The 72,089-nt window shown below is 40.2% G+C and overlaps 1 protein-coding gene across 3 annotated transcripts; it reads right to left on the bottom strand.

Moving 5' to 3' along the window:
* Nucleotides 1–25,281: 25,281 nt before the first annotated feature.
* On the bottom strand, nucleotides 25,282–59,215 carry DIRAS2 (DIRAS family GTPase 2). 3 transcript variants are annotated; one of them, XM_086414471.1, is made up of 3 exons: nucleotides 59,068–59,193; nucleotides 27,570–27,645; nucleotides 25,282–26,769 (listed from the first exon to the last, which is right to left on the bottom strand). In XM_086414471.1, the coding sequence occupies exon 3, from the start codon at nucleotides 26,731–26,733 to the stop codon at nucleotides 26,134–26,136; it is 600 nt and encodes a 199-aa protein (XP_086270597.1). In that variant the 5' UTR covers nucleotides 26,734–26,769; nucleotides 27,570–27,645; nucleotides 59,068–59,193; the 3' UTR covers nucleotides 25,282–26,133. The 3 variants fall into 3 exon arrangements, with proteins under 3 accessions (XP_086270597.1, XP_086270596.1, XP_086270598.1); XM_086414470.1 differs by lacking the exon at nucleotides 27,570–27,645 and having other exon boundaries at nucleotides 59,068–59,215; XM_086414472.1 differs by lacking the exons at nucleotides 27,570–27,645; nucleotides 59,068–59,193 and adding an exon at nucleotides 47,189–47,210.
* Between the last annotated feature and the right edge of the window lie 12,874 nt (nucleotides 59,216–72,089).

The following is a 72,089-nucleotide window of genomic DNA, read 5'->3' as shown; positions in this document are numbered from 1 at the left end:
GAAATGTGTGCTCAGATTCCAAGAACTACAGGCAGTCCTTGCAGTAGCGAGAGGCCGTACTGTGGAAAAACTGCAGCATTCGGATGGGATGTAAATGGAGTTAGAAGATAGAGATGACCATTAGAGTGTTGACGCTGCTGCCATTCAAGAAACAGTTCTATGTAGGAGGCAGAACTCAGCGAAGTTTTATGTAGGAAAGCAGTTGTAAACAATGAATGCGTCTCAAAAGAAGTGATGTTGTTGAACAACTTAACATTGAAGGAACTTGCAGAACTATCATGACATTGACTGTTAAAAGATAAAATTTTGGAAGCTGATTCAAACTTGGAAATGAGTATGACAGTTTGCCAAGGCATAGATAAGATGCCTTGGCATCTCACTCCATATTATAAGTTTTATAATGAGAAAGCAAGCACATTTCAAAACTACTTGATACATTTTTTTTAATAAAGAAATAAAACGTAAAAAAAAAAAAAAGAGTCTTCTCCAACACCACAGTCCAAAAGTATCAATTCTTCAGTGCTCAGCTTTCTTTATAGTCCAACTCTCACATCCATACATGACTATTAAAAATCAAAGATGTTACTTTGCCGATAAAGGTCCATTTAGTCAAAGCTATGGTTTTTCTGGTAGTCATATATGGATGTGAGAGTTAAACTATAAAGAAAGCTGAGCACCAAAGAATTGGTGCTTTTGGACTGTGGTGTTGGAAAAGACTCTTGAGAGTCCCTTGGACTGCAAGGAGATCAAATGAGTCAATCCTAAAGGAAATCAATCCTGAATATTCATTGGAAGGACTGATGCTGAAGCTGAAACTCCAATGCTTTGGCCACCTGATGCAAAGAACTAACTCATTTGAAGAGACCCTGAAGCTGGGAAGATTGAAGGAAGGAGGAGAAGGGAACAACAGATTACGAGATGATTGGATGGCATCACCAGTTCGATGGACATGAGTTTGAGGAAACTCTGGTAGTTGGTGATGGACAGGGAAGCCTGACGTGCTGCAGTCTATGGGGTTGCAAAGAGTCGGACACGACTGAGTGACTGTATTGAACTGAACTGAACTGAACTGAGACTTTGGGTAACTGCTGAGGATGAGTGTAATGGGATAGCATTACCGCTCCCTTCTTTGTGTGTCCATTTGTGTGTGTATGTGTGTGTGTGTGTGTGTGTGTTGGGTGGGTGTGGATGGTGTGTCTTCAAATTTTTTGGTAGAGACATTTTGACAAGAATGGTAACAAAGCCAGGCTAGGGATGATGTTGTTTTCTATGATTCAGTCACCTTTAATCCTACTGTTCAAGTGTCTAACTGACAAATACAGTTGTGCGAGGTGACAGTATAAATAATAAAAGGACAGGGCAGGTGTGTCTTCTCTCCTTTCCTACCAGAATACCAACTTCACTGTGAGTGGCCAGGTTTACCAGTAACACCCTTGCTTCCTTTGTGGAAGAGTGGCCATGGAAGACATTGCTGGCTGTGAAATTCTAGCTAAGGCTATGAGGTAGGGATTCCAGAAAGCTCCATTAAAGTGTGGCTGCCGTGGCACCCTTGCTTCCCCTTTGCCCTTCCTCTTGCTTGCTGGGTGGGATGTGGCCCTGTTCTTGGTGATGAAGCAGCTATCTTTCGTGGAACCAAGATGGAGGCATCTAGAGAAATCTGAGGACCTCTGCAATGCGTCCCTTCAAGCTTCCTGGTTACCAAGAGGAAGGTCTTAGTAATCAAGCCAGTATTGAGGAAGTTCTAGTCATTGTCATTAAGGTTTCCCTTATACACAACTAAGTATAGGCCTTCAGAAGAAGGACAGCCGAGCTCCTCGCAGCCCTCTACTAATGCTGTGTGGGGAGGGTGGCGACCTATCACAAAGACGCTGACCCTCAGCAAGGTGTCCACTGACCCCAATTGGCCTGGAAGCTGGAGAAGGAGGCCCCAAGACATCAGGAGGGGACTCTGGGGTTTATATCAGGAAACGGAAGCAAATTCCTCCCCAATTCCCCAGGAAAACTTCCTCTCAGAGAACTCGAAGGGAATAGGATCTTGAAAGGAAGGATAAAACTAGCTCTTTCAGAGTACCTATATTTAGCACTTCCTGAAAGCAGCTATTTTGAGTTGTGTGTGAATGAAAGCAACAGAGGACTTTAAAAGAGGGGAGAGAGAGAGATCCTGTGAAAGGAAGCAGTATATATTTAACCTAGAAGAAGACGAATTCAGAGCACCACATATTTTGGTCCAATTCTAGTTGATTCGTGGAAAGCATGGTCTTACAATTAATGAAAGAAAGAGGAAGACAGAGGAAAATAATTCAAGATTGAAGGTAGAGTTCAAGATAAGAAATGAGATGCTATCTCATGTACCCTGCCTGGGAACAGCTCTCATTGATTGAGACAATCACTGCTGTGACATTTTGAGTGTTTACTATGTGAGAACATTATTCCAAGTCTTTTGCCCCTCGGATTTCATTTAGTCCTAAAAGATATTGCTTCCAGTTTCAGCTGAGGAAATGAAGGTGTCCATTTGCCCCCAATCACAGTACAAAGCAGTGGGTCAGGCTTTGACACTGTTATTTTCCGTCTAACAGCAGAAACAGCCCTACGCTAACAGACTCTGCAGAACTTCGTTTTAAATGTGATTGCAAAAAATCTCAATTAAGAAAGTCTTCAATTAATCGAGTGTTCCGGGTAACTTAATTTCCTGGTTTAATTGAGCACTAACCAGAAAAACTTTTCCAAATGTTTTTCCAAAGTATGTAAGACACATTTTCTTGACTTAGTGAACCCAATTTAATTTTTTTTAGATAACTAAGTCACTGATGGTGCCTCAGGCTGACTGTTCTTACCATCCAATAGCACACAGTCTGCTTGGTATTGTAGAGATGTTTTTAGGTGTTTTTTTTTTTTTCAATCTTCTACTAATTAAGGCTGACAAAGACATCTATGAGTGGAAGATTATTTCTTTTATATTTCAAATTAGTTTCAGATACGCCTAAAGTGCAATGTTAGGTCACTGGGTTAGATATTTCAGCTTTTTTTAATGCTTCCAAAAATGTTTCCAAAGCCTACAATAGTTTTCACCATCAGCCCTCAGTATTATAATTACAAAAAAAAATGTTAGAAAGTAATTGTTTGCAATGAATTTAACTGTAAATTGGTAACTGATGAGTTGAAAGATCACGGAAGATTCTCGTGAAAGTAGCATGAAGATGGATAGCAACCAGAAAGGAAGAAAATGCCTGGAGAACAAAGTCTCAGAGGGGAAAAGTGGTAACACACTTTCTTACATTGCAAGCAACAGTGTCCTGATGATTGTTTCACAACCAGTGCTCTTCCCAGGTGGCACTAGTGGTAAAAAACCTGCTGCCAATGCAGGAGACATAAGAATGTGGGTCCGATCCCTGGGTCAGGAAGATCCCCTGGAGAAGGGCATGGCAGCCCAGTCCGGTATTCTTGCCTGGAGAATCCCATGGACAGAGAAGCCTGGCAGGCTACAGTTCAGACGGTCGCAGGATTGGACACGACTGAAGTGATTTAGCCCACTTAGGCCACACATGCATGCTTCAGAAAAGGGAGAGAAGGAAAGGAAAGCCCTGATTTACAGTGTTTGTTACGATGTACACATTTCTCTTGTGGTTGTTCTCAAATCACTTAGCTCAGAGTTAGGAAAAAATGGGCTCAGTTGAATCTTGTGATCCAGCAGGAGCTGGCACCATCACACCACTGACTACAAGGGAACAAGGGGACGATTAGAAGGGGTAGTGAGGATAAGGATCTTCGGGTGTGGATCTATCACCACATCCTCCACACTCTCTGCCCAAATTTCTGGACACTTACAAATTAGGGACCTCTAAACAGAGGGCTGAGGGCTGGATGCTCTGTGTGGTCAGGAAAAAGTCACACCCCTTAACCCTGGCACAGCTGAAACCCACAGGAAATTTCCTATGTGTGAGATGGGTATCCCCTAGCAACCATCATGTCCCCTAATCTTTTCATGTGATAGTTTTCAGTCTAATGAGACAACAGATGTCTTGAATAATGCATCAGACTTCATTGCATAGGCAATATCTCTTACTGGTCATCTATTTCTACCAAATTAGAAAAAACTAACAACACAAAAATAGCTCATTATAAGTGACAGTAAGTGCTTGATTATGGCTAAGTATCAAGATTAAAAATGGACCCAGAAAAGAGAAGATATTTCTCAGTGGGCCCTATTTTCAGTGCTGTATCTAATTTTGGCTGCAAAGCATGTAACACCCTAAAGACAGAGGTTAGAAGTTTCAGCAGAGTGATCATAGCAAATGGATTCTTAATCTAGTCACTTATTTCATTTGACTTTAGGAAGTGCTTCTTCATTTTTTTAGCATTTGGATATGGTTTTGAAATATTCATTGCTTTATTTCTCCAGAAAAATTAGAAAAAAAAAGCATAAAATACTGGAGAAATGTTGATGATTGAGCCATCTCACAAAATCCTGGATTCCTATCCATGACAGAGATTGCCAGTGTATCTACCTTGCCTTTTATTTTCTGTATTTCTGATGCTTTGACATCTGGGGCCTTCCTGACCCTGGAAGGACTGTGCGTCCCAGAGTTAGCCAGCTCCCAGAGATAGTAAACTACTCACCTATGAGCACACCTTTTTTGTGCAAGTCAACCAATGCAGAGCTCACATCCAAACCACCTTCTTTCTGGGGCTGTCACATTCATGCTTTTCCCTAATCACCCTAGAACTAGGCACCAGACAATCAAAGACAGCACTTTTGCCCCAGAGTCTGCTGGAAGTATTCAAACTAGCCTATTACTCTGTCCTGCTCATTCTTTCCCAGAGAAACCATAATAAAGATTATTTTCCACATTTCCCCTCTCCCTCTGCCTCATGTTACTTCCCCACATGTTCCCCTACTCACCGCATAGCATGTCATGCCCCACATCTTAGGATCTATGAGTATAACAAACTATCTTTTTAGTGACAATTGTTTCCTGATCTGATGGTCTAACCATACCTGAAAAACAATAAAGTTTACATTTTAAAACAACCAATTGTCTTGCAATACCCATTTTTCCCTTCTTGATAACAGATCCTGAACTTCTAGATAAGCACGCTGCCTCCCAGATAAAAAGATAGTCATTTTTGAGTATCCCTGGCCACTAGCAGTGGCTATATGAATAAGTTCTACTCAGTGAGGGGAAAGAGGTGCTGTGTACTCGGCATGCTTTCCTTTATGTTCATCCTCTTGCTGTCAGCCTGCAGGGACTCTGATGGCTGGACCTCCAGCAGCCATTAGTATGTGTCCCATATCCCAGAGAAAGGGGAACTGACTCATTTGATAAATCTAGATCCCTCGTGATTTCATGAAGCTATTGGACTCCTTTCAGTGACAAAAAATAAAAATCTATCTTGCTTCAGTAACTATCACTTGAGATTTTGCTCTTACATTCATCCATATAAGGTCATATAAAATATTCTTTTTAATGTAAATAATCATAATATCTTGACCTGGAGTAACTCAAGGTACTCAATATGTTCCAAAAATAAATGACTTGATCCTGCTACTGACATTATCAGTATCAAAATGAAAATAGTTTAACTCATTTTTAATGTCAAAAACCCTGCGAGTGCCTTTTCTTTCAGCTGTCAATATACTCAGTGCTGCAAAGCAGCATACTACAATATATGCCCGCCTGCTCCACTTTTCCTAAATGTAGAAGACTGCCAAGGTGCTGGTGACCATGATTTGATCACATCCCCAAATTTCACTTTTCCTTTGAACAATAAATTAGGAGCAGGAGGCGAATCATTAACCACCAACTGCTTTGGAGAATAAAGAAGTGTTTGATCTGGCATTCAAGTAAAGCCTTTACCTACTCATACTGACCACAGTGTATCTTGTCCCGACGTGTTTCCTCCTACAAAATAATCACAAATGTAACGAATAACAATGACAAACACCTTCTTTTATAGTAGGAATTCTCTGTTGACCTCTCGTGTGTTCCACTGGTACACCATGGACTGATTCAAGTGTGGAACAGAATCAGCAAAAACACTAACACTTTGGTCACTGCTTTTCCACATGGTATGCCATTAATATTATATAATATCTAACAGTGAATAAAGGAATTTTAACAGAGAAAAACAGTTTCGGTTTTTCTCTCAGAGCATCTGTGATAAACATAGAGTCTGGTCTTATAGGACTTTCTGTGATAGTATGGCTTGTGTTTCTATAGTAAAATATTACTTGTGACTTATTAATTTTCTTTATCAACAATTCACTAACTTCACACTTTAAAATATTATTTTGTATTGATTCTGTTGAAAATGAGATCATAATTGCTTTTCTCATGATGGTAAAACTTTGAGGAACTGATAACCTTTCTGAACGAACAACTCATTGACATGAGGAGTGCAGACACATAATATTAACTTGTCAGATATTTTCTTCTCATTTTGTAAACACCTTTGTATAGAAGATCAGGGGAGGAGATTTCTGGCTTAGAAAATGATCATGCTCACAGATTAACAGGTTCACTGTCTGCACAGATTTCCAGTGCTTTATGACACTGCACACATGCTCAGTTGCTTCATTTGTGTCCAACTCTTTGTGACTCTATGGAGCCTGCCAGGCTCCTCTGTCTGTGGGATTCTCCAGGCAAGAATACTTCAGTGGGTTGCCATGCCCTCCTCCAGGGGATCTTCCCAACCCAGGGATCAAACACATGTCTCTTAAGTCTATTGCATTGGCAGTCAGGTTATTTACCACTAGCACCGCCTGGGAAGACCTTTATGACATTATATGTTTATTATTATATCTTGCCATTATGCTTCATTGAATCATGAATTAGACATTAAAAAATATAATTCAACAAGCCAAGAAAGTCCATGCAAAAAGTATGAAAGCACAGAGGCCAAGGTGAAATGCATAATACTAGCCCAAAGGACTAGCCCAAGTGGCTTAGGAACAGCTGCTGAGAACACAGCTATTAGGAACTCAATGTAATTTCTGTGAAAATCAATTCATTTTATAGCTCACATTAGTAAAATTTATAGACTGAACAAAAGTGCCTTTCCCTTGAAAACTATGAAACTGCCTACAGGCCATTCAGTTGACCATATTTTGAATTTTACTGGCTTATGGAGCAAAAGCAAGGCATTCTAGAATGCCTGAAGAGTCTGATTGACCAGCTTTTTGCATCATTTCTGTAAAGTAAATCACTTTTGATTGACATTTTTCAGCCTAAACTTGAAAATTTTTTTAATTGTCCAAGGAAAATAAAAATAAAAAAACCTTTTACAAATGTGACTCTGACATACTCTAAGAATTTCATCCTTTATAGTATTGTATTTATTTGTATTGCATAGGTTTATTTATTCACTATTATTTTAAAAGGAAAAGTTTGATGAGAAGGAAACACTAAATTTTGAGCTAGTAGACCAGGAATTAGTCAAGGAACTAATTAAGAGAGAGTGGATTATACTGCTGTAAGAAACAGCCCCCAAAATCTCAACAGTACCGAACAACAAAGGTTTATTTCTCTGCTGGGCTACATATATACTACAGGTTATCAGGTGGCTTTGCTCCCATCTCATCCTTGTCCTCACTCTGAGAGGCAGGCCAGTGGGTCAACCACTGTTTGGACCATTACCATCCCATAGGAGAAGTGAAGCAGACTCAGAGGGCTTCTTATTGAGGAATAAATGTCCCAGTCTAGATATGACAAGTATTTCTTCCATGCACACATCTTGGCCAGAAGTAATCAGATCCAACCTGACAATAAGGGCACCAGGAAATGTAATCTTACCTTTATCCAGAGTGGGAGGATGGGGATATTTGGAGAACTGCACAGAATCCCACCATGAGCAATTAGGTGGGGTTGGCTGCTCCTTCTAACAAGCATTTACAGGGCATTCCAGTTGCAAAGTACAGTTCAGGTTGCCAAGAGAGTTCAACAAAACTTCAGGCTAAATGAAAGTGAAAGTGTTAGTCGTGTCTGACCCTGCGACCACGTAGACTGTAGACTGCCAAGCTCCTCTGCCCATGGAATTCTCCAGGCAAGAATACTGTAGTGGGTTGCCATTCCCTTCTCCAGGGGATCTTCCTGACCCAGGGATCAAAGCCAGATCCCTCACATTGCAGGCCAATTCTTTATGAGCCACCTCAGGCTAAATAGTATAGAACAAATAAGGAGAGATGCAAAAGTCATTTTAGAGTAACAAACATGTCATAAGAGTCAGAAAGGATAAGAAAGCATGAATCAAGAGGAATTCTGAAGTGGGTGAATATCCTTTTTTGATTTAAATGACCAGGGAAGTCTTCACAGAATTCACTGGATGGCAGCTTTAATACAGGAAAAATTTTAATATGACTGGATGGGACCAAGAGACAGAAAGAAGGGATTTCTGAGCAGGAAAAATATCATGGTCAAAGTATCACATTTTGACATACCCACTTTATAACAGTGTGTTGTCAGACTTAGAGTGGCAAGGATATCTTTCTTTTTTAATATTTACTTATTTTTTATTTGGCTGCACTGGATCTTCGCTGTGGCATACAGGATCTAGACAAGGATATCTTAAACAGAGTTCAATTCCTCACCCTCCATGGAGTTCCTGATATTTACCTTATGGTCATCTTACTTAGGTATTAGGTATACTTTATAGCATCTATTCTGAAAGCTGTTTTATTACTATGGTTGACTGTGGGCTATTCGGCACTTCTTTTCTTTCTTTTAGTCGCTGAATTGTGTCCAACTCTTTGCAACCCCATGGACTGTAGCCCGCCAGGCTCCTCTCTCTCCTCCCAACAAAGAATATTGGAATGGGTAGCCATTCCCTTCTCCAAGGGATCTCCCCAACCCAGGGGTGGAACCCAGGTCTCCTGCATTATAGGCAGATTCTTTACTGTCTGAGCTACCAGGGAAGCCCTTGGGCACTTGGAGTGGTATTAATACTTCCTGAAAGTTATGTGTCTTTGTTATGAGATGAACCACAAAGAATGTAACCTTGACTTTTGACAAGAGGGTAATAAAAATTTCACATCTACTTTATTTCACCTGTTGTCCCTAATAAACTGCAGAACTTTCATCATAAATGCATTATGACTGGTTTCATATGCACTTAGCTTTTTTTCTGATCCCTAAATCTCTCTTTTTATAGAAATTCGGCTGGAAGTTGGTAGTTTACATAAACTCCCTAAACCTAAGTGTTGCTTAGGGTAAAGGGAGTGTGAGGAGTTATAAGAGTAAACCAATAAAAACAAAATTAATAATGATATTATTATTATGACAATAGAAGTTACATCAAAATATCTGAGTCACAATGTCTTCCTTTCTGGGTCCACCAATAACTAGTGATATACTAGCATGGGGAAAGACTTCTTTCAGTTATGCAAAAGTAATGGAACGAGAAAGCAAATGAGAGAAACCCAAAAATGTGAAAATAAGACGACGTGTGTGGTCATGTCTCAGTCTGCAGCAGGACAGCTGTGGGGCAGAGCCATTGTCTTAGGTCAAAGGAACATAGCTACCTAATGTTGAATGTAAGAAGCACCGAGCACTGATCACATCTGTGGTACCAGAACCAGGACAACAGCAAATCAATGAAGTTAAGGCAGGATTGATAAGGCGGCCAGGGGACTTGGTATTTGCAGGCACTGAGGAAACATGAGGAGCTGTGAAGATTCCAAGCTGGGGTTGGGCCAGGCAAGGATGGGACACTCCAGGCCATTGCTGAGGTTCCAACTTAAGACCAGAGAGATCACTTCACACTTAGAGCTGACCAAATTTCTCTAGGTGGTATGGTGGGTGGGAGTGCTACCCCGGATCATAGTTTCCTCTTCAGGCCAATCGGGAGGGGCTGCACGTAGAAGAAGGAGATCATGACCCTCACGCCAATTTCACCAGTTTGCTCCCCGAAAAATATTTACTGAATGGGAACTTAATTTAATAAGCATCTCCCCTACCCCAGGAAATTTATGAAGCTGGCAGACCTTCCCAATTAAACCTGTCTAATAGCACTGGTTCTCAAACTTTATTCTCTATTCCAATTACAAGAACTTTTAAACATCCTAAAATCAAAGCCACGTTCCAGACCTACTAAATCATGATTTCTGGGTGGGGCATGGATATTGATGGGGTTCAAGGTAGGCTGTGATAAAATATGTCAAAGTGGCACATTAATTACTTTAAATTAAATTTTCTTAACAAACTGCCTGTGCAAGAAGGATGCTTTGACCCTCCCTTGTTCCCCTGAAAGTAGGAAATAAATCTTCCATGTGAAAGTACCCTTCCTTTCACAGAGAGATCTTTATCACCAGAAAAGGGAACTTAGGGCCCAGTATATAAAGAAACTCTGCTTATATTCTTCACTAATTAGTACCCAAATATATTTCTTTGTCATGTCCATTCTCCAAAAATGAAGTTTCTTTGTCTAAAAGGTGTAAGAGCTGTCTGCTTCGGGGACTTCTCCGGGCCTCATAGTCTTATGGAGCCCCCATACGTACAGAATTACATTTGGTTTGCCCCCTGTTAAGCTCATATCAATTTAATTATTAGGCCAGAAGAACCTAGAAAGGAAATGTAGAAGAAAGTTCCTCCTTTCCAATTATTGGCTTAGTTGGCAGGATCCTCAGTGGCTGGAAACTGCTTTCTCTCAGGACTGGAGCAGATAAAGAGATTCTGGGAACTCTGACAAAAAGCCAAAGAAGGTAGGAATCCATATCACATCAGCATCCTGAATCTCTGTTTGCAAGATCCAATGGAAGCAAAAGTAGTGAGAGTCCTTTTTCTAAATATCCATAGACAGACGAATGGGTAGAGAAGGCATAGTGCGTATATAAATGGAATATTACTCAACCATGAAAAGGAACGTAATTGGGTCATTTGTAGTGACGTGGATGAAACTAGAGTCTGTCATAAAGAGTGAAGTAAATCAGAAAGAGAAAAGCAAATATATAGATTAGCAGAAATTAGTTGTGGAATTTGTTCCTTGGGGATAATAACTCTGGTAAAAATTTAGTAATGAGTACTCTTGACTTGTATTGATCCTTTTTTAAAAATTTTTCTAGAGATGGTCATGGTTTTTCTTTGTTCTGTTGTGTTTTTCATCAAAAGGAGGAAAACAAACAAGCAAATGTAGGGCAGAACGGTGGCATGCGCCCTTTAAGGCTCCTGTTCAGGCTTATCTCTGGTGAATTCAGGGGTCTCATCAGACCCACATCTGTTTAGATAAACTTTACTGTGGGTCTCCTAGGTAAAACCTAGATGAGGTTTTTCCTTTTATTTTTGCTTATGTTATGAGAGCTTGTCTTAGTGACCAGCAACAATATTTTCTCTGGCTTCTGCCATTTGGAAGGTGTACTTACTAGAGTGCATCTGGTGGCCAGTTGAGTAAATAGACTGGGATTCTGAGACAGGAGGTCACAAGCATCACTCTCTTTGGCTGTGCCAGCTCCCAGGGAAATTTGTCACAAAGGGTCACAATCCAGCAGGGCCTTTGTTGTTCCTCTGCTCATGTGTGCATGCTCAGTTGCTCAGTCGTATCTGACTCTTTGCAACCCTATGGACTGTAGCCCACCAGGCTCCTCTGTCCATGGAATTCTCCAGGCAAGAATACTGGAGTGGGTTGCCATTGCCTTCTCCAGGGGATCCTCCTGACCCAGGGATTGAACTCATATCTCCATTTTTGGACGGCAAGTGGAGTCTTTACCACTGCACCACCTGGGAAGGGCCCTGTTGCTTTTCTAGTGCTGAGAAATACCACTCCGTTACCACCTGCTTTGTGTCATACATCATCAGGTTTGTAACTAGAGGTTTCTTGAATACACCATTTTCACCACATCATCCTAACTTAACCACTTGTGCAATTAAAATCTTTGCTTTCTTAGGCCATCTTTGAGAATGAACTTGCTGAATCTTGTGAGGCCTACATTCTTTCACCTTTCCCAGAAAAGCCCTTAAACTCTCAGCTGCTTATTTTCTACTTCCCTTTCTCTACAAGATTTATAGAGGCACTCCAGCCTAATTTCTAGGGCCAGGGTCTACAGGTTACTCATGTTAAGACTCTAACCAGGAAATAAATTAAGCAGCACCATGGGAAATAAGGCTATTTAGCTGGGCCCTATAATCAGTTTCAAGCCTTCCTTACACAATGTCCTTTGCAGATATATCCTAGACTGCCCATCCAAATAAGTAACATCCTCTAGACAGCAGAACATAAAAAGCATAGAAATATTTTGATCCCCATCTTAGCTGGAAATTTGTTCTCTGATATAAAAAATCAAATTCAAAATACTGTGATTGAGTGAGCAATCAACCTCTAAACATTATGATGAAAAAGCCTGCCCAGGTCCTTGAAGATAGCTTCAGTTCAGTTCAGTTCAGTTCAGTCGCTCAGTCGTGTCCGACTCTTTGCGACCCCATGAATCACAGCACGCCAGGCCTCTGTCCATCACCATCTCCCGGAGTTCACTCAAACTCACGTCCATCAAGTCAGTGATGCCATCCAGCCATCTCTTCCTCTGTCATCCCCTTTTCTTCCTGCCCCTAATCCCTCCCAGCATCAGAGTCTTTTCCAATGAGTCAATTGTTCGCATGAGGTGGCCAAAGGATTGCAGTTTCAGCTTTAGCATTATTCCTTCCAAAGAACACCCAGGGCTGATCTCCTTTAGAATGGACTGGTTGGATCTCCAAGGGACTCTCAAGAGTCTTTTCCAACACCACAGTTCAAAAGCTTCAATTCTTCGGCACTCAGCTTTCTTCACAGTCCAACTCTGGCCTCCATACATGACCACTGGAAAAACCATAGCCTTGACTAAACGGGCCTCTGTTGGCAAAGTAATGTCTCTGCTTTTGAATATGCTATCTAGGTTGGTCATAACTTTCCTTCCAAGGAGTAAGCATCTTTTAATTTCATGGCTACAGTCACCATCTGTAGTGATTTTGGAGCCCAGAAAAATAAAGTCTGACACTGTTTCCACTGTTTCCCCATCTATTTCCCGTGAAGTGATGGGACCAGATGCCATGATCTTTGTTTTCTGAACGTTGAGCTTTAAGCCAACTTTTTCACTCTCCTCTTTCACTTTCATCAAGAAGCTTTTTAGTTCCTCTTCACTTTCTGCCATAAGGGTGGTGTCATCTGCATATCTGAGGTTATTGATATCTCTCCCAGCAATCTTGATTCCAGCTTGTGTTTCTTCCAGCCCAGCGTTTCTCATGATGTACTCTGCATATAAGTTAAATAAGCAGAAGAAGAGATGTGAAGAGATATCCCACATCCAGGGTAAGAGAAACCCAAGTAAGATGGTAGGTGTTGCAAGAGGGCATCAGAAGGCAGACACACCAAAACCATACTCACAGAAAACTAGTCAATCTAATCACACTAGAACCAGAGCCTTGTCTAACTCAATGAAGCTAAGCCACCCAAGACAGGCAGGTCATGGTGGAGAGGTCTGACAGAATGTGGTCCATTGGAGAAGGGAATAGCAAACCACTTCAGTATTCTTGCCTTGAGAACCCCATGAACAGTATGAAAAGGCAAAATGATAGGATACTGAAAGAGGTATTCCCCAGGTCAGTAGGTGCCCAATATGCTACTGGAGATCAGTGGAGAAATAACTCCAGAAAGAATGAAGGGATGGAGCCAAAGCAAAAACAATACCCAGTTGTGGGTGTGACTGGTGATAGAAGCAAGGACCGATGCTGTAAAGAGGAATATTGCATAGGAACCTGGAATGTTAGGTCCATGAATCAAGGCAAATTGGAAGTGGTCAAACAGGAGATGGCAAGAGTGAACATGAACATTCTAGGAATCAGCGAACTAAAATGGACTGGAACAGGTGAATCGAACTCAGATGACCATTATATCTACTATGGTGGGCAGGAATCCCTTAGAAGAAATGGAGTAGCCATCATGGTCAACAAAAGAGTCCAAAATGCAGTACTTGGATGCAATCTCAAAAACGACAGAATGATCTCTGTTCATTTCCAAGGCAAACCATTCAATATCACAGTAATCCAAGTCTATGCCCCAACCAGTAATGCTGAAGAAGCTGAAGTTGAACGGTTCTATGAAGACCTACAAGACCTTCTAGAACTAACATCCAAAAAAGATGTCTTTTTCATTATAGGGGACTGGAATGCAAAAGTAGGAAGTCAGGAAACACCTGGAGTAACAGGCAAATTTGGCCTTGGAATACGGAATGAAGCAGGGCAAAGACGAATAGAGTTTTGCCTAGAGAACACAACTGGTCATAGCAAACACCCTCTTCCAACAACACGAGAAGACTCTACACATGTACATCACCAGATGGTCAACACTAAATTCAGATTGATTATATTCTTTGCAGCCAAAGATGGAGAAGCCCTATACAGTCAGCAAAAACAAGACCAGGAGCTGACTGTGGCTCAGATCATGAACTCCTTATTGCCAAATTCAGACTGAAATTGAAGAAAGTAGGGAAAACCACTAGACCATTCAGGTATGACCTAAATCAAATCCCTTATGATTATACAGTGCAAGTGAGACATAGATTTAAGGGACTAGATCTGATAGATAGAGTGCCTGATGAAGATAGCTTACAGAAATGCAAACAAAGAAGTTAAAATCAGCAATACTTAACTCACTACTCCAGTCTTTATAAAAACAAAAGCATAATTCTGAAATGTCTCAAAATCCACTCAGACATTTTCCTATTTACCTTCGTACATTTTCAGATATTCCAAACACCAGAACACTGGAGATAAAATTGCTCTGTACTTACAAAACAAAGAAAAAGTTGAAATAGTAATTACCATAGACTTCTATTAATAGTTAAATACACCCCAAACTCCTAAGAGAAAACTTGCATTCTTTCTCTGTCTTTTGAAGTTATAAAATTCCCTGGGGCTTTGAAATGTAAACATCCTGGAAGGTAATTAAAACTTTGCCCAGACTGAAGGAAAAGGGGATGGAGTGGGGATGTTGATTTAAAAAAAAAAAAAAACACCGCTGAAAATCCTCTCTTGTCCAAAATCTAGTTTATAACCTTCTTAAAATTACATGTCAAAGACAAATGGAAATCTTAAAAGAGTACAAAGCTTTAGCCATCTGGACATATAAACTTAATTTATTCCAACTGTTATGTATAAACTAGTGAGTTTTATATCATTATATCTAATTCATGACTGAAATTTTAAGATGAAAACTATAAGATCTCTATTTATGTTTACATGTATGTTTATATATGTATACAATAGATATACATACAGATACCTTCAGATACAATTACCAAATTAATTTGAAAAAGAGCTCTATTTAGTTGGCTCAAAATTAAGTTGTTGTTCAGTATCTCAGTTGTTTCTGATTCCTTGAGACACCATGGACTGCAGCACACCAGGCTTCTTTGTCATTCACGATCTCCTGGAGCTTGATCAGACTCATGTCATATCCTTCTCCTGCCTTCTGTCCCATCATCAAGGTCTTTTCTAAACGAGTCAGCTCTTTGCATCTGGTGGCCAATGTATTGGAGGTTCAGCTGCAGTATCAGCCCTTCCAATGAATATTCAGGACTGATTTCCTTTAGGATTGACTGGTTTGATCTCCTTGCAGTCCAAGGCACTCTCAAGAGTCTTCTTCAATCATACCTCTGTGAATGTAAAATATCTTGTACCTGCTTTATGATATGTAGTAGTGACCGTGCTTTATCAAATCTGTTTTTAATGACGTTATTCTAGAATGTTTTCTTTCCAGATGATGATTGAGAAACGTGATTAAAAAATGGTGCCAGGTACCACAACAGTAACAGAACTTTGCTGTTTTCTGAGGTTTTGTTTTTTTACTTTTTTTTTTTTAATGGAGTGTGCTGGCTGTCTCTATAATTTTGTTCAGATGACTGCAGAACTTGGAAAAGCTGTTGCTGCTATTGATGCATAACATACTGCTATTGGTCTTTTTATATAAATAAATAAATCTATATATATACATATATATATATAATTTGAATTTTTGGAAACTTCAGCTGTGCTGTCAACTTTGGAAAAAGTATCCCAGTTGTACCGTGTTGGGTTGGCATTGTACAGAAATTAACAGCCGTATTGGTCTAGAAACTTTAAACAATTTTTTCCATTTGTACAGGGGTAACACACTGTATTAAATATGTAAGGTCTTATCTACATGGGTTTGATTACAGAAACTAATGAAGTATTCTCTAAAAAAAAAAAAGAGTCTTCTCCAACACCTCAGTTCAAAAGTACCAGTTCTTAGGTGCTTAGCCTTCTTTACGGTTCAACTCTCACATTCATGCATGATTACTGGAAAAACCATAGTTTTGACTAAACAGACTTTTTGTCAACAAAGTAATGTCTCTGCTTTTTAATATGCTGTCTAGGTTTTTCATAGTTTGTCTTCCAAGGAGCAAGTATCTTTTAATTTCATGGCTGAAGTCACTACCTGCAGTGATTATGGAACCCAAGAAACTAAAATCTGTCACTATTTCCATTATTTTCCCATCTATTAGCCATGAAATGATGGGACCAGATGCCATAATCTTAGTTTTCTGAATGTTGAACTTTAAACCAACTTTTTCACTCACTCTCCTCTTTCACTTTCATCAAGGGGCTCTTTAATTCCTCTTTGCTTTCTGCCATAAGGGTGGTATCATCTGCATATCTGAGGTTATTGATATTTCTCCCAGCAATCTTGATTCCAGCTTGTGCTTCATCCAGTCTGGCATTTCACTTGATGTGCCCTGCATATAAGTTAAATAAGCAGGGTGACAATATACAGCCTTGATGCACTCCTTCACCAGTTTTGAACCAGTCCATTATTCCATGTCCAGTTCTAACTGTTGCTTCTTGACTTTTTTCAAATACAGGTTTCTCAGGAGGCAGGTAAGGTGGTCAGGTATTCCCATCTCTTGAAGAATTTTCCACGATTTCTTGTGATCCACACAATCAAGGACTTTAAAGTAGTTCAGTGAAGCAGAAGTAGATGTTTTTCTGGAATTCTCTTGCTTTGTCTATGATTCAATGGATGTTGTCAATTTGATCTATGGTTCCTCTGCCTATTGTAACTCTAACTTGAACATCTGGAAGTTATCATTAAAGTATTTCTAAATCTCATGAATAGAAAATAACCCATATGTTTCTCTATGTGATCTAGGATAATTTTTGGTAAATAAAAGCCAGTTTGTTCGTTTAATTAATACAGACATATCTTTAGAGTTATCATTAAGCGTAATATTTTTTTTTCTACTTAGATTTACTAAAACTCAAATAAGCTTATCTCTGTTACAAAATTGTTAACAATAAAAATAACTTAAGATGATGGTTAGTTGCTTTAATGTCTCATTAAATCTTCACTCTTCAGGAGTAATCTATATACGATTGTTTTAAAAATGAATTAAAGAGATGTAAATAAGATAAGAGTTTTTAGATGAACTTTTTAAGTTGATTGTTTTATGATATATTCACTTACCCAAATCTCTTTGGCTTCCACCCTTAGAATTTTGCTGATTGAAATAAGGTACATTTCTTAAATGTTTGATAATTTTCAGATAAGATAAAACACTGAGACATTAATTGTTAGACAAGTTATCTACTTTTGATTTCTTATTATAGAATCTAAAGATATTTGTGTCTATTAATAAATATGGCATATGCCACTTTGAAAACTTGTGCTGTGCAAAAACGCATATATCTAGAAATTATGAAACACATTCCATAAATTTGCCAATCTAAAAACCACTGTGTAATAGTTCACAATTGTTTACTTCTTAATTTTCACTAGAAATTAAAGTTTCTAGGGGTTGAAAATTCTAATTAATACATATAATTAAAACTACTGGAAATTATAAGGGAAACAATTTTATTTGCAAGGAAAGTGGGATGTAGTTTCAGTTAGAAAATGGATAGGATGTGAAGATGTATTTCTGTTGAGGAAAAATAAAATAGTTTTGTCCTAAAATAAAGCTGAATGGAAAAAAAAAGGAATAAATTTAAATGGATGTAGAAAGTTGAAGAAGGTTTATACAAAAGGAATCTTAGGAAAGATCAGTGAGTTTGTTATAAAAATTTTTAAATGAGTTTGTTATAAAAATCTTAAAAAACAAGTTTTTCTATCAATAGTGTACTTAGATAAAACTAAAACTTAATTTTCCTTCATCTGTTCTCATGAAAGATTTCCCTGTATCTTTAATGTAATTTGCCTAGAAAAACAAAGGTTCTCTGTTTTGCCTTTATCAGGTTTTGATTACTTTTAAAAGTTAAATCTTTCCTATATTAAAATGACTTTTTACAACTATTTAACTTTTTACAACTATTTACCTTTCTGTATTTGCCTATGAAATTTTTAATTGTTGCCATTGTTAAACGAAGAAGTATTGTTTCACAATAACCTAAGATCCTAGGGTTTCCCAGGTGGCATTAGTGGTAAAGAACCTGCCCGCCAATGCAAGAGACATAAGAGACATGGGCTTGATCTCTGGGTTGAGATGATCCTCTGGAGGAGGGCATGGCAACCCTCTCCAGTATTCTTGCCTGGAGAATCCTATGGACAGAGCCTGGCGGGCTACAATCCGCAGGGTTGCAAAAAATCAGACAGGACTGAAGCAGCTTAGCATGCTTGCCTGCAAGCTATGATCCTATTTAATCAAATGTTCTATAATCTCTTTGATATTTTTGATAAACTTCCCCCAAATTCAAATTCTAAATGAAGCGTTTTAGATCAAAAACTAACTTTGAGAATTTCTAGAGGGCTTCTGGCTCCCCTGAAAGGATTTACTGTGTGTCCTTACAAAAAGAGAGAGATTAAACTAATTAGGTATATTTGATATGTTAAATTACATGGGAAACATTATCAAATAAGTGATAATAAACCTTCTTAGGTTATATTGCATGGGTAAATGTTATTAATGTAAGTGCTCTAGAAATTATATAAAATTCCTAAAAATCTGATGTTTCCAAGCATAGTGTTATTGTTTGTGATTCTAATTGCTATTTTTAAAGTGTATGTCACAGAAATAATGTGATGTCAATTACATCAATGAATTTTCATTTGATCCTTAATCGTGGTCATTTTTAAGTCTTTTTGCTCTTGCAACTATGTTTCATCTTCAGAAAAATTCATGGAAATGACTCTAAAGTTTTCTAAAATACAGTCTGATAACTTTCAGATCGTACCACTAAACTAGGTATGAAGTTATAATAGAGAAACCGATGGCATTGTAAAACTGCTAGCTAAAGATCAACAAGAATTAATCACATGGGATTGAATGAACAGGATGATTTTAACTTTTACGACTTTTTTGTTTGAAACATTGCTAATTTTTGTTAATGTTTTGTTTTCCAGATATAAGGAAACCTTTCCTCTTAAACTATGACTTACAGAGATTCGGTAAATTATTCCTTTGTAAGGAAATTGAAACACTTATCTTTTTCTCCCTACCTGATTCCCCTAGAACTGAAAACTCATTGAGTACTCTTTATGGCAATATAGTTATTCGCGTAAGTTCACTAAGAATCTGTTCTTATGCCAGGACACAATTGGAAGCAATGGCTATATGACCAAGGCTTTGACCAGAATGTCATGTTTCAGAGAGGCATGCATAAACTCAGATATGATTAAACAGATTTAAGAAACTAAGTGAAAGTCGCTCAGTCATGTCCAACTCTTTCCGACCCCTTGGACTATACAGTCCATGGAATTCTCCAGGCCACAATACTGGAGTGGGTAGCCTTTCCCTTCTCCAGGGGATCTTCCCAACCCAGGGATCGAACCCAGGTCTCCTGCATTGCAGGCAGATTCTTTACCAGCTGAACCACAGGGGAAGCCCAAGAATGGAGTTGGTAGCCTATCCCTTCTCCAGGGGATCTTCCTGACCTAGGAATCAAACTGGGTCTCTTGAATTGCGGTGGATTTTTTTACCAACTGAGCTATGAGGGAAGCCCTTAAGAAATTAAAGTTGACTGAATACAGCTAATAAAACCGCTTGAAAAAAATCTGATACTTTGTGTCATGGTCTGTGCACGCACACACACACACACACACACACACACACACAAGTCACTCAGTCGTGTCCGACTCTTTGCGACCCCATGGATTGTAGCCCACCAGGCTCCTCGGTCCATGGGATTTTCACAGGTTAGAAAAGAATTTTCAGACATGAGCAGGATTAGGGAAGAATAAAGTTTATTAGAGCAGGAGACGCTGCTGGAACAGTGGGCTGGCTGAACGAAGAGACAACTGAAGGGACAATAATGAAGGTGCCAAAAATGCAGCAGGTTGACTTCCTGGCAGACCAGGGAGAGCTGATGCCTTTCACAGCTGCTGCTGCTGCTAAGTTGCTTCAGTCGTGTCCAACTCTGTGCGACCCCATAGACTGCAGCCTACCAGGCTCCTCTGTCCCTGGGATTTTCCAGGCAAGAGTACTGGAGTGGGTTGCCATTGCCTTTCTCCAGCCTTTCTGAGGCTGGAGGCCAAATTTTATAGCCTCAAGACAGAGAAAATTCCTATGGGAAGGGTGGCATTAGGTAATTGATTAGAAAGCTATAGGATGGGTAACAGGGTGGGTATTGTACTTAATATGAGGTCAGGGAGCTGGCCTGTTTAGATCAGGAGGCTTATGGCAGCAGTTGCTATGGGGCTTGGTTAATTCCAGAGATAAAAGTCCTGTGATCTTGGTATAAGACTCCCACTCCTGTGACATTGGCATAGAGCTTTATATAGGTTGCTTACACCTTTCCTGACAAACTAATCAGGTAAAAAAAAGTCACTTTCTGGCAAGTATAGGGACCTCAGAATATGATGGGAATTTCAAAATCAAAGGAATTAATCCAAATCTTTAGATCTTACAGGGGAAATCTGAAGACAAACAAGTCCTTGGCTAGCCTCCTAGCCTTGAGAAGCATTTAGAAGTTCAATCTGAGATTCCTTATGAAAAAAATCCAGCAAAGCAGATTTTAAAAGATTCTATATGGTCAATCACTATTCTTGCTGCACTCATGTAAATAACCAAGCCAAGTGTAATGAAGCTAAATTTTTCAAATAAACTAATGTGTCTATGTTTGGAAAAATGAGGGTGATGTTTAGAGAGAAAAATTATGTTTCAGTAATACTCTTTTGTGGGTATTAGATTCTGTTGCAGGAAAAAGGAGCACATGAGAATAGTCATGTCGCAGCTCTTGTAAGAGTTGAGTGAGTTTCTGGTGTGGGCTGCCAAATGAAGAAAGAACTCCAGAGCAAGCTATAGTAAAGTGGAAGCGAATTTAGACATATAAACACATTCCACAGACAGATGTGGATGTGGGCCATCTCAAGTGAGAGTGGCCCTGGGGTATGGGGGTGGTTAGTTTTTATGGGCTGCTAAGTCACTTCAGTCATGTCCGACTCTGTGCGACCCCATAGACAGCAGCCACCAGGCTCCTCCGTCCATGGGATTTTCCAGGCAAGAGTACTGGAGTGGGGTGCCATTGCCTTCTCCATTTTATGGGCTGGATAATGATATATGCTAACAAATGGGAGGAATAATCTAGCAATTTGGAAGAAGAGGTGAGGATTTCCAGGAATTGGACCACTTACTTTTTTATCTTTTTGATCAAACCCCGGGTCTCCTGCATTGCAGGTAGACTCTTTACCGTCTGAACCACTAGGCAATCCCATAATTAAATTTTGTTTTTCTGTTATTCTCATGTCCATTTAATTATTAGGCCAGCCAGAAGAACCTAGAAGTGTAGAAGAAAATTTTTCTTCTCCAACAGTAAGTTTCAAGACTCCTCCACACAGTTCCAGTGTGCAGCAACATTGGAGTATAAGTAGGTTACAGCCTTGCTACTCAGTGGCCAGAAGCATCCATATCACCTGAGAGCCTGTTAGAAATGCAGATTCTTAGGCCCCCACCCCAGCCTGCTGACTCAGACTCTGCAGAAGCACGTCTCAAGTGCTTTATTTGCACATGAAAGCTTGATAAGCACTCAATGGGATGCCCTTTAATGGGGCGTAATGGGGCCTGCCAGTTGTAATTATTTCTGTAAATGGAAAAATCCCTGAATAATGTAGCATTAATGACTTTGAGAGGGAAGCAGACGGCAGTACTCTGAGAGTCAGACTGGAGAATGCTGTTATAGACGCTTAAAGAAACTGAAAGGTTCTGGTTGATTGTTGTATCTGTATGGATTAATTTTCACAATGCTTACAGACCTTCCAAACAGTCATACATCGTCCAGGGATTTCATTTCGCTTGAAAGCTCGGTGTGTGACAAGACAGCTCCAAGTGCTTTGTGCTTATCGTTAATATAATTCTCAGGGCCACTCAGGCTGTGGATGTTAATGATTCCCAGTTTGCAGAAGCACAGAGTGGTTAAGAGCCTGCCCCCAGTCATCTAGCTATTCATTGGCTAAATGATGGTTCTGTTGTGTTGACAGCTATTGTCTTTCAAAATCAAAAGTAAGGTTTATTTCATAGTCAGTATTGCGAAGAAGAAGTAAGGACCAAGGATGTCAGACAGAAATTGTGCCCAGGAACAGCACTGGGCTTTTTATATCAACTCCACTTAATAGCCTGGCCTTTGAGAGGAGGCAAGAGTTTGGGGGAAACAAAATTAAAGAGGAGCTTTTCTTCACTTCACTAGGCCTATTCAAAGCCAAGGAGGGCCCTGCCTCAACTTCTTTCCTCTCACCTCACTCAGCTCAGAGCATCACATCAGCCCAGTGACAGGAACTAGTGGGGAAAATTCCTCAGCACACCGCGGGGCAGCTGCTGCTGCCAAGCCCAGACCTGCAGGGCCTGACAGTCTCCCATGTGGTCATCAGGTGCAAGAAAGCAACTGTTGAAGAACTAGGTCAAGATCATCACAGACGCGCAATGTCATGAAGAGTAAGAAATATCACCACCTTCCAGCTGTGTGTCAGAACCAAAGCTTTATTTTAATACGCCTATTGTTTTCAGAACATCACTGGCAACTAGAAACTCATATGCAAGAGTGATTTTTATAACTGTAGATAAAATAGATAATGGAATTGTAACAGTAAATACACCTTAAATATAAATATACACATTGCCATCCCACACGTATAAAAGTCATGCTTTGTAAATGCTCTGTCCTCACACTATCTTTGTGGGACACTGAATTTCAGGATGGATCTTCGAGGGTTTACATGTGTCCCATTAGTTATAGATACTTCCAGAGATCTTATGTAGGAGCAACACATTACAAATTTTGAAAAAAAAATTAAGTATCACAGAGCATTTTTTGAATATTTAATACTTTTGTTCTATAAAGAGTATTTCTTAAATATTACAAATGGTGAAACAAATATACTAGCTTACAGATATATACAATGTACTAATTTATACTTCAAAAATGCAGGAAGAGAAATTATATATATATATTTATATATATATATATATAATTTTAGATCGAATGAACAATTCAATATTGCTCTTGAGTTGGTCTTGCTGTATTGCATGCATGCCTAGGGCACGCCCATGGCTTGTCACCAGATGGAAGAGGGATTGGCAGGGACAGAATGGGACCCATGGAGCCCCAAGCTTATTCCCAGAGAGCCATCTTTTAAGCAATACTTTGAGTTTTGTAACTTACTGAGGTGAGGTCAAAATCTGTTGTGTCCATACACAAGGTAGGATGTGTCCTCAAGAATCACAACTACTTATTCGAGGATGGGGCCACATAAATGCTAAAAACATCTGATTCAGTGGAACTAACTCCTCGAGCCCTGAGTGTCAGTTGGAGAGCTTTGAAAAGATTATTTTGAGATAATCATCTATACCCTCAGTGCAGTTCATAAAAAATGATCTCAGAACAAAGACCCATGATTGAGGCATCAATAGCCTTCCAGTAAACTCACAGGCAAAATACAAAGGAACAAAATGTGTCCTGAATGACATCAGATTTTCAATAATTATAAGCTTCTCACATTGATAAAATTGTAAACACTGAAAAATGTAGACATTGCCTTGAGAGGGCTAAATGAATTTCTAACTTGGATCAGGAGTAATGTGGCAGTCATGGGGAGCCTGCAAACTGGGAGCCTTGTGGACAGCTCATGGCAGACATCACATTTGACCATTAGCTTAACCCACCTAAGATCTCTACAGTTCATTTTGGCCATGAAGTCCCATTTCTTCTTCCACTTAACCCAAATCTAAATTACAAATGGATGGCATCTCTCTGAGAATGGAAATAGAACAAAAAATATATATATAGGGATAAGTTGAAAAGCAAATGTTCTAGAAAATTCAGCAATGAGATCTCACTGTGAAGGCTGTGCAACACTCACTTGGAACAGAAGGAGCCCAGCAGAGGGTGTGGCTGTTAGGACTTGGAGAGGGACTTGGTTCTGGACCAGGAGTTCTGGGTTTCCCTGATCCCCACTGGTGGCCAGGCCAGCCATCTCTACCCTCCCTGCCCAAGTTCTATTCTAGGAGGCCAGAGTGGTGGGCAGACTATCAAGCCAATGGCTTGCAAAGTGCCTCCCACACACAAAATACATCACAGAGATGAGTTATTAGCAGAGCAGAAGGGATGAGGGGAAGGCAAGAAAATCAAACCAAAAGGGGGAATTTAGGATCTGTTGAGAGCATAGAGCTGCCCAGAAGTGGCCACATCAGGAGGGGCAGGGAAAACACAGAAAGTACAGGAGAGAGTGGTGTCCATAAAGGTCCTGAACTTGACCACTCAGTACCAGCTAGCACTGCTGCCCAGCAGCCTGGAAGCATCCCTGTACTCTGCCTGCCAGGCAGGCAACAGGAAGGTGTTCTGCAAGGGAACATTCCAGAGGAAGCCAGAGTGGGATGCAGACTGGAACCAAGAGGAAAACTTATAGGCTCTGTCAGTGGGAACTTTCAGGAAGCAGCTCCAAAGCAGCCTTGATGCCAGCAGAAGAATTAGCTGAGTAGTCTGTGCTCTGCCCATGACAGAGGCCTGCCCGACCTGTCTCCAGCCAGCATGCAGCAACCAGCAGTGGTTTAAGGATGCACATGAGATTTATTCCAGAGTGAACCCAGCATAGGCCAGCTCTTAGAAGACATTTCTAAAGGAACGTGCACCATAATTGATTACTTGAACTGATTTTCCAGGAATATACTTGTTAGAGATAATAATCAAAAACACAGCAAACAACTTCTGTCTCAAAGTATTTCATTAAGGTGCAAAATATGGCACAGACGTGTCTACGTCTGTTAGAAAATGGATGTGCTTCTGGTCTTCAGAGGGCCTTTATTGGCTGTTACTCAGTTGGAGATAGAGCGAGTTATTGAAAAAAAAGATCATGTTGGAGGACAAAAAATGTCTAAAAAATAGCTACTTTGATTGCTTTTATTTAAAATCTAAGGGCTGTAAGAGTTATACCCCTCATGGGTCAAAGGAAGGAAACTTCACGTTTCTAAAACTCTCAAAATATAACACACAAAAATATTATTGTGATGTTTCAGTATTGTCACAATATCCTCACACAAACGTTTCAAATGGAAATTGAATTTTTGACAGAGTGGCATACTCTTAGTGAATTCACCACTGTATGTGAAAAGAAATACTCTAAAAGGTTAAAATGATACCTGCTAATAACTAGGCTAGTGAGGACATCCCCTCAGAGTGGCAAGGCTCACAGGTCAGCTGTATTACATTTAATTCAGTTAAAGAACCATAGAAGGGAACAGCTTTGGCCTGGTCTTCTCACCTCCTCCTGCCCCTCCCATCCCCCAGGGATGTCACTGGCTTCGGAGCAGAGGGGACGCCTGGTCTTGGGGGTTGGTGCCTGCAGCTCTGGGTTAATGTGTATAAATGCTCTCATATGTATCCAGATGGTACCTCCTGCTATCAGCAAAGCACATTCTCCTTCTGCCAGCACGAGCCTTCCTGCCTCCTGAGGGCCAAGGATGCCTCCAAAAATGGCTGATGTCCCTTGGGTTTCCTGCGATGCCAAGCGTGTTGGTTTTCATTTTAAGCATCTGTCAGATTCCCTGATTCTGGAGAGGGGGTGCTTATCGGTGGTGGTGTGAAATGCCCTCTGAGGACAGTTGGGCACATCTCAGTCAAAATGCAATATTTAACATGTGGGCGTCTGACATGCTACCCTGACGACTGCGGGTGTCACGTGGGAGGGGGAGGGGCAAAGAGGGGGGACACACAACCGTTGCTCCCACGGGAGGGTGGTTCACATGACCACGCACTTGCCCTTGAGCTTCTCTTTCCTTTTCTGCTGCTTGCTCTTTTTCCCGTCGATCTGGAGGCTCACGGTCCTGCGCTTCTCCAGGTTGAGCAGCTCCTGGAAGAGCTCCTTCACGTTGAGGTTGAGCTTGGCCGAGGTCTCCATGAAGGCGCACTTCCACTTGCGAGCCAGCACCTCGGCCTCACTGCTCTCCACTTCGCGGTTCGGGCTCTCGTCACACTTGTTTCCCACCAGCATGATGGGGATGCTCTCCACGTCCCCTTTGATCTCGCAGATTTGCTCATAGATGGGCTTGAGCTCCTCCAGAGACTGCCGGCTGGTGATGGAGTAAACCAGGATGAAAGCATGCCCTTTGGAGATGGAAAGCCGCTGCATGGCCGGGAACTGGTGACTGCCCGTGGTGTCCGTGATCTGCAGGGTGCAGATGCTCTTGTCACAGCTGATGACCTGCCGGTACGTGTCTTCCACAGTGGGGATGTAGCTCTCCCGAAACGTGCCTTTCACAAACCGCAAGACAAGAGAGCTCTTGCCAACACCACCTGCGCCGAACACGGCCACCCGGTAATCATTGCTTTGCTCCGGCATGTTGTTTGCAGGCTCCAACGATTAACTAGGAAGCACCTACCAAAGGAACCAGATGTTTGAGAGAATTAGTAAAAGAAAACCTAGGAAAAGACTGCTTTACCATTTCTTGATAGCTTAAAGAAAAAAAAAATTAAGTGGTATTATTTGCTTTCACTTTTCCTACATAACAATTCAAATTTCATTTTAAAATTCTCTAATTCTAAATCCAATTGTAGATAACCCTCAGTTTTCAACAGGGCTGTTGATCTACTGAGTGGCTACCTGAAGTCAGTCTGTTCCTCCTTATTGGACCATGGTTCTGAGCAGCTTTGCTCTCAAATCACCCAGCACCCAGGGAAAAGATGCAAAGTCAGTCCAAGGGAGAAAGAATCCAGGAAAGGTAATGGGGAGTTGGAAACTAGTCAGTCCTCAACACACACACACACACACAATCACAGCAGATCTTTACTGTTTAACCTAAAATGCTGCTGCTGCTAAGTCGATTCAGTTGTGTCCAACTCTGTGCGACCCCATAGACGGCAGCCCACCAGGCTCCCCTGTCCCTGGGATTCTCCAGGCAAGAACACTGGAGTGGGTTGCCATTTCCTTCTCCAATGCATGAAAGTGAAAAGTGAAAGTGAAGTCGCTCAGTCGTGTCTGACCCTCAGCGACCCCATGGACTGCAGCCTTCCAGGCTCCTCCATCCATGGGATTTTCCAGGCAAGAGTATTGGAGTGGGGTGCCACTGCCTTCTCCAACCTAAAGTGCTATGAACATTCAATATACCGGTCATAATACATAATTTTTACAAGTACAGAGAGGGAGTTAAAGGGGAGCAGAATGCAATTAATATTTACACAATGTTTATATTAACTCATGAAATCCTCACCACCCTGCAGAACTGGTGTCATTATCCCCTGCAAAATGAAGAACCTGAAAACACAAAAAGAATAGGATCATGGCATCTGGTCCCATCACTTCATGGCAAATAGATGGGGAAACAGTGGAAACAGTGTCAGACTTTATTTTGGGGGGCTCCAAAATCACTGCAGATGGTGACTGCAGCCATGAAATTAAAAGATGCTCATTCCTTGCAAGGAAAGTTATGACCAATCTAGATAGCATAGTCAAAAGCAGAGACATTACTTTGCCAACAAAGGTCCATCTAGTAAAGGCTATGGTTTTTCCAGTGGTCATGTATGGATGTAAGAGTTGGACTGTGAAGAAAGCTGAGCGCCAAAGAATGGATGTTTTTGAACTGGGGTGTTGGAGAAGACTCTTGAGAGTCCCTTGGACTGCAAGGAGATCCAACCAGTCCATTCTAAAGGAGATCAGTCTTGGGTGTTCATTGGAAGGACTGATGCTAAAGCTGAAACTCCAATACTTTGGCTACCTCATACGAAGAGTTGACTCATTGGAAAAGACTCTGATACTGGGAGGGATTGGGGGCAGGAGAAGAAGGGGATGACAGAGGATGAGATGGCTGGATGGCATCACCAACTTGATGGACATGAGTTTGGGTGAACTCCGGGAGTTGGTGATGGATAGGGAAGCCTAGCGTGCTGTGATTCATGGGGTTGCAGAGAGTCGGACACAACTGAGTGACTGAACTGAACTGAATGTCCCTGACTTCACACAGCCAGTGAGATGAGCTGTTGCTCAATTGCTCAGTTGTGTCCAACTCTTTGTGACACCATGGACTGCAGCATGCCAGGCTTCCTTGTCCTTCACCTCCCAGAGCTTGCTCACACTCATATCCATTGAGTCAGTGATGTCATCTATCCATCTCATCCTCTACCACCCCCTTCTCTTCCTGCCCTCAATCTTTCCCAGCATCAGGGTCTTTTCTAAGTGAAGTGAGACCAGGATGCAAACTGATGTGTCTCTGTCCCACAGGCTGCTGGAGTCACAGAGGGCCTGAGTGTGAACTCTCATTAAGCACCAAGTATTGACAATTCCAATCCCAAAGAAAGGCAACGCCAAAGAATGCTCAAACTACTGCACAATTGCACTCATCGCACACTCTAGTAAGGTAATGCTCAAAATTCTCCAAGCCAGGCTTCAGCAATATGTGAACCGTGAACTTCCTGATGTTCAAGCTGGTTTTAGAAAAGGCAGAGGAACCAGAGATCAAATTGCCAACATCCACTGGATCATGGAAAAAGCAAGAGAGTTCCAGAAAAACATCTATTTCTGCTTTACTGACTATGCCAAAGCCTTTTACTGTGTGGATCACAATAAACTGTGGAAAATTCTGAAAGAGAGGGGAATACCAGAACACCTGATCTGCCTCTTGAGAAACCTATATGCAGGTCAGGAAGCAACAGTTAGAACTGGACATGGAACAACAGACTGGTTCCAAATAGGAAAAGGAGATTGTCAAGGCTGTATATTGTAACCCTGTTTATTTAACTTATATGCAGAGTACATCATGAGAAACTCTGGACTGGAAGAAACACAAACTGGAATCAAGATTGCCGGGAGAAATATCAATAACCTCAGATATGCAGATGACACCACCCTTATGGCAGAAAGTGAAGAGGAACTAAAAAGCCTCTTGATGAAAGTGAAAGTGGAGAGTGAAAAAGTTGGCTTAAAGCTCAACATTGAGAAAACGAAGATCATGGCATCCAGTCCCACCACTTCATGGGAAATAGATGGGGAAACAGTGGAAACAGGGTCAGACTTTATTTTTCTGGGCTCCAAAATCACTGCAGATGTTGAGTGCAGCCATGAAATTAAAAGACGCTTACTCCTTGGAAGGAAAGTTATGACCAACCTAGATAGCATATTGAAAAGCAGAGACATTACTTTGCCAACAAAGGTTCGTCTAGTCAAGGCTATGGTTTTTCCAGTGGTCATGTATGGATGTGAGAGTTGGACTGTGAAGAAGGCTGAGCTCGGAAGAATTGATGCTTTTGAACTGGGGTGTTGGAGAAGACTCTTGAGAGTCCCTTGGACTGCAAGGAGATCCAACCAGTCCATTCTGAAGGAGATCAGCCCTGGGATTTCTTTGGAAGGAATGATGCTAAAGCTGGAACTCCAGTACTTTGGCCACCTCATGCGAAGAGTTGACTCATTGGAAAAGACTCTGATGCTGGGAGGGACTGGGGCAGGAGGAGAAGAGGACGCCAGAGGATGAGATGGCTGGATGGCATCACTGACTCGATGGACGTGAGTTTGGGTGAACTCCGGGAGTTGGTGATGGACAGGGAGGCCTGGCGTGCTGTGATTCATGGCGTTGCAAAGAGTCGGACATGACTGATCGACTGATCTGATCTGATCTGATTGACAATTAACTAAGAAGCTTGGAGCGGTTCTTTCATTCATCACAATTAAAATGATTATAGATGCTTTATTTTTAAGAATGATAAGAAGTGTTACTAAGATAATAGTATAAACCACTATTAATGGTCATAAAATGGAGTAGAATGGGGTTTCCCTTCAATACAAATACCACCTCTTTCCTGACATATAGATTATTAAATATCTTTCATATTGCCCCTTTTTTGGTAAGAAAGGATACAAAAACATCCAAAAAATAGAGAATCAAGCAATATCCAACATTTTTAAAATGAAGTAGACAAGTAATATGGTAATGTGAAATATGGAACCCATTTTCTCTAGGCAACATTTGCTTTCACTTTTCACTTTCACTTTTTTTGGAGTAACTGAGGGACAATAATAAAAGGCACTCCTCAAAATCATTTTCAGAGACCAGTAAAAATTAGATATAATTAGCCATGGAAGAAAATGGGTATGTGCAGCGAATGTCTACTGGCAGACAAATCAGGTCAAAGCCCAGGACAGTGATATCTCATCTCATGATTTCTTTCTGAGTTCACTATGTACACTGGCCAGCAAATATGCTCAATTAAATACTCAGCTGTTCTCGTATGCGCTTTGGAACCCCTAACCTATCGAGAAGGCAATGGCACCCCACTCCAGTACTCTTGCCTGGAGAATCCCATGGATGGAGGAGCCTGGTGGGCTGCAGTCCATGGGGTCGTGAAGAGTCGGAGACGACTGAGAAACTTCACTTTCACTTTTCAGTTTCATGCATTGGAGGAGGAAATGGCAACCCACTCCAGTGTTCTTGCCTGGAGAATCCCAGGGACGGGGGAGCCTGGTGGGCTGCCGTCTATGGGGTCGCACAGAGTCGGACACGACTCAAGTGACTTAGCAGCAGCAGCAGCAACCTATCGAGAAACTTGAAGAAGCATTTATATACATATATATGCACACAAACAACTGAATCTCTTTGCTGTACACCTGAAACTAACATAGCATTGTAAATTAACTGTACTTCGAGTTACATGGTTACATGTTACATGGTTAGTTACATTGTTACAACTTTTTAAGAAAAGAACAAAGTGAACCCAGAGAAAGAAAAAAGAAAGATTAGAGTAGAAATTAATAAAGAATAGAAAACTAATAGAAAATAATTAATGGAACCAAAATTTGGTTTTTTGAAAATATCAACAATAATAATATTTGCATTAGATTGAAGAAAAAAAGACTCAAATTATTGAAATCACGAATGAAAGAAAAAACACTACAGATCTTATAGAAATAAAGGTTATAAGGGTATGACCAACTCCAAGATGACATGTTAGATAACTACGATGAAACAGATGCAAACTACTCAAGCCGACTCAAGAAGAAATACCAAATCTGAATAGAACTGTAATGGGATAATAATCAAAATATTATTTACAAAGAAAATGCCCAGGTCCAGATAGCTTCACTGGTGAATTCCAGGGAAGATCCCCTGAAGGAGGAAATGGCACCCCACTTCAGTATTCCTGCTGAGAGAATCTTACGGACAAAGGAGCCTGGTGGGCTACAGTCCATAGCGTTGCAAAGAGTCCAACATGACTGAGCATCTGAGTACATACACATATATACGTAAACATATATATGTGTACATATGTGTGTAATATATATGTATATATAACATAACAGAATATATCAATGAAAGACAAAATCCACAATACCTCAGTAGATACAAAAAATTGACAACATTCAGCACTCAATTATGTTAAAATAAAAACAGTTGAAAGAAAAAGTATAGTCACTGAATCGTGTCTGACTCTGTGACCCCATGGACTATAGTCTCTGTCCATGGAATTCTCTAGGCAAGAATACTGGAGTGGATTGCCATTTCCTTCTCCAGGGGATCTTCCTGACTCAGGGGTGGAATCTGGGTCTCACCCATTGCAAGCAGATTCTTTACCTTAAGCCAGCAATAAAAGTGAACTTCCTCAACCAGATAATGGGCATATAATGAACAATACCAAACTAACACAATACTTCATGGTAAAAGACTGAATGACTTCTCACTAAGATCCAGAAAAAGAGTATTCACTTTTATAGTTTCTACTCAACATGTTACTAGAGGTTTTAACCATAATTAGGCAAGAAAATGAAATAAAAGGCATTTAGACTGGGAAGGAATGAAGCAAAACTATCTCTATTGCAGGTGGCATAACTTGGTATTGCTAAGTCGATTCAGTCGTGTTCGACTCTGTGTGACCCCAGAGACGGCAGCCCACCAGGCTCCCCTGTCCCTGGGATTCTCCAGGCAAGAACACTGGAGTGGGTTGCCATTTCCTTCTCCAATGCATGAAAGTGAAAAGTGAAAGGGAAGTCGCTCAGTTGTGTCCGACTCCTAGCAACCCCATGGACTGCAGCCTACTAGGCTCCTCCATCCATGGGATTTTCCAGGCAAGAGTACTGGAGTGGGGTGCCATTGCCTTCTCCGTAACTTTGTATCAATAGATAGGAAATCCTAGGGAATCCACTAAAAACTGTTAGAACTAATAAATTAGATCAACGTTTTCAGAATACAACACCATTTAAAAATAAACTATTTCCACATACTTGAACAATCTAAAATGAAGAAACCAATTCCATTTACAATATCATCAACAAGTATAAGATACTTGGGAATACCTTTAACAGAGAAGTAAAAGTACACCTCTGAAAATTATAAAATACTGTTGAAAGGAACTGAAGACCTACATTTTTGGAAAGATACACACGTTTATGTATCAGAGGACAATGTTGTTAAAACAGCAATAGTCCCTTGAATCATCTACAAATTCAGTGCAATCCTTTAGAAAATCCCAACTGACGACATAAATTGACAAGCTGATCCCAGTATCCACAGGAAAATTGAAGAGACCCAGAATACTGAACCAATGGTAACTGAAGAAAAAAAGAAGTTGGAGGACACACACTGTTTGATTTCAAACTTATTACAAAGCTACAATAATCAAGACAGTGTGATATTGCACAGGGCAGCAAACAGATGAATGAAAAACTTCAGAGTCAAGAAATAAATTCTGACTTTTACAGTCAAATTATTTTTGACAAGGATATCAAGATAATTCAAGAAAGAATATCTTTTCAACAAATGGTGCTGGTACAACTGATATTCATATGAAAAAGAAAGAAGCCTCCCTTATACCATATACAAAAATTAACTCAAAATGGATTGAAGACCTAAATGTAAGCCCCAAAACTAAAAAAATCCTAAAAGAAAATACAGGCATAAGTTTATGATCTTTGATTTGGCATTGATTTCTTAGTAGTGATCCCAAAAACATGAACAAGATTAAAAAATAGGTAAATTTTATTTCATCAAAATCAAAGTCTGTTTATTAAATAACACTATTAAGAAAGTGTAAGGCAACCCACAGAAAGGGAGAAAATTTCTACAAATCATATATCTGACAAGTGATTAATTCCAGAATATATAATAAATTCCTGGCATTCAATAACAACAGATCAGATCAGTCGCTCAGTAGTGTCCGACTCTTTGTGACCCCATGGACTGCAGCATGCTAGGATTCCTTGTCCTTCACTATCTCCCTGAGTTTGCTTAAATGCCTGTCCACTGAGTCAGTGATATACCTAAACACCTCACCCTCTCTCATCCTCTTCTCTTCAATTTTTCCCAGCATCAAGGTCTTTACCATTGAGTTGGCTCTGACTCTTTGCATCAGATGGCTGAAGTATTCAGATGGCTTCAGCTTCAGCATCAGTCCTTTCAATGAATATTCAGGGTTGATTTCCTTTAGGATTGACTGATTTGATCTCCTTGCTATCCAAGAGGCCTCTCAAGAGTCTTCTCCAGAACCAGTTTGAAAACATCAATTCTTCAGCACTCAGCCTTCTTTATGGTCCAACTCTCACATCTGTACATGACTACTGGAAAAACTATAGCTTTGACTATCTGGACCTTTGATGGTAAAGTGATTGTCTCTGCTTTTTAATACACTATCTAGGTTTGTCAAAGCTTACCTTCCAAGGACCAAGTGTCTTTTAATTTCATGTCTTCAGTCAAATCCACAGTGATTTTGGAGCCCAAGAAAATAAAATCTGTCACTGCTTCCACATTTGCCCCTTCTGTTTGCCATGAAGTGATGGGAAATGCAAATCAAAACCACAAGGTAAAGCAGTTCACAGACACTTGGAAGACTTTAACAAAATTCAAAATTAAAAACAAAACAAAACAGAAAATAGCAAATGTTGACAATGCTGTAGGGAAACTGGAACCACTGTGCTTTGCTGATCTGAATGTAAACTAGTATAGCTGCTTTGGAAAGCAATCCATCACTTCCTTAAAAAAGTAAACAGAATTACCATAAGACCCAGTGATTTCCCTAATCCTACACCCATGAGAAATGAAAACACAGCCACACAAATAATTGTATGTGAATGTTCTTAGCAACACTACTCATAGTAGTCAAAAAGCAGGAGAATATCCAAATGGTCACCATCTAATTAAAGCATAAGTAAAAATATGGTATATCCATACAATGAAGTATTATTTAGCAATAAAATGATATGAAGTATTGAAAGGTGATCTAGCAAGGATGAACCTTGAAAACATGATGCTAAATGAAAGAAGCCAATGACAAAAGACCACACATATTGTCTATTTATATGAAATATGCAGAATTGCAGATCTATAGACACAGAAAGGATATTTGTAATTGCCTAGGGATGGAGTGAAGTGGATATTGGGGAAAACTGGGAAGTGACTGGACAGAGTTTCCTTTTCAGTGATGAAGTGTTTTAAAACTTGCTGTAGCAATGATTGGACAACCCTGTGAATATACTAAAAACTACTAAGTTGCATACTTCAGTTGGATGAATTATATCTCAACAATGCTATCATTTTAAAAAAGACTGCATAGGATAACACTCCACTGTATATGATGATATTGTCTACTGATTCAGTGAACATTCTAAAGTTAATAGGCTCAGCTTTATTTGTAACAGCCAGATGATGGAAACAACACACATCTTCACAGTAGAAATGACAAGCAAAGAATGGAATATTCATACCATAAAAAGCAATATACTGAATTACTTTATCCATACAATAAGAAAAAGCTATGAAAAGAACAAAGAATAATACATGCAACAACACAGTCGAATCTGACAGTTGAGCTCTGCTAAGCAGCCTGCTGAGCACTAGAGATGTTGCATATTTTCATTGGGCAGTGGTTACAAAGGTGTTAACACCATTTATAAGATGGTTATATGATTATTCTGAATGATTTCATTCTTTTAAATTTATCACAGCGGGAGTTCCTTGGTGGTTCAGTGGTTATGACTTCGCCTTCTAATGGAGGGGGTGCAGGTTTGATCCTTGGTCAGGAAGTTAAGATCCTACATGCCTCATGGCCAAAAAGCCAAAAGATGTGGATACTGAATAATATTACACAAACTGAGAAGGAACTTTGAGATTAAGAAATGAAGCAGGCAACTCCATGAAGTACAATTATGAAGTTTATTGAAGGTAACTTACATATGGGTTGGATGAGGCAGATGGCAATCCAGAAGCATTCATAGCAGCACTCCACCCTGTTGAAAGGGCTACAGGGGAGTTTAAAGGGGCCAATGTGAAATATAGATTCTGATGACCAAGTGAGAAGCATGTATGCACCCATTGGGAACCAATGGTTTTTCCTCCTGGAGGTTGGTTGGTGTGTCTGTAGGGGGTTGCGGAGGCGGGGGGTGTCTCATGACCATCTGTGCCAGCAAAGGCATTCATTCCACTTTTCATGTCAGGTGAAGGCTAGTGTAAAAGTTGATAGGAAACATATTCAACTTGTGAGTATTCCTTGTGAGTTAGGCAGAAGGGTCAGGAAGATTACCTGGAGAAGGGCATGGCTACCCACTGCAAGATTCTTGCCTGGAGAATCCCATGTACAGAGGAGCCTGGTAGGCTACAGTCCACGGGGTCACAGAGTCGGACACGACTGAGCAGCTCGCACTTTCACTTTCAGTTATACAGAGAAGGAAAGGGGTAGGACTGAGAACTATGACGGAGCTGCCAACAAGGACTCAGTGTGGTTCAGCCACACAGAAGGAGATGAAGACCAGCAAAGTTTCAGGTAAGTGGTGTAGGGGAGCGAAAGTCACTCTGCAGTGGACAGGAGAGTAATGGGAATTGATGAGCTGGTTGGAAAGAAAAGAAGTACAGATTCTATTTAAGGAAATTCAGGGATTAAGGAAAGGAGAGGGATAATTGGCAAAGGCTAAGATAAGGGTTAGACAAGTGCGGAAGAATATCTACATAGGTCTGCTTCTGGGTGTCCGATGGAACAAATCTGAAAGAAAACAGGAGCCAATGGGATTCAGAATGCACACACAGCAAGTTATTCTTCAAGGAGAGAAAGAAGGGCAGGTGACGGCAGAGGAAGCCCCAATTAAACCTGACCAGGCCATTCCCAACTGCTCCTGTTATCTCAGCTTAAAAACTTTAAAAACAAACAAATGAAAAATAATATAATGCATGTACTTGGTTAAAGAAAAATTAAAATATTATAAAATACTCTTATCTACTCCTAGACCCCTTCCTTCAGCAGCTCTAGTCTCTAAGAGTGGAAGCTCAATTATTTCCTGGTGTTCACCTTTAAATTTTAAATAATGCATTCATTGCTTGAATAATACATCTTAATGTCCTGAGTTACTGATTTTTGGACCATCTCTCTCTCTCTCTGTCTGTAAAATTAGCACTATTATCTTCCTCCATTGCCTAATTGTATCACTTATGCTCTATTTTTAAAGCAAATATCAGTATTTAAATTTTCCAGTTATAATATTTATAATTTGTTCCAAAACTTATATTGTCTTCTGTGGTTCTTCTGCAGGTTGTTTCTAAATGCTATTAATAAACAGCATTAAAAGGACTTTGTAAAGATTTTTTACTGAGGAAGTAGACAAAATTGGACCCACTGAGAGAGAAAGGTCATTTTCACCAAACTGCTGATTGCATAATTTTCTGTGTCAGAAACACTGGGGTCTTACTTTTCCAGCTTTTTGTCTGTTTTTTGCCTAAATATTAATAATATAATTTTTGTATTTCAATTGATCATCTTAGGATTTATTTTATACTTCAGTATAAACATTACTGATAATTTCTTTTAGATGACATTAAAATTTCTGAGCTCACAGTCTTTCACTTGATTGATAGAATCCTGCAGCCAAATTAAGTTCAAATTCTTTTTTCTTTTCAGACTTTAAAAATCATTTAACTTTATCATCCAGGGTTACTGACACAAAATTCAAAGCCAGTATGATATTCTTTCCTTTGTAGGAAAGTTGTGTTTTCCCCTTCTCTTGGCAGGGTTAGGGTATTCTCTTTATTCTGGGAGTTATGACATTTCAGGATATATCTAGAACTGCTTCTTAATTGTGGTGCCTTTTTCCAGGGGCGGGGGGTGGGGGGGGGTTGGAGGGGGCTGGTGTGCAGCATGTTGCTGGTTAAAAACTTAACCCTTTATGCAACTTGGGAAATTTTTCATTTGCTTTTTAAAATTACATCATCTTAATCCTTCTATCTTTTTTCTCTTTCTGAAACTTCTGTTAGATGATGAACCAAGTATACCTGTTCTTGATTTCTCTAAAATCTTTTCATTTATGTTGTAAATAAACTTTCTTGTACTCTGATTTTTTTCTTTCTCAAAGAAGCATTTTGTTATCAGGAAAGGTGATACCAGGCAGAATTTCAGTAAGACTATTAATTGAGATTTGTTGCTATTGTTCTTATCTGAAATTGCAGCCATGAAATTAAAAGATGCTTACTCCTTGGAAGGAAAGTTATGACCAACCTAGATAGCATATTAAAAAGCAGAGACATTACTGTGGCAACAAAGGTCCATCTAGTCAAGGCTATGGTTTTTCCAGTGGTCATGTATGGATGTGAGAGGTGGACTATAAAGAAAGCTGAGCACAGAAGAATTGATGCTTTTGAACTGTGGTGTTGGAGACGACTCTTGAGAGTCCCTTGGACTGCAAGGAGATCCAACCAGTCCATCCTAAAGGAGATCAGTCCTGGGTGTTCCTTGAAAGGACTGATGTTGAAGCTGAAAATTCCAATATTTTGGCCACCTGATGCAGAGAGCTGACTCATTTGAAAAGACCCTGATGCTGAGAAGGATTGAGGGCAGGAGGAGAAGGGGATGACAGAGGATGAGATGGTTGGATGGCATCTCCGACTTAATGGACATGGGTTTGGGTGGACTCTGGGAGTTGGTGATGGACAGGGAGGCCTGGTGTGCTGCAGTTCATGGGGTCACAAAGAGTCAGACACGACTGAGCAACTGAACTGAACTGAGATACTTCTGGTTCCGTTTCTTCACTGTGGTCCTTCTCTTTCACATGGTTGGTTTCACCAAATGTCTATTGGTCTCTTGTTGGCCACTGATATACAGAAGAATCATACTGGCTGGAGAGGCAGCTAGACTGGGTTCTCTTGATGCACAGATCTGTTCACCAGCAGCCTAGTCCCTGAATAGGAAGGCTATCTGGCATGACTTTACAGACAACCTTCAGCTTTTCTTGAACTTTTTTAGACTAAACTATCTCTACCGTCTCTTATACTTCTAAAAAGCTTATACATAAACAGAAAATGAAGGAAAGAATCAAGAAAACAGGGTATCCTTTCCATTGCAAAGTGTCATAAAATATAAACATGTGTGTTTTATAATAAAAAAATTTTAATGGGACATTTTAAATACTGACAGTTAAGTTAGAGGTGCAAAATTTTGGTTTATAAGAAATACATATTTGGTCTTTATCTATAGTTCTTAGCTCACAGCTTCCCAAACTCTTGAAATTTCCTGAGAGGTAAGAGCAGTGAGGGCATCTTTTATTACAGTATTTGGCCTATTGTCCTTAGTTCCTAAAAACATTTCAGAACCATAAAGATGTAATGAGTGTTTTATTATTCATAAAAAGCCCCTTTCCATCAACTGGGTTGATGCTAATAAGGTGACTTTTGGAAAAGACCTAAGACTAGAGTTTGGTTGCCAGGATAATTAAACAACCAGGAACAGAGGGATGGAAATTTCAGCCCCACCTCACATCTCTAGGAAGGAGAAAGGAAAGAGTAGGGGAAGCCTGTAGGTTGAATCAATCGCAAATAGCCAACTATTTAATCAATCACACCTCTGTAATGAAGGCTCTGCAAAAACTCAAAAGGACGGGATTAGGAGAGCTTCCAGGTTGGTTAACACATGGAGCCATGGGGAGAACTGTGAACCCAGAGAGGAAATGAAACCTTCGTGCCCTTTCCCCATATTTCCCTAGACAGCTTTTTTATCTGGCTGTTCCTTTTATCATAAACCAGTAACCTAGTCCGTAAAACATTTTTCTGAGTTCTGGGAGCCACTCTAGCAGACTAAACAAACCTAAGGAGGGACTACTGGGAACCTCCAACTTATAACAAGTTAGTCAGAAGCACAGGTAATAACCTAGACTTGCAGTTGGCATCTGAAACAGAGGTCAGTCTTGTAGGTTATCCTGTAGAGTCTGATGCTCTCTATGGATGTGTCAGAACTGAGTCAAATGGTAGGACATCCACCTGGTATCTGGAGAATCACTGGACATGTGGGGAAACCTCCTCCACACTGTAACTGGGTGAAGAATTATCAGAGGCTTATCCGCAGCCTACAGAGTCCAGGACTGTAGGGAAAATACTGATTCCCTGAGTCACAAGAGGTGCCCATTCATGGATCCTTTGGAAGACATGTTAGATTCACGTGAATAAAATGTTAAAAAAAGAAGAAATATCTCATGTAAAACCACAATCTTTATCTACATTATACCCTGAATTAAGCCTGCTTCAAAAAAAACATATAATTGAATCCAGAGAAAAATCATAGATTACAAGAATTCAGCTGTCAGTATTTGGAAAAGCCAGACAATTTAGTGTACTATCCTGCCAAAAATGTCCCATTAACAGTCTGAGATCAAGGGCACCGGCATTTCTTAAAGTTTATACAGGCTGTCTCAGATCAATTTTTGCCTTGGTTTTCCAAAATGCTTTCTCCTTGAGTAGATATGTCTTTATTACAATATTTAAACTTTATTAACTTTAGGCAAATTTCATATTTAAAGTGGGTACTTAAGAGCTTATATTTAAAACTACTAGTAATAAAAAGTAAATGGGTCATTTAAGTAAAAGTAACTGGTTCCAAATAAGAAAAGGAGTACATCAAGGCTATATATTGTCACTCTGCTTATTTAACTTCTATGCAGAGTACATCATGAGAAGCGCTGGGCTGAAAGAAGCACAGACTGGAATCAAGATTGCTGGAAGAAATATCAATAACCTCAGATATGCAGATGACACCACTCTTATGGCAAAAAGTGAGAACTAAAGAGCCTCTTGATGAAAGTGAAAGAGGAGAGTGAAAAGTTGGCTTAGAGCTCAACATTCAGAAAACTAAGATCATGGCATCTGGTCCCATCAATTTATGGCAAATAGATGGAGAAACAGTGGAAACAGTGGCTGATTTTATTTTGGGGGGCTCCAAAATCACTGCAGATGGTGATTGCAGCCATGAAATTAAAAGACACTTACTCCATGGAATAAAAGCTATGACCAACCTAGACAGCATATTAAAAAGCAGAGACATTACTTTGCCAACAAAGGTCCGTCTAGTCAAGGCTATGGTTTTTCCAGTAGTCATGTACAGATGTGAGAGTTAGACTTTAAAGGAAGCTGAGTGCCGAAGAATTGATGCTTTTGAACTGTGGTGTTGGAGAAGACTCTTGAGAATCCCTTGGACTGCAAGGAGATCCAACCAGTCCATCCTAAAGGAGATCAGTCCTGGTTGTTCATTGGAATGACTGATGTTGAAGCTGAAACTCCAATACTTTGGCCACCTGATGCAGAGAGCCAACTCATTTGAAAAGACCCTGATACTGGGAAAGATTGAGGGCAGGAGGAGAAGGGAAAGACAGAGTATAAGATGGTAGGATGGCATCACCGACTCAATGAACATGAGTTTGGGTGGACTCTGGGAGTTGGTGATGGACAGGGAGGCCTGGCGTGCTGCAGTTCATGGGGCTGCAAAGAGTCGGAAACGACTCAGTGAATGAACTGAAGGATTGTTACTGATATTACAACATAAATAAGGATATCTTTAAGAAATTAACTATTCTCAATAGAGCATATATTCTCTAGGTAAGAGAGTGTACTTTTAACAATTTTTAGAATTTCAATTTAATTAAGAATTCATTTCATGTACCTTCTTAGCTGAACATAAAAAATGAAAGATTTGTTAGTGAGAAATAGCTGCCTGATCATAAAGAAGAGTTAAACATCCCTGGCTCACCTTTATCCAAAGATGTAGAATCCTTTTTGAGTAATCTTGTTTCCTAGTGTTGTGGAGACACCCACCATGGCAATATTTCTGCAGGTGCTAAAGCAGGTGACTCATTTGCACTCAGGTAATGGAGCTCCCATCCCATAATATGGGGTCAGGGTCGGTGGGGGAGGGGGGTTCCGTAGGCACTCATCACAAGACTTGTGATAACAGCAACAGTGAAATAAGTGGAGAAAAGTTGGGACATTTCTTGGAATGGAAAGGATAGAATAAATTATTCTTTAAGAGTTTTGTTACTGAGAGCCAAATAAGCCCACAGCTTAGGCACAGAAATAAGATTCACTGATGTCTGTCTAAAACTATTTCATTCAGGAAAAACATGATGGCTAGGAATCCAAACAGCCAAATAAAATGCGCTTAGTTACACTTTTCAGCCTGACTATGTTTGGGGAATTTTCAGCTTTAATGGCTTTTCCATGTGGGTAAGAGAAATAAAAAAGCACACCATGTGAATAAGAGATAGTACCATTGTCCTGGTCAAAGGATCAGTTACCAAATTTGATCCTGAATGACCAATGCAGTATGATAACCTTGCAGGGAAATTAACACCAAAAGATGAAGACAACTGGAGGGCAAAAACTCTGCCAGCAAGGAGAAGAAAGTGCTCAATATCAGGAGTGATGGCTTAAGGTGCTACTACATGTAGCCTGGCATCCTTCCTTCACTGTCCACTTACTGGAACATGGCTCTTTGTATATGTACTTGGTTAGGTAGATTTCTATTTTTAGTCAAATGAAAGTTTACAAAATTGGCAAGTGGATAAAAAAAAATTCCATCACACAATCATGAACTAGTTTATTACTCATGCTTTAGGTATTTTAGCTAAGAATCCATTGCCATCATGAAGACATACCTCTACATTTTCTTCTAAGAGTTTTGTATCTTTAGTTTTTATATTAAGGCCATTGCTCCATTTTGAGTTAATTTTTGAACATAGTGTGATAGAATCCAACTTCATTCCTTTATCTATGTATATCCAGTATCCTGAAACTATTTGTTATGATCTTGACCCCTTATCAAAATTCAGTTAATTACAAATGTAAATTAGGTTTATTTCTGGACTCTCAATTTTAATCCATGGTCTGTGTCCATTCCCATGCCAGTACCACACAACTGGTCTACTGCATCTTTTTTTTTAAATTTTTTTTATTTTTAAACTTTACAAATTGTATTAGTTTTGCCAAATATCAAAATGAATCTGCCACAGGTATACATGTGTTCCCCATCCTGAACCCTCCTCCCTCCTCCCTCCCCATACCATCCCTCTGGGTCATCACAGTGCACTAGCCCCAAGCATCCAGTATCGTGCATTGAACCTGGACTGGCAACTCATTTTGAAATCTGTAAGTATGAAGCCTTGAACTTTGTTCTTTCTCAAGATTGTTTTGGCTCTTTGGGGCCCATTGTGGCTTCACATGAATAAATAAATTGGACTTGATCAAAATTAGAAACTTTTGTGCAACAAATAACAGTGTCAGGAAAGTTAAAAGAGTACCTACACCATGGAAGATATCATGTATCTGGTGTACCAGATATCATATATATATCATGTACATATATCATGTATCTGGTGTACCAGATACCATATATCACACCAGATATCATATATCTGGTAAGAATCTAATATCCAGAATACAGAGGAAACACAACGGAATAACAAAAAGAAAAAACAACTTAAAATAGATAAAGAACTTGAATAAACATTCTCTAAATAATATACAAATGGCCAATAAGCACATGAAAAGATGCTTAACATCACAAAGAATCAGGGAAATGAAGATCAAAACCACAATGAGAAATTACCTCACACCCACCAGAATGTCTACTATCAAAAATCAAAGCAAAAAAAACAAACAAAACAAAATAACAAGTGTTAAGGAAGATGTGGAGAAGTTAGAACCCTCCTGCTGCTGCTGCTGTTGCTGCTGCTGCTGCTGCTATCGCTGCTATCATGTCCGACTCTGTGCGACCCCAGAGACAGCAGCCCACTAGGCTCCTCTGTCCCTGGGATTCTCAAGGCAAGAACACTGGAGTGAGTTGCCATTTCCTTCTCTAATGCATGAAAGTGAAAAGCGAAAGTGAACTCGCTCAGTCATGTCCGACTCTTAGCGACCCCATGGGCTATAGCCCACCAGGCTCCTCCATCCATGGGATTTTCCAGGCAAGAGCACTGGAGTGGGGTACTATTGCCTTCTCCAGAATCCTTCTAGTAGGAATGTAAAATAATGCAAAATTCAACAGTTACCATGTAATCCAGCAATTTGCTTCTGGGTATATACTCAAAATAATTTAAACATATAATATATTATTCAAACAGTTGAAAAGATATTTGTGTACCCATGTTTCTAGTTCTTAGCAGCATTATTCACAACAACCATAGCAACCTAAATGTCCATCACCAGATGAATGGATAAACAAAATAGCACATATACTAAACGGAACATTATATAGCCTAAAAGGAAAAAAATTCTGGTACATGCCACAACATGGATGAACCATGTGAAGTGAAATAAGCCAGTCATGGAAGAACAAATATCATATGACTCCACTTTCATAAAACATCCCTAGAACAGTCAAGTTTATTGAGACAGAAAATAGAATGGTGGTCTAGCAGGGCTTGGGGGGAGGGAAGAATGGGGAGTAATCGTTAATGGGAATAGAGTTTCAGTTTTGCAAGATGAATAGTTTTGGAGATGGATGGTGATACAACAATGTACATGTATTAAATGCCACTAAATGCAATTGCAATGGTAAATTATATGTTACATATATTTTACCATGATAAAAATACATGATTATAAAAATAATATTTTCAGCAAAAATAAAACTATGAATTAAAAATTGCACCCATAGTACAATTGGCATTGGCACAGCAGATAGCCCTTCTCCTTTGTCATCCACATTACAAATTAAGAGCAATAAGAATCTACTCTGATCTCACCAGGCCAAAAAAATACCTAATTTCTTGCTGCTGCTGCTGCTAAGTCGCATCAGTTGTGGCCGACTCTGTGCGACCCCATAGATGGCAGCCTACCAGGCTCCTCTGTCCCTGGGATTCTCCAGGCAAGAATACTGGAGTGGGTTGCCATTTTTTTCTTCAGCTAATTTCTTGAGACCGGATGAAATCTACACCTACTTCTAGGCCCTGATTTTATACTGTTTCAGTGCTCCTGTTACACATCACTATTAGCCACTGCTTTTAAAACTAAGCCCACAGAACTGCATTGTCCAATATAGTAGTCACTTGCCACTTGAAATTCAGCTAGACCAAACTGAGATGTCCTGCCCTGGATTTTGAACACATATAAAAAAGAGTGTTAAATATCTCATTCATAATTTTGACACTGATTCCAAGTTGAAATGATATTTCATATACATTGGGTAAAATAAAATATATTATTTGAATTAACTTCAATTGGGTCTTTACTTTTTTAGATGTGATTACAAGAAAATGCATGTGTGCTAAGTTACTTCACTTGTGTCTGACTCTTTTCAACCCAGTGGACTGTAGCCTACCAAGCTCGTTTGTCCATGGAATTCTCCAGGCAAGAATATTGGAGTAGGTTGCCGTGCCCATCTCCAGGGGATCTTCCCACTCCGGGGATTGAACCTAAGTCTCTTAAGTCTCTTGCATTGGCAGGTGGGTTGTTTTTTCTTCTCTCTTTTTTTTTTTTAACCACTAGTACCACCTGGGAAGCTCTACTAGAAAATACACAATTATAGATTGGCTCACAGTGTTTATCTATTGGGCTGCACCACTCAAACAAATTATACTTTTTAAGCAAAGTTTAACACAGTATACTTAAACCAGTATGTTACAAAATTTACACTTGATTTTTTAAATGCTTAGAATCTTTTTAATATTAAAAGGCAAAATGTCGCAAATCATTGGGAAAATACTTATTTTCCATCTATAATATATAAAATAATACACCAAAACTCTTAATAACAAACTAAAATGCAGTCCTTTCTCAGAGTCCTATAGGAAGATAATTAGAAAACAATTACGAAGGTATCAAGAACCAGTATTAGAAGTTTCACAGGGGACATGTTTACTAAACAGAGCAAAGTAGAAACATTTCAAACATACTTCAGCACATCTATTATTTACTAGAATGATTCTCTTTCAATAATAAGATGCTTTAGTCCATATCTTGTTCTTTCACAGGGCTACCCAGGTGATGCCATGGTAAAGAATCTGCCTGCCAGTGCAGGAGACTCAGGGGACACGAGTCCGAACCCTGAGTCAGAAAGACTCCTGTGGAAGAGGAAATGGCAACCCACTCCAGGATTCTTTCCTGGAGAATCCTATGGACAGAGGAGTCGGTGGGCTACAGTCCAGGGGGTCGCAAAGCTTGGATGTATGAGCTCACATGCAGCAGTACCATCCTTCTTTCAGTATTTATTATTTTGTGTTCTCTCTCTTCCTCTCCCTCCAATACCAGTATCATAAAGGCAGGATCCCTGTGGGATTCACCCAGAAGCATGTAATTTTATTTAACCTAATGCTGACACATCAGAAACACTTAGCGCATGTTGATTACCTGCTGTTGAAATACATTTTTGTGAGCTGACCAAGGAAAATTGTATGAGAGAAGATCAATGAACTCTTTAAAGAAGCAAAATCAAGTTTTGAAAAAAATCTAAGTAAGAGTAACTGCTCATAGGCTGGCAATGTCAAGAGAAATTAAAAAAATTACATGAGGATGTATGATGACATTATAGAGACAGAAGCAGAGGTGAACGAATTTACTGCACTGTTCATCAGTCAGTTCTTGCAGCAAAGAAGCTGAAGCCAAAAAGGAGCTTCTGGGTACTTTATTTCTTAATATATAAGAATAAGACCTTTACAATATTCCATATGAAGATGGTGAGCCACGATGAAATTTTTTTTTTAACCACAGGATGGTTCACTAGTCATCTTGTAGCAAGGCAAATATATGTGTTGCAGAACTAAAAGGCAAATTGCGTGTTTTTCTATTACACAAAAAGCTACTGTTCTATATTCATAACCATTTTCTGGGTGGCAGGCAGCTTTTAGCAATATGACATACAGCAGGTATTTTGCAAAAATAAGCACATTTTCTCCATCCCTGTAATAGAAAGGTGACATTTTAAAACATAAGAGAGGGATCAGTACCTACTTTGGAAAAACAACTGTCCTATGGAGAGGGCACTTTGAAAAGAGATATAACAGAGGAAACATTTTTATACATGATTTTGCCAAATGCAATGCAAATATGTCCCTTAAAAGCTCTCTTACTTGTACAATTACAAACTTGAAGAGAGATGTTTTTATCATTTTAAGTCTTCCAAATGAAGGGTTTCTGTGGGTATGGGTACATTTGGTAAGAGCATGTCAATGCAGTATCTTTCAGTTACACTTTGAGGATGTACAGTGGACATCAGAGGTGGCCAGAAGCCAGAGAAAGGCTCCCTGGAAAGTTCTTATTGGAGCAAAGATTTGAGAACAATGATGGTGTGAATTCTGAATATCTGGGAGAAGAACTTCCCTGGTTGAGGGAAGGGACAAACACAGATGCTAGCATGATATGTTCTAGGAAAAGGGAGGATTCTAGAATGGAAGAAGGGGTGGAGAGAAGTAGATGGAGCCAGCAAGGTAATAGGCAGGGAATGTGTGGGTGGGTAGAGGCAGCTGTTACTGTGGTGAGGTCCAGCTGGAGCCAGGATGGTGGCAGGGGAGGTGGGTCAGTGTCATCACTCCTAATTAACTTGCCGGTTAAACAAGCTCCCAATGGCTTAGTGTGTAAAAAATCCACCTGTAATTCAGGAGCCGCAGGAGATGTGGTTCGATCCCTAGATCAGGAAGATCCCCTGGAAGAAGAAACAGCAACTCACTCCAGTATTCTTGCCTGAAAACTCCCATGGACAGAGAGGCCTGGCAGGCTACAGTCCACGGGGTTACAAAGAGTCAGACACAACTGAGCACACATGCGTGCAAGACAAGCTCACACCTCCACCCTTGTTCCCCTCAGCCCTCACCCTCACTATGCTCACCCCCTCAACAGTGTCACCGGGTTTCACGTCTTTAGATGTCATCCATGTCCCAGCAGCAACAACCTGTACAGGCTAGGCTTCTTTCTTAAACTGCAGACTCACACTGCAGAATCATATGTCTCCCTCTCTCACCTGAACACCTCTGCTCTGACATGTTGGAGACGTCTCAAATATAGTACGTGCAAAACACAAAAACCCTCTAAATCCACCCTAAACTGCTCCCTTTATTATCTGCATCATCTTAAGCGACGCCTACAGTCTCCTTCTGGGTGTCCAGGACAAACCCCTTGGAATCCTCCCAAACCCCTCGGGTTCTCTTGGACCTCTTGCCCATTCCATCAGCAAAGTGTGCCAGTGATATCTTCACATCCAGACTTCCCCAGTGCCCTCACGATCTCCCGGCAATCATCACCTCTTAACTGGATCACTACCACAGCCTCCTAAGTGGTCATTTGCTTCAAGCCTTGAGCCACTCCAACCAGCGCCTCCCCCAGGCACTAGATTACATCATTCCTGTGCTTGAAGCCCACTGGTCCCCCTGTCTCCCTGAGAGTGAAAGGTAAAGGGTTCTGCCCCAACCTGTGCTCTCAGTTGCTGCCATTCTGCCCCCTGCTCGCTTCATTCCAGCCATCTTTGTCTCCCCATTGCAACCTGGACACACCTGTCACGGTCCTGCCTCAGGGCCTCTGAACTGGCTGTCCCCCTACCTGGACCACTCTTTCACCCACCACCTCCTGCAGGCCTGTGTTCACACGTCACCTTCTCAGTGAGAAGTTCCTTGACCCTTCAACTGGATTTACAGTAACAGCCTCAATTTCAGCAGTCTTAGGCCTCTTCTTGCTTAATTTTCTTCCATTGCATGTATCCCTTTCTGAATACAATTTGCCTTTTTACAATTGTGTTTATTTCCACCATATTATAAGCTCCAAGAGAGGTCTTTTCTGTTTCTTACACTGCTGTCTCTACAGTGTTTGAACACTGCCTGGCCCATAAAGAGTGCACAATTAAAAAAAAAAAAAAAGGAAACAGAAAAAAAATGAATGAGATTTGCCAGTAGGTTGGCCAGCACTTTAAAAAAATAAATAAAATTAAAAAAAAAAAAAAAGAATCTGTTCAGTGTGTGAATGAATCTGCAATTGAGTTCTAATGAACAGACTGGACAGGACAGGCCAAGAAATGCGCCTCAGGCAAGAGCAACATGAGCAGAGACCTTGGCTTCGTCTCTACCTGGCCATCACTACCTGTGTCAATTACCCTTGCTTTGGTGGTGGGCTGAGTGGGATCTCAGACATGGCTTTGAGGCTACGGTGACAGAGGACTAGTGTGGACCATACCATTATGTCAATGGCAGGGCATTTCTATCTCTGGAGAGGACTCATCCATGGCCATCTACTACAGGAGTGTATTGACAAAGTCAGGCCAAGACTGTTTGCAGGCCCCTTGGAGAGAGAGAGCCCTCCACATTTGATGCTCCATATCTGGAGCCCTCCAAACACTGGAAGGAGGGTGGCATGACCATCAGTTAGTGACATCAACAGCAAAGAGTGATGGCTGGTGGATGAAAGGGTTAAGACACAAAGAGATAATAAAGTGTCAAGAAAAACTCCTAAGGTTTCCAAGTGGTGAAACTGGAGAGATGGGATGAGATCAAAGGCCAGGTTTTAGGGGGGAAGTCATGAGTTTGATTTTCAGCAGATAGAGCACAGGTGGAGGATGTATCCAGAGCAGCTGCAGCATCAGGGATCAGATTGCAGACACGGAAGTCATCTGTGCTGTGGTAGGGACTGAAGCCAAGTCTGTGGATGAGATGACTTGTAAGAACAAAGAGACAATAGTATAGGACCTAGATAGAACCTCAGGAGACTGCAAAATGTACTGTTTGAAAAGGCAGTGGGTATGCAAAGAATTATGAGAAGGAGAGACCAGATTGTGGAAATAAAAACAACTGCACTGAAGGGCATGTTGTGGAAGCCGAGGAAAGGGAGGACTTCAAAAATAAAGAGAGGGCTTGACTACGTGAACTGGCGGTGAGCTGTGAAGTACAGTGAGAAATTGAAAACACCCACTGGTTGAGAAGCAATGAACATCATCAGTGACCTTAGTGAGAGATGTTCTTAAAGCACCCTGGGTGGAAGCTGGATTGCTGTAGGTTGAGGAGTGAGCATGGAAAAGTGAAGCGTTAGTCACTCAGTTGTGTCTGACTATTTGTGATCCCATGGGCTTTAGCCCACTAGGCTTCTCCATCCATGAAATTCTTCAGGCAATAATACTAGAGTGGATTACCATTCCCTTCTCCAGGGGATCTTCCAGATTCAGGGATTGAATCCAGGTCTCCTGCATTACAGGCAGATTCTTTACCATCTGAGCCACCAGGGAAACTCAGAGTGAGCACAAGACACACACATTAATACATGAAATACAGACATTGATACAGGCAGCTCTGAAGTATTTCCTGAGATTGATCATAAATTGGAGCAAAGCTTGTGAATTGAAGGCTGAATGCTACTCAGTTTTGATTAAAGAGACATGAATATGTTTAAATGTTAATGGGAAGGAAACAGAATATACTAGCAAGATAAATTGTAGTTCTGGGAGAGGCTCAAGGAGAAATTGAGCAAGGATGCTGTAGAATCAGGATGCTGTGGTCAGGAAGCGCATGCTCCACTGTTCCTCTGGAAGTGGGAAAGCCTCTTGCATTGATGAGATCCCCTGTGGCTGCAGGTGTTGAATTTAAGCAGGGTGGAGGGAAAACATGAAGTCACTTGGATGACATTTGAGCATAAGGTGAGGGAGAAGACTAAACCAGAGGGAACACCCTTGGTGAGAGTGGAATATCCAGGAAGTCTGAAGTTGATGGACTGACAAAAGGCAAGGGCATGCAGTCAGGAGCTGAGAACCATTAATCAATGAATACATACTTGTGTCTGTTCTCTGGTCACTAGGCAGGGCAGCAAAATTTGCTGTAAAAGGCTACAGCTACTGATGTGTCTAGAATCCAGTGACAATCAACATCAGACAACATGTAGTACTACCTGCCCTCAGCAGGCTTCCAATCAAGGCCAGGACCACTGGAATCATTACCGAGATAAATATCTCAAAACCAGAATAACAAAATATCAAGCAAGGTCTATTCTTGCAAAACTGTGACTTCAGTTACAGGACTGTCTGTGGGGAAATGAGCTCAGTCGAAGACCAGAAGAAAAGAGTGCTCCGGAAAGAGAAAACATGGATTTAACCAGATACAAAATAGGGAGTCCTGTAGGTCCAGCTTAAAGACAAAGCTGTAAAGGAAACAAAATCAATATTTTAGGATGAACTGGAGAGTGCACATACTAGGTAAATTACGAGAAGCTAAAACTGAAGGCCAGAATTCCATCCAGAACCAAAGTGCAACTATGAGACAATGGGCTTCAGGCCAGGCCGTGTAAGAGAATAAATCTGAGATAGTGAGAGAGAAGAATCATTAAGACGCTGATAAGATAGCGACCACCAGCATAACCCAGGAGTCCTGACGATCTAGCCAGTGTTGAGAGGTCCCAGGAAAGTCTGATCTTTGAAATGTCTCTGATTTAGTTATCAGCAGCCCCATTTACAGAGAAAGGAGCTGAGACCTTAGGCAGTTACGGTAACAGTGCACTGATGCGAAGCTAGTAAATAGCAGAACCTGCATTTCAACTCAAGTTTAGCAAACCCTTAAAGAATTCTGGCCAATTCAAATTAGAACCAAGTGAACAAGGATCTCTGCATTATGAAATGCTGGAGGACGTTTTTCTACACTAACATGTAGTTATTGTCAAGCAACTTTCAGAACATCTCATATTTACTTAAAAATAATAATAATGGTGTTGTTTAGTCACTAAGTCTGACTCTTTGGCAACCCCATGGACTGTAGCCCATCAGGTTCCTCTGTCCATGGGACTTCCCAGGCACGAATACTGGAGTTGGTTGCCATTTCCTTCTCCAGGGGATCTTCCTGACCCAGGAAGGGATCAAACTCACGTCTTAGCAGACAGATTCTTTACCACTGAACCACCTGGGAAGCCCAATAACCATGTTAGGCAATGAATAATGGATACTGTGTATGTTTTCTGATTCACCAAAAAAGTTAGAGATGCATTATCAGAAGCTGAGCACTAAGCAACCACGTGCTGTGCTGTGCTTAGTTGCTCAGTCATATCCTACTCTTTGTGACCCCATGGACTGTTGCCCATCAGGCTCCTCTGTCCACAGGGATTCTCCAGGCAAGAATACTGGAATAGGTTGCCATGCCCTCCTCTGAGCAATGATACCAGTGGTTAATATCACACCTGCTTGTATAACATCAGTTATACTTACACCATGCATATTTGAATCAATATTTTAACTAAGCCCTAATGCCAGGGACAAAAGTATCCTGATACAGCTGACCAGTGAAGGGCCAGGACACAGGAGACTGGAGTCAGAGTAAGAACTCTGATCTTCCTGGTCTTCACGGGTCTTAAGGGAAAGCAGTGGGATGATACAAAATGTTTAGGACTCACATACCTTTCAATGCTGCATTAAAATAAAGATTTACAGTTCCTAATTAGTACCAGTCCTAAAATTAAGGTTTGCGTCACCTTGGCTGTCTCAGGGTTGTAGAGCAAGATCCCTGTGCCCAAAATATGGCTCGTATTTCTGTAATAGAAGTAGAACAGCTTCAGTGGAACCTGGAATTGTCCTAAAAGATAGAATTGAGTAATTGCATTGTCATCCACAAATTGGTACTTGCCATGGGTGCTTGCCATCTACCTCTACAAGGATTAAGCCATGTGCTGCTGCAGCTGCTGACCTCCAACACTCCTGAAGGAGTTCAGGGCAGAAAGCAGAAATGAGGCACTCTCTGCTCTGGGAAAACTGACAAGTCAAGTCTTCAGATAGTTAGATATTCTCAGGAGCTGATTTTATGAGCCCAATTCCTATATCTCCTCATATCTAGAAAAGCAGTAACATCCTTCATGGTGATGACTGTTTCTCATGATTAGCAGAAGTTTCACAAGACCAGTAGAAACTTTCTTAAAAAACACGTGCTTGATTGCATGTATTCCCCCTTTAGCAAAATTACATATATACTCTCCTTTCCCCCCACTGCCTCTTAGGAACAGTTTAGACTCTGGCTACTTAGAACTACATACCAGCTACATAGAACTCACTAAATGGCCTATCATTTATCACTATATTTCTCACTGATTGCTTTTTTTTTTTTCCAACAAACTCTCATCACATTTTTGAGTTGACTAACCTCCTATAAATCAAAATACTGTATCAAACTGTATGTGCATTTTAAATTTGGTAGAGACTGCCAGTTGCTCTCCAAAATTACTACCAAATTGTCCTAGTAATGTGTGACGGTGCTAGTTCCTTGGCCTGGCATAGCCCAGTGTGGGTGTATTATCAAAGTTGTAGCTACTCCCCATGTAACAAGAAGTCTATTTCTCATGATTGATTTAATTGTATTTGATTTGTGTGAGACTGAGGATCAGACTTCTTTGGAGAAGGCAATGGCAACCCACGCCAGTACTCTTGCCTGGCAAATCCCATGGACGGAGGAGCCTGGTAGTCTGCAGTCCATGGGGTTGCTAGGAGTCGGACACGACTGAGTGACTTCACTTTCACTTTTATGCACTGGAGAAGGAAATGGCAACCCACTCCAGTGTTCTTGCCTGGAGAATCCAGGGACGGGGGAGCCTGGTGGGCTGCCATCTATGGGGTCGCACAGAGTCGGACTCAACTGAAGTGACTTAGCAGCAGCAGCAGAGGATTTCTTCATATGTTCCAAGTAATTTGTATCTGAGGCCTGCATGTTCCTGCCCTCTGCTCAGATTTCTATTCGTTTGCAAGGATGGTATTTACCCTACTTCAAGGTGGTCATTCTCAAACTCGTCTCAGCAGACCAGAGCTATCCTGCTCATCTGGGACCACGTTCCACCTGCTCTGGCCCCACTGAATCACAGTCTCTGGGGATCTGCAGGTATAACTATCTCATCAGGTGATTTGGGTGCTTAACATTTGAGACCTACCATACTAAGATAATTAGACCTCATCTGAAATATTTTTCAAATGTTTATTCCCAGCTGCCATTCATCCTTTGCTATTGTTTCTTCTTCCTAGAGAGAAATTTAAAATTTCTGTGAAGCCCAATTTAAGAAACTTTTCCTCTTTAGGATCCCAGTTTGGCACCATCCTTAGAAAATTCTTCCCTGCTCTGAGATCACTAAACATTCTCTCTATCCACATTTTCATTCTTTATGTTTAAATATTGGCTCCAACAACATGGAGCACTTTGAAACGGATGGTATATTTAGAGGAATTTAAACTATCATTTTTAAAAAAGGAAAGAACAAAGAGGAGGTACATAGAGTGCCATTTGTAAATCCACCTGAAATGATAGAAAATATATAAACACATGGTTATCATGATATCCTGGAAAATTTAGATTCTTCTAAAAATGTAGGTCACCTAGTCATTTCTATCATTCAACATTCCCAGCCCCATTTTGCTTGCATGTAGCTTGCCCAGACTTTACACAGATGTACACTTACATAAACCTTAAAAAAAAAAAGTAAGGTCAGATGTACATTTTGTGGTGCCCTCTTGACCACCATTCTGTGGTCAGGAACCCACAAAGTCTAAAGGGGCCTCCAAAGAGAAGCACAATCTTTAAGTGTCAGAGACTATTCCACAAAGGCCTTTCTTAAAATCTCAGGGGACTATTTCAAGAATGCAATGAGATAATCCACTGCTCTTATAGGTGTGCGTGTAATGACAGGGTGGCAGCTGGGCATGGGGTTTGGGGAGGTACATTCAAGTTCATACCAAAAGGAAAATGCCTTTGTGCTGGATTTTTAAAGTGACAGAGACCTGAGAGAACTGGCTTTGCTCTGGATGCAAAGACCGGGTACTGATCATTTTTCCTCTTTGCTCAGTATCATTCAAAGATAAAGTCCAAATTCAAAAATCATAGAGGTGCTCCAATAAAACAATCTGAGTGTAAAGAGGACATAGGAAGGAAAGTTTACCCCTGCAAAGGCTTCTCTGTCTAAATACTGGTAAGTAGCTAGACCTTTCTGGAGCCCAGCTTCAGAAACTGAGGGGGTAGGAGCAAGGGGAAAGAAAGAGACAGAGAAATTCATTACTCTAGAAAGGCCTAATACAAAGTTCCTCTGTTCTCTTATTTCTTCAGAAAACATTCACTTTCCAGACATTCATTAGCTTTAGAAAAATAGCATATAAACTCCTTTCACACAAAACATAGTTCTCTTTAAATGTCCTACAATCCTTTCCAAGGCAGAGTCATATGATAGAAATTGTACCCAGGCCCCCACCAGCACTCATTGATCACAGAAGCTATCCAGAGACTGGGGGAAGAAACTGACATCTTTTCATAAGGACATTCATATCAATGTGTCAAGAAGTCTCTGTGCTATGCTGTGCTTAGTCACTCAGTCGTGTCCGACTCTTTGCGACCCCATGGACTGTAGCCCACCAGGCTCCTCTGTCCATAGGATTCTATAAGCAGGAATACTGGAGTGGGTTGCCATGCCCTCCTCCAGCGGATCTTCCCCACCCAGGGATTGAACCCCAGTCTCCCACACTGCAGGCAGATTCTTTACCATCTGAGCCACCAAGGAAGCCAAAGACTGGGTAGCCTATCACTTCTCCAGGGGAACTTCCTGACCAGGAATCAAACTGGGGTCTCCTACATTGCAGGAGGATTCTCTACCAGCTGAACTACCAGGAAGTCACTACTAAAGCAAATATTATATATTAATGCATATATGTGAAGTCTAGAAAAATGAAAGATGATTTTATTTGCAAAACAGAAATAGAGACACAGACATAGAGAACAAACGTACAACACAAGGAGAGAAATGGAGAGGGGATAAATTGGGAGATTGGGATTGTCATGTATACACTGTTGATACTATGTACAAAATAGATACCTAATGAGAACCTACTATATATAATAGTTCAGGAAACTATTCAGTGCTCTGTGGTGACCTAAATGGGGAGGAAATCCAAAAAAAAAGGAGGTACATGTATACATATAGCTGATTTGTTTTGCTATATGCAGGAACTAATACAACATTTTAAAGCAACTCTACTCCAATAAAAATTAATTAAAAATTTTCAACACCCCTACCCCAAACCAGAAGTCACTACTCATGGATCAGTCAATTATAAAGTATTACAATTAACCAAACTTTATTTAATGGTGTTGACACAAATAGATAACAACATTGAAGATATGTATGCCAGTGAAGGATAATATAAAAAGACCTAAACGCTAGCTTACTATTTCTTGATTTTCCAATAGGCTTGCTGCTACTCGTCCAGTAATTTAAATTTAAATATGAGGCATGGTACCTCACATGCTGACATCTGTCATCAGGAACTGGACCAAAGCAAACTCGTGCAAAACAGCAATGTCCAGCATAAGGTCTGCTCCCTTTGTTTCTGCTACAGTAGCTCGTTAAGCTGCATGTGGGCTGAATTCATATCTACTGGTTATTTTTCATAAAATCAAGGGAAGTGTTTGACCCAATCCTCTTGTTTTACTGATAAAGTAGTAAAAATAAGTTCAAGACCGCACAACTAGTTAATGGCAAGGAAGGATAGGACACAGGTCTTATAGCAATTTAAGATCATTCGTATATTTATTTTTGATAGTGTTTAACCAGTTTAATTTAATAGCTCCTAATATTTCAGTTTTTAAATTGCTTTGCCAAAAGGTTAACATTCTATATTTGTGCTGGTTAATTCAACAGCCACTAGCCATGCAGGCTATCGAAATCTGGAAGCATAGCTAATCTGAATCAAGGTACTCTGTAAGTATAAGACTTAGCCAAAAAAAAAAACAGCAAAATGTCTCAGTAGTATTTTGTATTGACTACATCTTTAAATGGTCATTTTTTAATATACTGGGTTAAAGAATATATATTATTAAAATTAATTTTACCTGTTTATTTTTACTTTTCTAACATGACTACTAGGGCATATTAAACTATGCATGTGGCTTACACACTTGAGTTCTATTGGACGGTACTGATTTATGGGAAGACACTTAACTGCACTAAGGAGAGAGCTACAAGCAATCTTCCTTTCCTGAATTTGCCCATAACAAAAGCAAAGGAAGAGAGGATGAGATGGCATTTGTTCCAAATATTTTAAAAAATACTTACCTGGTCAACAAACACAGACTTGCAAGCCACATAATAAAAATAAAAACTAAAACATAATTTGAAATTAAACTAATTTCAAAATGATTGAAATAAAACATAATTTTATGTTAAATGTTAAATGTACATGCATGCATCAATTTAATGTGTAAAAGAATATTAGCAATCATGACATGAAAATCATCAGCTCCCCTTTTAAGAGTGGCTATTTTCCTAGAAAAATCATACCTAACACCAATTAGTGTCCTAGAAATCAGTCTGCCTTTAAAGAGACATCTATCCATTATAAACATCCATACCAAGTAGATAAATAGATGGTTGATAGCTGGATGATAAATAGATAATGGGCAGACCAACAAAACAGACAAACTCAATTCAACATAGAAGTGCTAATGGGGCATCATGGTCTTCTGAATTGAAAGTTACAGGTCAGCACCGAGTCCATTTTAACTTAAAACAGCTGGCAGGCAACCTCCTCACCCAGATAGCCAAACATTCCTCTTTGTAACAAAGAAATTCTCCTGTGCAAAAACTGATTGCCTTTATCTTGGGGAAAAATAATGATTTTGTCTAAATTAATAGATTAATTTCCAATATACTAATATATATCAAGTATGGCCACAAAATTAGAAAAGTGAACATATGATTTTGTTTTCACAGCTATACTCTCTTTTTGATAAGAGAACCTTGTTAGTTTTCAAAGGTTTTAATTTTTCACTAAGATACGTAGATTTCAGTGTAGAGACAGTATTTACTTCTGAAATAATATATTTCTAATAGAGTCAGGTGTGGTTCCTTGGAGATGTACAGCATGAAATGAATAAAGTCTTCTCTGTTCTTCCCGTGGTGAGATGGCACTGTTGATTGCTGAGAGTGTTACTTGCTAGCCACAAGCTGAAAAGGGACTTCCACAACTTGGAATTCAATTTGAGTGTTTTCTGAGTCTCTTCTTTGGAAAAACTCTACTAAAGCTGTAACAAGAAAAGGATTCTGGAGATTTCTGCAATAGCTGTGCATATATATTTGCCATCTGCAGAGATAATTGAGCAGCAGTTCTGTGCAATGGTGGAAACAATCACCTCTCCCCACCCCCCTTCCTGAGTTCACTGGGCACTGGAGTCCCTATTACCAAATTAAATGCCATGTGTTAAATAGGATGAAAATGCTTCCCTGCTTTGTCTCTTCTGTTTCTATAAAATGAACTATGGATTTTCCTTCATCTCAGCCCATAGGATCTCCTGCATTTCCAAAGATAGAATTGTTGATAATTTGAAATTTCAGGCAATGACCCCCCCCAAAATATTATTCCCTTACAAATTTGTTAAATTTATTCTAATTTTATCCTCCCCTTTTCTCTCCCTCCCACTCCACCTCCTCAAATCCAAATGTCACTGGGAAAGAAGCACATTTGGACTGATTTGGAATGTAAAATGCTCCAACCTTTTACTGTTACCTAGAAAATCTTCCTTAAAAAGAAATTTTTCCTCAAGTTTTTAGTTCAAAACAGAAAAGGTCCCCTATGCTAGGACTAGCTTCTCACATGGAAGAGGGTCATTCAAAAAATAATGTGGGCAAATATGTAGAATAAATTCCTAAGGAAGGCAAGTTGTGTCACTGCACAGTGGGAAGAAACTGAATTCCACCACAGCCATGTAGATAACCATTCAATGGATATAATATGATTCACAGAGCTTCTAGTTCAAAAGTCTCCCAAACCCCCATACGAAGGTGAACTGGAGTTTTAAAGGGGAAAACCAGCATTTTTCAGGACAGAAGACTCAGGCAGGTTCCCACCAGGCGGAAAGCCGACAATGCTTTGCAGGCGAGCCTGGGAGCAGTCAGCAGTCATTGTCATCTTATGGGAACCACAATCTTACAACTAAAGATGGGGTGCGGCGCCTTTCCCATCTTCTTTTCTTACAGCAACAAAACAGGAAGAAACACATGTAGACATCATGAAATGCATTATTTAAAAGGAGAATTAAAACATTTAGCCAAGTCTCAGCCAAGCCCGCGAAGAGCTCCGGTCTAGTACGAAAACACGCTGAAACACAACAGCAGCCTCTAACGTGCTCTCACTTTGGACCAGATCTTTTCAGGACTCCCGTAAAACCATTAAATCAACTTCTACATAATAGAAACACCTGCACCGTATAATTTTCTAAAACACAAACTCCTGCTTCGGAATTCCAAATAATGTGTAAGATTCAAATGTTTTTAAAAGGATATTTTTATAAAAGTATCAGGATGCTCACTCTCTCTGACAAGGATACAGAAATGCAGTTTTTTTACTCTCTCATCTACTCCAATCTTTATATTGCTGACTCGCCCTCCCAGATAGCGTTAAGCTCTTTTAAGGGACTAGCAGACAAGAATGCCAAAGCCGTCAATGCTCCAGTGCAGAAGCAGCGAGGCCACAGCAAAGGAAGAAAAATCTCGGTTACCTGAGGATGAACACAACTCTTCGCAGAGCTGCTTCTGAGCTCGCCTCGAATAGGACCGGGCAGCGCAGGCTGTGCGGATACGGGCTCCTCCCGCAGGTAGGCGGGGCGCGAGCTCCCTTGCGCTGCCGTGACGGGCTGTCAGCTGTGTGCCCGCCCGTGCGCCCGGCGCCCCGCGCCCCCGCGCACCTGCGGCCGGGCTCGTGTGCCCCGCGCCCCCAGCGCACCTGCGCCGCCCAGCCCGGGCGGGCCCGGAGCTGTCACTGCCACTCCACCATCCTGCAGCCTCCCCCGCCTCCTCCCCTCTTCAATCTCGGACTTCTCAGCTGTGCCAACTGCTGCAGCGGTGGATGCTCCTGCTTAAATGGCGCCTGCTCGCCTCCAAAGAGCGTTTAGGTGCCACCTACTGCATGCTCCTGGAATAGATGGTCAATACTGGAATTCTCAGCGAATTCAATGAATTAAAATAATTTCATTGAAAGTGCACCAGATTCTTTTGTTTCAGATTGTTCACATAACCGACTGTAGTTACTACTGGGTGCCTAAGGCTTTCTTGCAGTGTCCAGATTCTAAATTAAAAACCTCATTTATAAAGCAGATAAAATCGGGCCATGATGGACAGGCAACCACACATTGCAGATTAATACATTCTAATTTAACAGGCTCCTCTAGCAAAACCATCATAGGCAATCCGGGGCTAAAATTGTCTTTACACCAAGTAGTTTCACATTAGTATTTCAGGGAGATAACCAAGTATATTTTCTGAATTGGTAAACCGTGTTGTCAAAGAAGCATTGATCAAAAACAGGTGAATCAGCAAGAATTAGGTTTATGGCTAGCAATTCTGTGCTGAAACTTTTAAAGAAATGCTCTCCTATAACATGATCCATATTAAATGTAAATTACACTTAAGGAAGATTTCTTCTCGCTATTGTAACCCGCTCTTTTTTAATACCAAAATTTTCTAAAAGAATTGGATATTTTCATATTCTTTAAACTTGATTTAGCTTAAATAATCCCATTTATCAGTACTAAGACTGTTTAGAATTTACAGTTTCAGTCAGCATTACCCTATGATGCTTATTTCCAAAGTAAATTTCTACCTTGCTACTCACAGGAAATATATGGGTTTTTTAAATCTTACTTTAGTGTGATAAATATAATCAGGAAATTTTTTTCAGCTTGCCAGTCCACCCTAATTCTGATCTTAAAGCTATGGTCACTGGATTATGAATAAAATACCATTTTTGTCATGTAAGGCCACTATCAGCAAATCAACTCCTATATTAAAGGTATAAGGATATAACTCTCTTCCCAGTTTCCTCTTCATTACAAAGGAGTGGATAGCTATTAGGAAAGCCATCCTAAACCTGGAGGAGGGCTCAGAGACCCAGAGACCCTGTGTGTCTGCCTCCATTTCTAGAATCTGCAAGAACCATTAAATCAAGGTGTTTTCCGTGACAATTCCGAAATGTAGGTTATCAATTAAATGAAAAAAAAAAAAATGGAAGTTGAGGGCTGAATAGAGAAGGGTGAAAGATATAAAAAGGTAAAAATACTGAAGGCAAAAAGCCAATTCTGGCACCAAACTAGTAGGGAGAAAGAATCTGGAGGTGGTGAAGGAAGCCAATTTGATTCTGCAAACTCCACACTGCGGTGGAATCCTGCATTTCGCCACATATAATCATTATTTGTTTTGAGAATGTGAAGCAAGGGTCCCAGAGGGCCCATTTAAACAAGGAACAATACACTTCGAATGATGGCCCTGCTGTCTTGTCACTCTCCACAACCCCTGACTTTTCATCAGCCAGAAGAAACAGATTGCTCCCAGGATTACAGCCTCAGGATCTGATGTAATAAGATCCTTAGAGTTCTAGGCCTGTTGGAGGTGGGATGCTCTAAGCCAGTTTCTCTCAAACTCTAACACACATCAGAATCATCTGGTTGGGGGGAGCTTGTTAAACAGCCAGCTGGTCCACACCCCAGGTTTTCTGATTCAGCACTGCTGGGTTGGGTTCCAAAATGCATGATTCTAACAAGTTCCCTGGTGTCCCTGAGGCTGCTTACAACTGGGACCCACTGAGCTCAGCCACCCATCAGGTAATGCAGAGACTGATAACAAGTGGTAATGTGCTCAGGGACAAGAAGTGTAACATTCCTCTATTTTCTAAAGCACATCGAAACTCACTCAACCCAATGTCCCTTACTCTGAGGAAACCTGGTTCTTCTCTACAGAGTCACACATGCACCCAAGGATCTTTTGGGGGTTTTAAAAAAAACCTTTCCAGCTGTGTTCCCACTTTGCCCTTCTATGTAGGACTCAGCACAGGTAAACTAGGCCTCTATGCAAATTAGAAAAAAGACCCTGCTCTGGGCAGACTTCATCACTGTCCCCCTAAGACAGTACGTAGCTTGAGGGACAGAGGATGCTTTGTGCAAAGAATGTGCCGGGGACAGGTGCAACCCACTCCAGGTCCCCAGCTGAATGAGTGCGTCACCTGTTGAACCCTAGCCCCACTCTTGCCACCTATTGGTCAGTTTAGTACATTACTCAAACTGCACAAGCAATCACATCAATTTTACTTCCCTGGAGCCAGCATGGTCCAGGTGAGGGCTGGCAGCTCCGTTTAGGACCTGGGTCTACAGATCCAGAGTGCCAGATGCCATCAAGGAAGAGGTAGAGCCACATTCTAACAATGGGGTCCTGAGCTGAGGGATAAGGTGGGAGGCACTTCAGCTTGCAGTTGAGCAAGCAAATGGACTGAAAAGACAGCTTTGGGCTATGTTATGTGTCTTGTCTCACTTTCAATCTGTTTTCTCTAACACAATGGTTCTGGACAGCAGCATCAGAATCACCTGGGAAGTTTTTAGAAATGGACATTTTAGCTCCCTTTACTGTATCAAACTCTGAAGGTGGGGCCCAGCAACCTGTGTCTTAGCAAACAATCCAGGTGATCTGGTGATTTTGATGATGCAGACTTTGAAACACATCAAACTAAAGTGTTGCATTTGTGTGTGTGTGTGTATTTTTAACAAATGCCATGTCAACATATCTCCTTAAAATTTGTTGAAAGGGGAGCAATGCGCCCCCTCCCCAGATATTTCTGCTTCTTCAGATTCCCCCAGAAACCCACATAAGAGTGGGCTACAGGACTCCACTGACCAGAAGACACCCCCTTTCCCAGCAATCTTACCAGCAGTTGGGACGTCCATCTCTAAGGCTGGCTCTCTTCACCTCAAACTCCTGCCTCTATCTTCTCCCCTATAAAGTCAGGCAAACTAGCCACTGAAAATGCCAGGCCCTCCAAACTGTGACCTTAGCACTGAAATGCAAAAAGCTTTGCACATCTATGTGGAGAAAAGAAACACAGGCCCATGAACATAAGGAAGAAGAAAATAAATTTGACTTTGATTTTTGTTCATGAGTCCCCTAGCCTCAAAATAAGACTTTTGAAATTTGAAAAAAGGTCCCCCATTGAGAGCCACCCTGGATTAGTCATTGTATGTATGCTATCCTCCCTCCAGACCCTTTTGGGGGAAAGTCACAGGAAGGAAATCAGCTGACAGCCTTCAATGGCAACACTCCAGCCACAGGGGAAGGAGGCTTCAGTCTCGAGTGGTGGTCATGGTGGTGGGTGGCAACACCCTCTTCAGAAGCCGAGGATGATCTGGAGAGAATGAAATCAATTTGTCATGAATGAAGAATTTCAGAGGCAGAACTTTTTACAGAGAATAAAAGTTCTATATTATTCTACTAGTTTTAATTATACTTCTGCATTTTTACTCATCCCTTCAGGCTCTGTACAACTGTATAAGATGCTTTTCAAGTGTAGGGAGATTTTGTCCCTCTCTTTCCTTGCCTCCCTCCATACTGTGTACAACCCAGTAAGGACAAGGCACCATGCTTGCTATCTGTTATTAATCTTTTCAGCTTACCCAGGCTACACAGATACTAATGCTGACATCTGTTTTCTGTAATCTCAGAGAATTTCACATCCCTGCCTTATCTAAGGTTGACCTAGTTCTCTTGGTCTACTAAAATATTAGTGAACACATACAGATGATTCTGTCCACAAAATGCAACCCTGTGCAGTGCTCTGCACATACCAGGATCCAGGCCATCAAACCCCTTGCCTTCCCTCCTCCCTAATCTTCCATTCTAGCTGATGGAACATTTGTGTCTTCTTCATCAAGTTCCTCTAAATCCTACACTGCTTTGTGGAAGAGTCTGCCACCCCCTTTTCCCTGTTTAAAAACTGGTTGTTCTCCAGTCTCTACTTTTCCTGTAGCATCTCAAAAAGAGACTGTTTTCTTTTTTCTCTCTGCTCCATTATCTCCTTGATTTCAGTACATCATATCTTCTGAGCCTATCTCCCTATCTGGCTGCAAAACCCTGCCTTCTTTTACACGGTACCATCTTCACTTCATCTTGCTGTGCTTTGGGTCTGATGGCCTTTCTCTTTACCCGATCCAGTGCCACTAAAAAGATTCATCCTGCTCTCTGCTCTCTTCTTTCCATGGTCTCTTTGTTCCCAGTGACTCCCCTCCCACCCCATCCCAGTCATCTCCACTGATGGCCACAGCCTGCTCTCTGCGATCATGATACATTACAGGACAGTGAGATATTGGTTTCAAACATCCCCTTTTCTAGCCACTCCTCCTCCTGAACAGGCCAGTTTCTGTACTGTGCTCAGGATTACTTTCTTCCTAAGCATTTGTCTCTTTCATATCATCATTTCTCTCTTTTCTATCTATATAATACATAGTAGAAATATGTATTTTGTCCCTCTCACTTTTGTCCCCTTTGAAAAGTCAAAAAGACTGAAGATATCATTGAATGAGTCTGAGCTTCTAAGCTGTCTCCCCTCATCTATGCTTTTGATCTCTAGTCTGTTCCACAAGCAGCCAGGAAGATTGGAGCAAATACAGCCTAGAGGGGCATCCCAGAGTTTTTAGAATCAAGCCCAACATTTATGTTGGCTCATGAGGCTCTCATGATCCAGCTGCTTGCTGCGTTTCCAATTTCATTTCATGCCCTATGTCCCGCTGCTGTGAAGTACCAGCCAAACTGGCCTTCTTTCAATTTCTCAAATACACTGAGGCTTTCCTCCCATGAAGGCTGCTGCATGTATTCTGCACATCAGCTCCGTGAGCTTATTTTTCCATGGTCATTCCACTATATTCATTGCCTCAAATCTAGTCCTAAATACGTTGTCTGGAGAGAGATCTTCCTTGCCTCCTCTGTTTAAACTTGCATCACCTCCTATTGTGTGTTGAATTGTGCCCCTCCAAAAAGATACATGAAGTTCTAATTTCCAGTAACTCAAAATGTGACTTTTTTTGGAAATAGGTTTGTTGCCAAAATAACTGGTTAGGTTAAAATGAGGTCATACAAGAGTAGAGATCAAACCAGTCAATCTTAAAGGACATCAACCCTGAATACTCATTGGTAGGACTGATGCTGAAGCTGAAGTTCCAATACTTTGGCCACCAGATGCAAACAGCCAACTTATTGGAAAAGACCCTGGTGCTGGGGAAAATTTCAGGTAGAATGAGAAGAGAGTGACAGAGGATGAGATGGTTGGATGGCACCATAGATTCAATGGGCATGAACTTAGGTAAACTTCAGGAGATGGAGAGGGACAGGGAAACCTGGCGTGCTGCAGTCCATGGGGTCGTGAAGAATTGGACACAACAACCAGAGTAGAATGGCCCTTACTTTAATATGGTTGGCATCCTTCTAAGAAGAGAAGAGATATACAGGGAGAAAATAGCTATGCGATGATGGAGATAGAGATTGGAGAGACACATATACAAGTCAAGGAATGCCAAGGGTCACCAGAAAACACCAGATGCTAGAAAAGGCAAGAAGAGATTCTCCCTGAGAACAACTTGAAGCTTCTAGAACTGTGAACTGTAGCTTCTAGTCTTCTAGCCTCCAGAATTCTGAGACAACAAATCACTGTTTCTTTAAGCCCCTCAGTATGTGGTACCTTGTGGCCACCGCAGCAAACTAATACACTTCCCATCATCCAGTCCTTAGATTCTGCTTCCTGTAGAGTCTAGATCATGATTAATTCACATTTTCTATTTGTTTATTTATTAGCTCTTTATATACTTACTTATTTTTGTCTTCCCTTTCTATAAAATGTAAATGAATGCAGGCATCATAATTGCCTCATCCATCATTGTCCCAGTAACATTGGGTTAAAAAAATCTGAGGGTGAAGTACATAAAAACTACCCCCTCCCCACCCAAGTTCTAAACCAAGTAAGATTATATAGGAGTCAAAAAACGAGCAAAATGGTAAACTGGGAAGCTTCAGACCTTTGTTCACCCAGGGAAATATCAAGTAAAAGCCAACAGACCGAGTGAAGTAGCTCTCTTGGAGCTCTAAAAACCAGTCAAGAATATGCAGCAACCAAGTGAATACCCAATCAAGAAAAAGTCACATTCAAATTGGTAGGAAATTATCTTGGTGTTTCTGCTTACTCTGTCCCAGTCTGGAGTCAGAAGAAGGCACAGTGTGGTCCAATGGAAGGCCAATTCCTAGTCCCTCACTTGAGTCAAAGGAAAAAAAGTGAAATGTATTTGCAACATTCTATCTCATCTGGCAGCTACCCAAAGGACAAGGTTTGCCTTGTCTGATTCAGAAATCACACAGGACTGATGATGAAGGCATTCACAGTATGCCACCCCTAAGTATGCCACTTTTGTATATGAATTATTTTGAGCTGAAGGCAATAAGGAACCAAGAAACTCAGGAAAACCTCTTTACCTCCCCCTTACCTGCCTAAAGTAGGTAACCTAAAGTAGACAGAAAGTCTAAATTTCCTTATTGGAAAGGAAATCCGCAAAGGAAATTTCCGTTAGAAAAGATATCTATACCAGATAGAGAGCTATTTCCAAAAATAGCTTTATTATCCTTAGAGAATCTTATCAGCATAATAAAACAACATTAATTTTAAATACATTTTCTTTCCTTATCTTCCTAAAATTTGCCTTCCTTACACCTAGAAGTTCCAAACCCTTACTCTTCTTATCTTAGGATGGTATGTTAACCTCAGTCATCTGGCTGCCTCTTTGAGTCTCATATTTTTGTGAGACTCCTATTCATATATAGGTAATTAAAGTTGTTTTTCCTCCTTTAAATCTGCCTAATATCAATTTAACTTTTAGATACAGAACCTAATAGAGTAGAAAGAAAACCTCTTCTTTCTCTATAGTGGCAATATTTGTATATCAGGTGCCAAAACATGTGGAAACCTCAGGAAGACCATAGATTACAGATAGAAGAACACAACAGAATGTCTAATGCAATGAGAAGAAGCAGGGGTGACACTCTTTAGGACATTAAGACATTTAAAAACAGTCATGTATATGGGGAAACAATGGGGGAAAGCACAGAGAGGGAAAGTTCCAGAGAAGGTGCATGCCCACAAAAGCCTAGGAAGACTTTATGCCTTTATGTCAGGCTGATTAGTAAAGGCCTTCCCCTGCATAGAATCAGTCTGCAAAGACAGGGAAATTGGCTGTTTTGTTTTTTTTTTTTCCCAAATGTCCAATTTTCAAAAAGAAATATACAAACCACAATAAGAAATAGGTAAATGTGGCCCATTCAGAGGAATAAAATGAATCTCCAAAAATGAACCCTAAAGAAATTTAGGCTTTAGACTTACTAGACAAAGACTTTAAAACTCCTACCTTAAAATTCTCAAAGAACTAAACTATAATGTGGACAAAGAACAAAAGGAAATCAGAAAATGATATATGAACAAAGTAAAAATATCAAACCCTTGACAATTTATGAACAAACTCAACAAAGTTATAGGATACAAAATCAATATGCAAAATTAAGTTGCATTTCTATTCAGTAACAGTAAACAACCTATTAAGGAAATGAAAAAAATTATATTTACAATAATGTCTGAAAGAATAAATTATATATGAATACTCTTATCCAAGGAAACAAATATCTGTAGATGGAAAACTATGAAATATTTCTGACAGAAATTAAAGAAGACACAAATAAAATAGAAAGACATCATATGTTCATGGATTGGAAGACAATATTAAGATGCCAATACTACTCAAAGGGATTCATGAATTTAATGTACTTCTAATAAAATTATAGCAATGCTTTTACAGAAATAGAGAAATCATTTTAAAAATTCAAGTGGATCTCAAGATACCCTGAATAGATAAATCAATCTTGAAGGTCTCATACTTCTTAAATTCAAAACTTACTACAAAGCTATGATAATCAGAACAGTATGATACTGGCATAAATAGAGACATAGCAATGAAATAGAACAGAGAGCCCAAAGTAAACCCTCATATATATGATCAAATGATTTTAAACAAAAATAACAAGATCATTTGATGGATAAAGACAGTCTTTTTAACAAATGATATTTTGTTGTACATATTGAAAACTATGTACAACATAGTTGTACATTGAAAATTTGTACATACATATTGAAAACTATGAAGTTTGACCCTGGCCTTAATACAAAAAATTAACTCAAAAAGGACTTTAAAAGTCTAAGCATGAGAGGTAAAACATATAAAATTTTAGGAGAAAATATAAGGGGAGAGTGTCATGACACTGGATTTGTCAATGACACCAATAGATATGACATCAAAAGCATAGATAAAAAGTTAAAAATAGACAAGTTGATCATATGAGAATTAAAATTTCCTGGGCATAAAACAAATAATCAATAGGGTGAAAGGCAACTCAATGAATGGGAGAAAATATTTTGCAAGTAATATTATCTGATAAGGAGTTAATACCCAGAATGCTAACAAACAAACCAACAACAACAACAACAAAAAACTCCTACAAGTCAATAACAATAAGAAAATATGTGAGGAATATATGGAGAACAATTTGTGGGACTATAAAGCCCATAGCAACTGCTAGAGGAAACAGTATTATGGAACCTTAAACAATTTAGTACAATTCCAAATTGGCAAAGGAGTACGTCAAGGCTGTATATTGTCACCCTGCTTATTTAACTTATATACAGAGTACATCATGAGAAATGCTGGGCTGGATGAAGCACAAGCTGGAATCAAGATTGCTGGGAGAAACATCAATAACCTCAGATATGCAGATGACACCACCCTTAAGGCAGAAAGTGAAGAGGAACTAAAAAGCCTCTTGATGAAAGTGAAAGAGGAGAATGAAAAACTTGGCTTAAAGCTCAACATTCAGAAAACAAAGATCATGGCATCTGGTCCCATCACTTCATGGGAAATAGATGGGGAAACAGTGGAAACAGTGACAGACTTTATTTTTGAGGGCTCCAAAATCACTGCAGATGGTGATTGCAGCCATGAAATTAAAAGATTCTTGCTCCTTGGAAGGAAAGTTATGACCAACCTAGACAGCATATTAAAAAGCAGAGACATTACTTTGCCAACAAATGTCCATCTAGACAAGGCTATGGTCTTTCCAGTAGTCATGTATGGATGTGAGAGTTGGACTATAAGAAAGCTGAGTGCCAAAGACTTGATGCTTTTGAACTGGGTGTTGGAGAAGACTCTTGAGAGTCTCTTGGACTGCAAGGAGATCCAAGCAGTCCATCCTAAAGGAGATCAGTCTTGGGTATTCATTGGAAGGACTGATGTTGAAGCTGAAACTCCAATACTTTGGCCACCTAATGCGAAGAGCTGACCCATTTGAAAAGACCCTGATGCTGGGAAAGATTGAGGGCAGGAGGAAAAAGGGATGGCAGAGGATGAGATGGCTGGATGGCATCACCAACTCAATGGACATGGGTTTGAGTAGACTCTGGGAGTTGGTGATAGACAGGGAGGCCTGGCGTGCTGTGGTCCATGGGGTCGCAAAGAGTTGGACATGACTGAGTGACTAAACTGAACTGAACTGAATATAGAATTATTGTATGACCCCACAATTCCACTTCTGGATAAATATCCAAAATATTTGAAAGCAGGGTCTCATACAAATATTTGTACATCAATGTTCACAGAAACATTATTCATAATAGCTGAAGGAGCAAGTACCAAAATGTCAATGATGAATTATTGGATAAACAAAATATGATATACACATAACATGTAATATTATTCATTCCTAAAGAGTAATACATTCTGACACATGTTATAGCATTGGTAAATCTCGAGGATATTGCATTAAGTGGAATAAGTCAGACACAAATATACAAATTATATAATTCTAATTATATGAAGTACCTGGGGATCATCAAATTCATAGAAATGGGGACTGATAGCATCAAAATGATGTCATGGGACATTTTCAACTTCAGTTCTCATCACAAGAAAATCAACTAGAAACTGCCCACCAATAGGACCCTGATGTGAAAATCCTGGGAACCCAGGCATGAGGCTGGAATACCCCACTGTAAAACAGAGGCCAAGACAAAGCCAGTTAGAAAAGTTAAAGGGATAGTCTACACTCTGACTGAGTCACCAGCCTGGGTATAGTAAAGAAGCTCCCATGGGCCAACAGTTTCTCCAGTGGAAAACAGAGTACCCACTGTGGACATTCAGCATTGTAGGATGCTCCCCAGGAGTTCCATTTAGATTTCATCTCATGACAATTACTGGGAAAACTTACCAAGCTTGGCCTCTGAGGATCATATAGAAATGTAGAAAGGGGCAGTGCTTATAGCAATGAATGCACTCAGATCTTGGCTTCTGCTTTCAGTGACACCCAATTAGAGATCTCATCTGGTGGCCAGTGGCTTTATCTTGATATGGAACTTAGTTCAGATTTCTGCCTGATTTGGATCCTCAGCCAGTGAGATGTACTGGCATGGAGCTTATTTCATGGTCTCATCCAGGTAGGGAGGCACATTTGTACTCCCACCCAATGCCTCATCATTGCCTCCTGTTGCACTATGGCAATGCACCATAAAACATAGCTACAGAGTCTCGGCAGCTGTAGAGCACATCCTAAGGCCTGCCTAGGCAGAGGAGCATATTTGCACTCCTACCCAACTGCTGAGTCTAGCCAGCAATCCTGCCCCTCCAGGATATCTGACAGCCACAGAGTCCATCCTACTGTCCACCTGTAGAGAGGCAAATTAGCAGCCCTACCCAAGTGCCCAACTGTTAAGCATACCCCCAGATCCTACATAACCAGGAAACTTAATGAGTGACTCTGAGCAGCATCAGATCTTAGTCTTTGGTATCATCGGGCATGGAGCCCAGCTCTTCTTGATTGCTCAACACAGCCTGTGTTCTTACCTACAAAATAGTTTGGGACTTTAATACTGTAGTCTCAACAATGGAAAGCTCATCCAGACAGAGAATCAATAAAGAAATAGTCAATTTGACCAAGACTATGGGCTTCCCAAGTAATGCTAGTGGTGAAGAAACAACCTTCCAATGCAGGAGATGTAAGACATGCAAATTTGCTCCATGGGTCAGAACGATCTGGAGAAGGAAATGGCAACTGGCTCCAGTATTCTTGCCTAGAAAATTCAATGGGCAGAGAAGCCTTGTGAGCTACAGTATACGGGGCTGCAGAGTCAGACACGACTAAGCAAATGCGTGCACACACACACACGCACATACACAGATCACATGATCCTAAAAGACATACACTGAGCATTCCATCCAGCAACAAAGACACACACATTTTCCTCAAGCACGCATGAAACATTTTCTAAAAGTGATCATATATTTGGTCACAAACCAAATCTCAACAAATTCAAGAAGATATAAATATCTTTTTCTGAACACATTGTCATGAAACTAGAAATCAGTAAGAAGAGGAAAGCAAAAAAAATCACAAATATGTGGAAATTAACACATTCCTGAATATCCAATGGACCCAGAACAAAAGGAAAAGAATATATTAAAATATATATCTTGAGACATATGAAAATGAAACACACCACAAGTTGTGGTATAAAACAAAACCACTTATAAGAGGAAAGTTTAGAGTTGATAAATGTAAACACCAAGAAAAAAGAAAAATCTCGAGTAAGCAACTTAACTGTACACCTTAAGGAACTAGAAAAAGAACAAAGCATGAGCAAAGTTCAAAGAAGGAAGAGATAATAATTAGAGAAGAAATAAATAAAATAGATGATAGAAAAACAATAGACAAGATTAATATACTAAAATTTGATTCTTTGTGAAGATAAACAAAAATGACCAATCTTAACTAGAATAACCAAGAAAAAAGAAAAGACTCAATAGGAAAAAATTATAAATGAAAATAGAAACATTATAATAGATAACACAGAAATACAAAAGGCCATAAAATACTACTACAAGCAATTAAAAGATGGCAAATTAGACCTAGAAAAAAATGGATAAATTCCTAGAAACATATAGCCTACCAAGACTGAATCATGAAGAAAGAGAAAATCTGAACAGACCAGTAATCAGTTAAGAGTATTGAATCAATAATCAAAAACCTTCCAAAAGTTCAGGACTGGATGGTTTCATTGGCGAACTGTGCCAAAAATTTAAAGAAGAATCAATACCACCCCTCTAACTCTTCAAAAATTGAAGAGAAGGTAACACTCCTAAACTCATTTCATAAGGACATTACTTTAATACCAAAGCCAGATAAAAACATTATGAGAAAACTACAGGCCAATACTTCCAATGAATTTACATACAAAAATTCTCAACAAAATACAAAAAGACCAAATTCAGCACATTCAAAGGATCATATACTATGATCTTGTGGGATTCATCCTGTGATGAATGAATTATTCAGTATACCCAAATCAATAAATGTAATATGTCACATTAGTAGAATAAAAAATAAAAATCATATGATGATATCAATATATACATTAAAAATTTAACAAATCCAATATCCTTTCTTGATTAAAAAAAAAAAAGCTCAACAAAATTGGTATAAAAGGAATGTACCTTGACATAATAAGGTCATATTTGACAAGCCTACAGCTGTCATCCTCAACAGTGAATGGTTGGAAGATTTCCCTTCAAAGTCAGGAACAAGACCAAGACCAGAGTGCTCACTCTCACTTCTATTAAATATAGAACTGGTA

This window comes from Bos grunniens, chromosome 8, assembly GCF_055505025.1.
Source record: "Bos grunniens cultivar Pamir isolate PY7600 chromosome 8, Bosgru_T2T1.0, whole genome shotgun sequence".
In the NCBI taxonomy this organism is placed as follows: Eukaryota; Metazoa; Chordata; class Mammalia; order Artiodactyla; family Bovidae; genus Bos; species Bos grunniens.
This window is presented reverse-complemented; position numbering and strand designations above follow the sequence as displayed.

Coding starts and splice junctions, on each gene's coding strand:
- DIRAS2 (XM_086414470.1), bottom strand. CDS start 26,733: ATGCCGGAGCAAAGCAATGATTACCGGGTGGCCGTGTTCGGCGCAGGT.